Genomic DNA, 72,089 nt, shown 5'->3' on the forward strand with positions numbered 1-72,089 from the left:
ATAGATAGATTTGGGTAAAATTTTGGGCTCATATTTTGAGTCAAGCCGAACTTGATCAAATATAAAGTACACTAATATCATATTTAGGCCCGATCTGATCGGCTTAGTAGCACCTATCTTGCAGTTGAAAATACCAAAAAAACTCAGAAACATCACATCTACAAATCGATGTAAAAGATTCAATTCTATCAATAAAACCAACAAGAAAATGGAATAAAACTTGACTGGGGAAGGTCTTAAAAGGGTTACCGAAATTCAAGCTTTTGTTTAATTATTTTAGCCAATAAGGAGGTGTGTCGTGTGTGGATTGTGGACTGCACACTTAGAATAATATACTGTACATGAGATGTGATCTATTTGCCCTCTTTCGTCTGGGAAATTGCACTTATAAGTTATTTCTATGTCAGCAGTCCATTGTTTTATGCATTCTAGCACTTCAATTAAATTTAAGATAAACAACACCACCAACAACGAATGACTTACAACTCAAAATTATTATTATTGTTGGTAATATTATTACTGTTGTTGATAATAATAATATTGTTATTAGTATTTACATTTTGATATCTAAATTTGATTTTAAGGTTTAAAATTAATGTTTAGGGTTTTTTTTGTCCAATTAAGTACCTGAACTTAGCTTCATAGTTCAATTTGGTTTAAACAAGTTTTTACCGTAAGTATTAGTTTTGACGAAAAAGTTAAATTCACGTACCAATTAGAACCAAGAAACAAAGCTCATGTATCTAATTTAGGTACTAAATTGAACTTTAAAGTCAAGTTCGAGTGAAACTTGAAGCTAAGTTCAAGTATTGAATTGTGTATTTATCCTAATAAGAATATAAAATTTAATTGGTAAATTTTAATTTAAATATAGAAATCATATTTGTTTTTAATTGTGTTCTAACGTATGTATGAGATTTGTCGAGGTAAGAGCATCACTTGATTTGTTGGGAACCATTCTCGAAGAGCCTCACTAGATCGATCTATCGAACACCTCGATGATGATGAGGGTGATAGACCATTTGAGACTTAACTTTACTTGCATCATTGATACGATGGGTCTTGAGGCTTTTAGCAATGGTTTCTTGGTTGATCGGGATTCATTGTCAAGTTGGTTGGTCTAATGATGGCGGGTTAGGATGCAATTATTAGTAATAGATCAAAGTGACACATTCCTGGTTTGTGTTTGGATCTTTCTAGTGTCGTGGTTATTGTTAATTTTTTTTCTCCTTTATTTGGTTTTGTTTTGTAAACAATTACATTTATGCATCAGTTTATAATATTTTATTTATCGTTTGTACTATGTGTCATATATTATTTATTTACAATTACTATTAATGAACAGCAAATTTAAACCATATTTATGAGTGTATATATATATATATAAACCATATTTATAATTTATAATTTATATAAATAAGAGACAAATTTACGATTTAACATCGGACCAGATTTTTGAATAGCAAATTTAAATCAAGAAACTAATTTAACGTGAAAAGCCAAAATGAAAAAGCTCTTTACTCAACAACCTGTTTTTTTGTTGAACTTTAGTACAGCTTAACTTACAACTATAATTTTGTTTGCTATACACTTTCTATATAAACTAAAATTAGTTGGTCGAGTTTTAGCTGGATTGACATGAATATTATCGTCAATGATGGAAGATGTGAATTTGAGTGCACTAAAATGTATTATTCTCCTGTTTACAAATTGAAGAGTAGTTACAGATAATTTTAAATATAAAAATCAAATACAACCGATATAATAGTTTATTGAAAATAAATAAGAGACCTAATAGATAGTGGCTTCACTTAGGCTCTAAACTTTCTAGATTTGGGTGTAATACTGGAATCCAATTGTTTAAGAAATGAACTAAAAACTGGTGGGAATATATACATTAACTATTATAGCGTGTGCCTTCCACACTCTTTTTTTTTATCTATGAGCTAGTGGCCATCGTATTCATTGCCAACACATGGGTAGTGACATCATTGCTGATTTTTCTCTTTAAATGTTCTCCTTCAAAGGCGTGTGTCCTCCACAAGCCTTCCAATCTCATAGATTATTAGAATTATTTGCATATTCTTGTTTTTTGTTCATCATGGCTGCCTCTCAAACTCTTCAACTTTCATCGCTTAACAACGTTGAGATATTACCCATACAAGTCATTGACATCGAAGAAAACAAGATTCAAGAGCCTGCTGTTGATGAATTCGATTACTCTCAAAGAGGACAATGGCTTCGAGCTGCTGTTTTGGGAGCTAACGATGGATTGGTGTCCGTTGCGTCACTAATGATGGGTGTCGCCTCAGTTAAAAATGACATCAAAGCTGTGATGGTTGCCGGTTTTGCAGGATTGGTTGCCGGTGCTTGTAGCATGGCCATTGGAGAGTTCGTATCTGTATGCACCCAAAGGGATGTAGAGATATCTCAAATGAAAAGAGAGAAGCGAGAGAGATCATTAGAGAGTGATGAAAATGATGAGAAACTGCCGAATCCTGGACAGGCTGCTGTGGCATCGGCTTTGGCTTTTGCAGTTGGTGCGGTGCTTCCCCTATTGGCTGCTGCTTTTATAAAGCAACCTAAGGTGAGGATGGCGGTGGTTTTTGTGGTAGCAAGTGTGGCTTTGGTTGCTTTTGGAGTGGTGGGTGCTTTGCTTGGAGGAACTCCGGTGGTGAAATCTAGTGCTAGGGTGCTTGTTGGTGGATGGATGGCGATGGGTACTACCTTTGGGCTCACCAAGTTGATTGGAATCGATCATGGGATGCAAATTTGATTTGAATTTACTTTGCAATAAAGTGTTTCTTCTCTTAGACATGATTCATGGCTAGTTTCATGAATTTAGTAAGCATTAGACTTCTTTCTCTGATCTGTGTATGAATTTCTCAATTGGTGACAATTGTGAAATGTAGTGGAAAGTTTATTAATAACGTTCCAAGTGCCACATGTTGCTAATCTAAAAGATAATTTAGAAAGATTTCAAGGATGTTCAAACTATTTAGATTAACTCCTCAAACCCTAGACTATCCATGCAGCCACCTTAAGATTATCTCTCTTTAAAATAGTGTTGTTGCCCCGGCATAAAATAATAATTTTATAAAATTTACAGGAATTATATAGCTAATTTACTAGTTGAGGGGGGCAAGGCCTATCCTCATCCCTGCCACAACCCAAACCCTCCTTTCACCCAACATTTGGTGCTCTCAAGCTTCACCCTTCTTTCACAAATAGAACCTCTCTGCCATTCTCTCTTTCGTCCTTCATGCATCGCCAAGTCTTTCACATCCTTTATTGCTAACGTGTGACGCCAACGATTTTTTTCCAAAATACAGCTCCCGTCCCTCTTGCTCATCTCCTTTTTGCACTCAACCTAACATATGGCCCACTTAAGCTTCTCTTATTGTTTTCCAACACAGAACTCTTAGCTCCCCCACCTCTCTCCTCACCCCTCAGTTTCCGCTTGTTTCTTTCCATATCCATTCATACGAAGTCCTCACGCTTCCTTCGACCTTACCTTATCCATGTGACGCTTCCTCGAACTTCCCCATTATTTTTTTCAAAATAGAGTTGTCAACCATTTCATTCATCTCTCGTTTTTACACGAGGCCCTAAGCACCTCGTCTTTTTTCCAAAATTAAGATTCCTCATCCCCTTTTACTCAATGCTCGGGGTTAAGGCGTGACTTTTTCAACTTCCTCCTTGTGTTTTAATATCCGGTTTGCTTATATGATATTATCACTTTTAATAAGATTTTATATTTTATATTTATGGTTTTTTTTGCCTATTTATCCCAAGACTAATGAATACTATTTTGTCCCGGTTTTCTCTTGTAACAAAGGTTACAAACCACTAACTAGAGTTGTGGTCCGATTCGAAGATCCTCCCGAAAAGTAGGAGGGTTTAGATAAAAATATAAGTTTGAAAAATGAGTTTGGACAAAAAATCAAACCCGTTTTTTAAATGGTTCGGGCCTTAGGTAAGAGCTTTTCAACCTTGGCTCGACTCGAAAGTATCGATACCCTTAACAAAGTATCAATACCCTACTTGATATCAATACCGTTTTAAGGTTCAATATTTTGAAAATTAAAGAAAAATTACCTGAGTATCAATGCCCTCCCCAAGGTGTCAATAATTCATAGCAACTATCGATACATTCCCTATTGTATCGATACTATAGGCTTTAATATGGATCTGGACTATACGGGTCCGGGTTGAACATATATAATCTAGGTTGGGCTTAGATAAAAATTTAGGCACATTTTTCGAACTGGGCTAAACCTGAGCCTATCAATTGGACCTAAAATTTTGTTAGGATCTGGTCCATAAACAAATCTACTGCTAGTTAAGGTTATTGAGATATAATTTTTGTTTCCCTTGAAATAAAATAAAAAAAAACAAAACAAAAACTTAATTTGATCGAACTTAGAATTATATTTGTAAGAAAATTGTAGCAATGCTAAGAGTAATACCAATTGTTTTAGATACTAATGAATAATAAAGAAAAACATAACGATATATTTATGAAGTTTGGTTTCTCAACATTTGCGGCCCTTGTCTAAAAAGATAATCCATTATCTTAACACATCATACAATAAATTATTATAAGTTTTAACACTCACTAAATTAGTACACTTTTTTTGTACTTAAGATCTAGATCACTATCCTCTAAGTTTTCTTCCTAAAAACTTAGTTTGTAAACCAAAGTGACTTACTTATTTACTTACAAAATGCACTTTGAAAACAAGTTCTAAAGAACATAATAAAAATTCTCCACACCCTTCTACCTACACAAGCCTTTCAATGTATAATTGTTTAAGGTTTGTTAAAATAAAGATTAATTACAATCAATTTTCCCATCAAAAGGGCAAGATTTTAGCACTCCACACCTAACCAGATCATTGGGTCCGGATATGGGATACCACATTCGTTGTCGAAACAACTAGAATTAGCTTTTCATTTAATATCAACACAAACATCATGAATTTTACCATATTATATATACAAAACACTTATATTGTTTATAAACATTTACAAGTCCTTTTAATTACTTATAATCATTTTTAAATGAGTTCCAGGTGTTCGGGATAAAGTTTGGATCTTCGGAGGTCAAAACAAGTCAAAAGAGGGGAGGGACCCTGTTTTGATATACTTGTATCGGTGGAAGTATATCGGTAGAAACTCCTGCTACTGTTCATTTATTGCTATTAACTTATTTGTACCGATACATTTGGCCACTTGTACAAGTAAAAGTTTTTCTGGACCCAAAAATGACCCCAGAACTCACCGAGTTTGATCCAAAACAATACTAATTCATTTCAACACATTATGGAGCACTATAAACAAATTTTAAACATCATTTCAAGCTTATTTAGCACCATGAATCACATGTTCACAAACATGTACACAACCTTACTAATATCGTGCATCAAATTCACTTACTTTGCAAACAAACAATATCTCAAACATAGTATAAACATGGAAAATTAGGCATACATATCATCATATCCCTAGTGTAACACATATACACATCACCATACGTATATGATTGCATTCAAATTACAACTCTTTAACATGATAAGTACCAAAACATCAAACTAAGCTCAAAGATTAATCTATGACACTTGGTACATGCCAACTTGCTATAAAACATATCAAAAGTTATACAAACTTTGTTGAGCTGAGAATTGAGTCCTAGATGTTGTTGTACTTTTCAAGTCCTCGAGATCTAACGATACTTTCGTATGAAAATAAACAAAATCGTGTGCTAAGCAATAGGGCTCAGTGGTACTAACATTATTTGAAAACAAAATAAATCAATGCATAAATTAAGTTAAACATAGTAAAAGTATACTCACCTATCATGAGACAAACATTTAAACATTACTTTAATCAATTAACACCTATCAAGCTATGAATTGAAATCAAATCATGAAAGCACACACCGGGATAGGCTACTCATCTAAGGCCTTCGCCTTTCCATTATCCTGCGATGTCCCGACGTCGCCTTTAACTACATAAATTATATTTTATTCATTTTAGTCCCTATAAGTCTTAATATCCGAAATACTTGTATCTTTTTGATATTTAATATCAAATCAAAATCCAATTTCATATTTATTTACTAGGGACCTCGTACTTTCAATCTATAGCAAAATATTCTAACAACTTTCACACTATTAAATTTAGTTATAAAATTAACTAACGAACTTAGTTGAATTTCTAATTAAATCCAACACTTTTTACCACTTTCTAACATAGTTCTAACATGATCTAACCTCATAATTCATAAATCTATAACTATCAAACTTAACCTCACAAAAATCCTTTAATGGCAATTTTACATAGACTTGATAATTAAGAATTTTAACATATGAGTTAGCTTAATCAAACTCAATTAATCATAATTCTATAAAAAATTCAAAAGGAAGACATGTATGCCTTATGAATTACTGGATCGATTGAGCTAAGGAAACTAAAAAAATTCCCCTCCCCCCCTTTCTTCCAAGCTATGGACGGCACAAAGATGAAGAAAAAGAAAAGATGACTACTTTGTTGTCTCTGCCTCACTTTGTGTGTGTAATTAGCAAATTTAATCATGTTTAATTAACTAATTGAATGGCCATGATTTTAATTTATTAAACATGGTGAAAATGAATGGTTTGGATGATTCTCACATGTTATCTCATGAATGAAAATGGTTAACCTCATACCTTTTCTAAATTAAAGTCCAATAATGATCACATTTTTTTAATTTAATCCCTATATTATAATTAACTATTTTTTTGATTTAATTACTCGACTGTCCAGTGATACATTTTCATACTAAATATGTAATTCCTTCTATTCATAATTCCACATACTAAATTCACAGAATTGAGTTTTGAAATCTTATTTTTTTACCCAATTAAAATTGGGTAGTTACAAATGGCAGTGTACATTTTTTATTCCACAAGTAACTTGAAAATTTGATAAGTGCCTTTTTTTTAAAAAAAATATTTATTTTTTTAATATTTTATTATAGTAGATCTCTTAACATTGCTTGTGAAATCTAAAAACTTCACAACAATGTATCAAATAATTTCTCGGAAAGCATAAGGTTCACGATTCAAATTAAGGCTGAAAAACATTGATATTACTTTTTCTAACACTGACGACAAATTTCTATTTACAGGAAAGAAACAAATCCAAATGTACAAATAAGAATTATAAAATACTTGAAGAAATCAACTCATATAATTCTCTTAAGCAAAACATCAATATGGGCATTATCAGAAGCTACTGCATCAGATAGAAAATTGCTGCTGGATTCTGGGAAAGCAAAGCATAGCATAGCATAGCATTTCCATTACAGGTTCATACAAGTTTAATTGTCTCACTAACACGTATATGCACTCAACTCAGCAGGCAAATGCGTGTGGCTTTGTCTTTATAAACAGCCATAATCAAAGCTTTCAAACATGTGGACCACATCTACCAAGCAATCTGGTTTTCAAACTTGCGTCTGCAAAGGGGTTTAGGGTGTTCAAACTTACGGCTTCAGGTGGAGGCTGGGGGGAGGGGGGATTAGAGATCCATGGTCGAACGTGGAGGGATTAGGTCAGTGGGCGTTTTCCGATCATGTGGCGTTGGACGATTTTTGTCAACATGATATATATGTTTTTATTTGTCGGAAAACGCTCACCTTTTAGTTTTGAGAATTCCCCATGGCTCAAGTTACATTGTTCCAACAAATAAAAACATATATCATGTGTGGAACGGTATGACCATGCTGTTCTCATTGGACCCTAAAAAACGTGAACCAAAGAAACTTATTTGGTTTTTTAGGCTTTTCTTCTTCTTCTTAAGTATAATTTCCCACTTTCGCGTAAAAACTGCACTTTCTTAATATATATATATATAAATAAGAAAAATATTCATTTATCCTCCCTTTACAAGTGATCTCTTAAACTGTGATCAATGCTTTCTAAGTCAGACATCCACTAGACCTACCACAACCTGCCATCTTTACAAATTTTTACCTTTATGAGTTAATTACAGGCGTTGATTCATGCAAATATTTTTAATTATTTAAGAAATGTACCAAAAACAGATGGGAATATATACATTAAATAATAGAACGTGTGCCTTCCACACTCTTTTGTTTATTATGTAATGGCCAACCTATTCATTGTGAATCCACTCACACCATTGCAGATTTTTTCTGTATAAATTCTATCCATCAAAGGCGTGTGCCCTCCACAAGTCTTCCTATCTCACTAATATTTCTAATTCTTACTTGTATATTCTTGTTTTTTTTCATCATGGCTGCCTCGCAATCTCTTAAACTTCCATCGCTTAACAACGTTGAAATACCCGTACACATCATACACACTGAAGAAAACCAGATTCAAGAGCCTGCTGTTGATGAATTGGATTACTCCCAAAGAGGACAATGGCTTCGAGCTGCTGTTTTGGGAGCCAACGATGGGTTGGTTTCCGTTGCATCACTAATGATGGGTGTCTCCTCAGTTAAAGAAGACGTCAAAGCTGTTATCGTTGTTGGCTTTGCAGGTTTGGTCGCCGGGGCCTGTAGCATGGCCATAGGAGAGTTTGTATCTGTATACACCCAAAGGGACGTAGAGATAGCTCAAATGAAAAGAGAGAAGCGAAAGGGGTCATCAAAGAGTGATGAAAATGATGAGAAACTGCCTAATCCTGTACAAGCTGCCTTGGCGTCGGCTTTGGCTTTTGCAATCGGTGCGGTGGTTCCGCTATTGGCTGCTGCTTTTATAAGGCAGCATAAGGTGAGGATGGCAGTGGTTGTTGCGGTGGCTAGTGTGGCTTTGGTGGTGTTTGGAGTGGCGGGTGCTTTGCTTGGGGGAACTCCGATGGTGAAATCTAGCGCAAGGGTGCTTGTTGGTGGATGGATGGCGATGGGTACTACTTTTGGACTCACCAAGTTGATTGGATCGGATCATGGGATGCAATTTTGATTTGCTTCGCTTTGCTTTTGTTGTACCATTTTGTGTCTTTCTCTCAAACTTGCATCATGTTTATTTTCATGTTAACGATTAAACTTGTTTGTCTGAATCATGTATGCCAATGTCAATTGGCGACAATTGTGAAATTCAGTTTAAGTTTTATCAATAATATATAGGATTGATCATCATAAACATTATCAATTAACCTAAGTACATAAACAATCCACCAATTTAAGTAAGTCCCAATATTTCCAAAGCCTATCAGTAGAAGAACAGCACCAAGAAATAGCCGCCTGAGAATCAGATTCAATGGTGAACCTATACGCAGCACTCCACCTAGAATCGATAACCATCTGCAATGCTTTAATAATTGACCTCAACTCTGCCTCATTGGAATCCAAACTTCCCAGCAGGCCAGAGAATAAAGCCAAAATTTCACCAGTGGTCACATAGAACTCCATTACAATCAGCAGGCCCCGGTTTCCAATGTGCCGCTCTATCAACATTAAATTTAAGCACACCCATTGGAGGAGTAAACCATTTAATACCACTCCTGGAGCACTATAGCCAGAGCAAGGCAAACACAGTCTAGGATTCACCCACTACTGAGATTCCAGCACCATACCTCCCTCTTTCGAGGCTTTAACCTAATAAAGCAACCGAATCTTAGCCAGAAAAACAATCTCTTCGACCGAAAGTTTTTCTTATTGAAAACTAGCTCATTACGAGCCAACCACAGAGACTATACGAAGGAAGCACAACACAAAATCCACCACTGTTTCAGCAAGCTTGAAAAGCAAACATTTTAGCACTGCCAAGTGCAATTCACAACATTTTAGTAAAAGATACATTAAATTAATCAATCGCTTTATTTATAAATTATATATAAATAATTATATATAATTATTCTTTTATCTTCCCGTGAATGTAGTAATTTTGAATAATCTCTAGTCTCTGATCAAACCCACTAGACATACCAGTACCAGCTATCTTTAGAAATTCAATCCTTCGTAATATTGACTTAATTACAGTTTCATACGATCTTTTTTTCTTATTTTCAAATTCAAAGTTTAATTAGTTTTCAGTATCCAACAGCATAAATGGGTAATGGTTAGAGTTTTCTTATTAATTTCATAATATCAGGATTTAATCTCTTTTCAGATCGTAACTTAAATAGATATAATTAGAAGTTATAATGAAATTTTAAAATACGTTTAAAATTTGCACCTAATTCAACTAGTTCATACATTATCTAAAAAAATACTTTTAACAAATATAGCATTCAAATTTCAGTATATACTCTTCTTTAATTTAAGGGATCATCAGACAGTGATGAAAATGATGAGAAACTACCTAATCCTGTACAAGCTGTTGCAGCATCGGCTTTGGCTTTTGCAACTGGTGCGGTGCTTCCACTATTGGCTGCTGCTTTATAAGGCAGCCTATGGTGAGGATTGCGGTGGTTGTTGTGGTGGCTGGCTAGCGTGGCCTTGGTGGTGTTTGGAGTGGTGGGTGCTTTGCTTGGGAGAACTCCTGTGGTGAAATCTAGTGCCAGGGTGCTTGTTGGTGGATGGATGGCAATGGGTACTACTTTTGGGCTCACCAAGTTGATTGGTTCCAATCATGAGGTGCAAATTTGATTTGTGTTTGCTTCACTGTAATTCGTTTCTTCTCCCAAAAAAATTGGTTCATGGTCAGTTTCATGAAATTTGCAAGGATTAGACATGTTTGTCCGAATCATGTCTAAATTATGAACACATTTTTGAGTATTTTGTTATGAATATTTTATAATTAAGTAGATGTCCATCAAAATAAAAATAAATTTGATGTGCTTTAGGACTCTAATAGTCATTAGAAGCATAATTTTATTTTATTTATACTTATTATATCTATAAATATAGACTTTGGAGAATCATTATAAGCATCCATGTTAATCAATAAAAAATATGTTCTATTGCTCTCCTATTTCTCTTGCTTTTACTCTCTCTGTTCTTTTATTTCATAATATATTTCAATTTATGGATATTTTAAGGGTTTGTTTATTTGAAAAAGAAAAAGTTTATTGGTTTGTTCACACTCTAATTTTCGTAAATTTTGATTTTAACAAGGTTTATGGAGGAGCAGGTGAAAACAGACATGTTAAGATCACATTTCATATAATTTTCATGCTACACATTCATACTTAATCTATGTCATTTGGTTATGCTAATATACGAAATTGAGGTTTGATTTAGCTATGCTAAATTTAGCAAAAGTTGTCATAGTTCTATGTTAACATAATAAATGGATGAGATTGTTTAGAATACTTTTGGTTCTGATAGTAAAACTTTGAGCTTATAATGTCACGTAATTATAAGGTGATAAGTAAGTAGGTATGTATGTATGTAGGTGGTCCAAGTGAAAAATTGTTAGATAATATGAGCATCACATATATAACAAGCGTAACTACATTTGATTAAAGAGAATTTTCTTTTAGATATATTCTTTTACAATAATTGTTTTTAATTTGTTTTAGCCATAAGTTGTATTTTTCTTTGTAGAAATTTCCTTTTTCATAAAACAATTTTGATGATAAGAAATACGTATATACTTACGTAACATTTGTCATAAATTTATTAATAGTTCTTTTTAATTTTTTCATGAACAAATACTATTTTAATTCAAATAAAATTTATAACAATTGTCGATTGGATCTTAACTCGATTGGTATGGGCATTGTTGCCAATGCAGAAAGACGTAGGTTCGCGTGCGCTGAAATGTGTTATCCTCCTATTTATAGGTTTGGGAGAGACTATGGGTAATTTTAAATATTATCTCCAAAAAAAACAGATATGATCAGAATAATAATAAAATTGTTATATCTAAAACATTCATCTTTACTTATTTATTATAATTATTGGAGAGGAATATTGAAAAATAAGATACTTTCACCGTAATCCGTGGAGATACACAGTTAACATACTATAGGAATATTGAGTAAAATATCATTGTGTTATCATAACGTGTAAGGATTAACTTACTTATTTTTTTGAAAAAAAAACAAAATACAAAAACCTCCATAATATTTTTACCGTAAAACCATAAAAACCGAGGAATTTGAAGCTTTGTAGAGACGATGACAATTGTGGGGGAAACGAATGAAGCATCATAAAAACTGACGTGAATATATACGATTTGAAAAGCATAATCTTTTATCTTTTATTCCTTTCTTTGCAATTTCCAGGAAAGTAGTTCATACAGAAAAGCAAAGGTGATAAAGCAATGAGAATTAAAGATTACGTTTGCTGCTAAATCACTTACAAAAAGCATTGCATCAAACAACTCAGCAGCAAGTAGAAACTGCTTCCAACCATTTCTTCCTTAAAACAATCTACTTTTCAATGCTACACCATACCCTCTTTCTCTCCCCCTTTTTCTTTTTTCATCTGAACAAGGCAAAGTAAAAGGAAATTGAGAAATCCATAATTAATTCCAACCCTCATTTTTTAAACAAACATTAAAAAAATAAAAGTTATCTGAATCGACTTCTTATTTAGGTTAGGGATAAATATCAATATAAATAGCATGCGCTTTTACCTGGCTAAATCTTTGACAAATAAGACGGTTTGGATAAAAATATAGGTCCAAAAAATGAGCTTCGACAAAAAATAACTCGTTTAAAAAATGGGTCGAGTCTCAGGTAATGCTTTTTTATCGAGGCCCAGCCCGATCTGATCCGAATTAGCAAAAAGACAAAAAAATCTTCTATTTTCTTGCTGTTTTGCTACTATTTCACTATTATGTTGCACTATTATATTACTACTATTTTGTTGTTATTGTATAACTCTTATTTTATTGTTAATTTTGTTACTATTTTAGAGACATTTGCTTGTTAAGTTACACATATATTAGTGTTATTTAAATATAAATATTTTTTAAATTTATTTTCAATTTGTTGAGAAACATTTATTTTAATGTTTTTAAGTATTTTTTATGTATTATATTTTTAAATTTTTTATATAAAAATTAATTCAGACTGGCCGGGCCAGACCAGAGTTTTAGCATTTTTTTCGGGTCGGGCCTGAGCCTAACAAATAGACCTAAATTTTTAACAAGGCCTGACCCATGGACTGATCTATGGGCTTAAGCATCACAAGAAAATCGAATACAAAGCGTAAAATGGGTCTTAAGTGGTAACAGTATCAGAAAGCCCTGCATTTAGAGGCGGATTGCATTTTGACTCCTTTATTTAAAATATAGGCACATTAGCCCTTATAAATTTTGAGACATACAAATTAACCATTTCGTTAAATTTTTTCTGTTAACTGATGATGTGAAATGTTAATTTAAATGATTAATTATTAAATTGGCCTTTAAACTATAGCTAAAATATCATTTTGATTATTTTTAAAATTTTCTTAATAATATCCTAAAAATTAAAAAAATCTTTAAAAAATAAATATAAATTATATAAATATATTAAAATTATGTTAAAAATTTTAACGAATTTATCCTTTAATGTTTACAAAATTTATCATTTTAGTTCTCATTCTAAAAAATTCAATAAATTTGACCCTCAATATTTACAAAATTTTTCAATTTATTCTTAACTCTAAAAATTAAAATATATATTTAAAATATATATATTTTTAGTCTTTTATGACCCATCGACTAACCCACATGAGATCTTAAAATAAGAAAAATAGTACATTCTTTCAAGTCACTTGCAAAAGAATTCTAAAAACTTGGGATAAAACACAAAATTTACGGTAAACTACACCAGTTGTCCCTAAGCTTTGTTTAAAATTACATTTCAGTCACCCAACTTTCAAAAGTTACATAATAGTCACTAACGTTATCAAATTGTTATATTTTGATCACTTGTTCGTTAACTACCATTAAGAGGATGATGTGGCACATTAATTTAAATAGTTTATTACTAATTTAGCCCTTCAACTATAGCTAAAATTTTATTTTAATCCTTTTAAAAGAAAAATTAACCATAATTCTAAAAAAATAAAAAAATATTAAAAATTACAGTTAAATATTTTTAAAAATTATTAAAAATATATTTTAAAAAAATAAATTTGCTATTGATTTTATTTTTTTAATCTTTTTCTCCTTAAGAAATCAAAGCTAGTTTTCCATTAAAACAAAACCAAACCAAGTTCATTAAAATCAAAGCTTACATTCAAAGAAACTCTTTTTTCATGGTTGGTTTTTTTTTTTTGGAAAATTGAGCTCTCTTTCAATAATGAAGAAATATTTCTATTTTTAATAAAATTATCGATTTGATAAGAACTACTTAATGCAATGAAATACTAATTTTACGTGTTGAAGATGCTCTCCAATGTAACTCTAAAAGCACTCATTTAAATAAAATTATGATTTTATTACTTTTGAAATACAATCAAGCTAAAAAAAACAATACATTTACAGTAAACAAAATTTTTCTTTTTGCATCTCTCTTTGGCCGCAAAGAAGAAGATGAAGACAAGGAGCTCCTTTCACTATTTCTCCACCTGGAGACGTGTTGATTGCTTTGGGGTTATATTTTAAATTAAAATTCCACTTTTTATCTTTTATTTATTCCCATAAATTTAAAAAATAATTATTTTCTAAAATTTCAAAACTCATGGAGTCCTTGTTTAGGACCCAAAAATATATATTAAAAATTCTAAACCCAAAATTGTTAAATCTATTAACTTAAATATTAAAACTTCTTAGGGTATTAAAAAATAAAATCTTCAAATGGGAAAGTTTGTAATTGTTAAGGGAGTGCAAAAATGAGTAATCGAAATTTTATAACGGTGATTACACACCATCAATAGATACGAAAGCATAGGAGATGCAAAAATAAGTACTCACTAAAGTAGAAGAAAGTAATTAACCATTTAAATTAATGTTTCACATCATTATTTAACTGAAAAAAAAAAATAGAGGAGCTAATTTGTACGTTTCGAAATATATAGGAACTAGTTTAACTATATTTCTAATAGAGGATTGAAATGCAATTCAAGAACTTCATGGTACTTTTACTTGTCATTCAAGGATGAACGAAATCAAGCTTTTGTTTAATTATTTTAGCCTATAAAGAGGTGTAGTACGTGGACTAGACACTTCAAATATACCATGTTGGGGCTGATCTATTTTCCCACTATCGTGTGGAAATTGCACTTTCTTAATATATAAAAATTAATAATTATTCTTTTATCTTCCCTTATGAATGTAGAAATTATAAGTAATCTCTTAGTCTCTGATCAATGCTTTCTAAGTCAGCAATCCACTTGACCTACCACTCTGCAAATTTAATCCATTGTATACATTTGAGCACTAAGATTTAATTAGGGGTCAAAAGTAAATGATTCAACTCATGCAATTATTTTTAATCAAAAGTTTATACTCAGTGAGTTTAAGACCTTTGAAATATGTTCAAAATTTGAAAAAACTTGATTCATATAAAAATATTTGTTGCTCCAGCTCATGGCTGAACAAATAAACTTAGAATTGATATTTAAACATCTAACATGTATGAACAGGCTCTACACTTTGGGTCGAATATGGGAATATAATCATTAATTATTGGAACGTGTGCCTTCCACACTCTTTTGTTTATGATGTAGTCGCAATCGTATTCATTGTGAATACACTCACACCATTACAGATTTTTCTGTATAAATTCTATCCATCAAAGGCGTGTGTCCTCCACAAGCCTTCCTATCTCACCAATATTCTAATTCTTGCCCTTATATTCTTACTTTTGTTCAGTATGGCTGCCCCTCAATCTCTTCAACTTTCATCGGTTAACAACGTTGAAATACCCGTACACATCATACACACTGAAGAAAACCAGATTCAGGAGCCTGCTGTTGATGAATTCGATTACTCCCAAAGAGGACAATGGCTTCGAGCTGCTGTTTTGGGAGCCAACGATGGGTTGGTTTCCGTTGCATCACTAATGATGGGTGTGGCCTCGGTTAAAGAAGACATCAAAGCTGTAATTGTTGCTGGCTTTGCAGGTCTGGTAGCCGGTGCTTGTAGCATGGCCATAGGAGAGTTTGTATCTGTATGCACCCAAAGGGATGTAGAGATAGCTCAAATGAAAAGAGAGAAGCTAAAAGGGTCATCAAAGAGTGACGGAAATGATGAGAAACTGCCTAATCCTGCACAAGCCGCTGCCGCGTCGGCTTTGGCTTTTGCAATTGGTGCGGTGCTTCCACTATTGGCTGCTGCTTTTATAAGACAGCCTATGGTGAGGATGGCGGTGGTTGTTGCGGTAGCTAGCGTGGCCTTGGTGGTGTTTGGAGTGGTGGGTGCTTTGCTTGGGAGAACTCCCGTGGTGAAATCTAGTGCCAGGGTGCTTGTTGGTGGATGGATGGCAATGGGTACTACTTTTGGGCTCACCAAGTTGATTGGTTCCAATCATGGGATGCAAATTTGATTTGTTTTTGCTTTGCTTTTGCTTCATTGTAAATTGTTTCTTCTCTCAAATTTGGTTCATGGTTAGTTTCATGAATTTCGTAAGGATTAAACTTGTTTGTCCGAACCATGTCTAAAAATGTCGATAGGAGACGATTGTAAAATGCAGTTGATGTTTTATCAATAACTTTGCAAGTGTCGTGTGTTGCCAACAATATATAAGATCAATGATCATAAAATCATTTTTTTTCTAAATAATTTCACCATGTTTGTAAATTGCTTTTTTACACAAAAAGAAGAGCACAATTATAAAGGGACTTTCTCTCATTTTTTCAAAACTATAATGATTTTATTTTCATATTTTTACCATGAACTATATTAGATAGATACCATGATTGCATTTTTCAATAGGTACATTAATTTAAAAAATTATATGTTGCAACTAGAAAATTGGGTTGGGAGAAGTAAAGGTAACGGTTTGCAAATTAAAGAAATTTGTTTAAATAAGACTCTTGCCAATGGTATTACAAAATTACAAAGTCAATATCTCATTCTATTTCGAAATGAGTTTAGTTGATAATTGTGTATACCGCAAGTTAAGTAGGAGTAACTATATTTTATAGGTTTTATATATCAGTAACATAACGCAACGGTATGGGCATGTTGTATGAAACTAAGAGGTTCTTAGAAAAAAAAATTGAGATGAAAGATCTTAGTGACACAACTTTTGTATTAGGGATTTAGATAGATCAAGATTATTCTCGAGGTATTCTTAGATTATCACAAAGTGTCTATATTGAAAATGTATGGGTGAGATTTAATATGCAAGATAGTAAATAAAGTGATATCTTTTATGTTAAAAGAGATAAATTCAGTCTAGATTAATGCCCTAAAAGTAATTTTGAGATTAAAGAAATGCAAAAAAAATTTCATGCTTTCTGCAATAAGGAGTTTAATGTATGCTCAAGCTTGTACGTGTCTAAACATTGCAATTTGACTATGGATCACTAGAAAGTAGTCAAATGATTCATATGGCATATTCACAAAAAAATAAAGTTACATGATCACATATCAAATGTCTGATAACTTAGAAATTGTCAGGTATACAGACTTAAGTTTTTTTTGGAAAATAGATGCAAATTTTTATCACTAGATTGTGAATTGTGAAAAATTGTAGTAATTTATTCTAATAACAATAGGAGCACATCAATGTCGACGTTCATAGACTTTAAACTCTTGTTTATTAAAGAAAGAGTTCGGAATGGTCAAATGCCTATAAAAAATATTCGAACAAACTCCATGATTATGGATCTGCTTTCTAAGGGACTACCATTCAAGGTTTTTTCATGAGCACCCTGCTCATATAGGTGTCATGTCATTTTGAGGGCATTCAGATTTAATATGAGTTAATAATTTTAAATGCTTCAATGTTATTGGGATATGATTTAGCTACGAGATATATAGTGAAAGCTATCTTAGTTGTATGCTAAAATAATTAAAGGATGAGATTTTCGAAATACCTTTTTATTATGATAGTAAAGTTTTGAGCTCTTAAAGTTATATTGTGGCATGTAATTATAAGGTAATATATGTGTGTGTGTGTGTGTGTTACCAAATGAGAGATAGTTCGATAATACGGGCATCAAATATATGATAAAAATAATTACATATTATTTACTACAATAAAAATGTTAATCAAAATTAAAAATGATCTAATACGGTTAAGACATATTAAGATTCAGTTATTAAATAAAGTACAAGTCGAATATGTATGTATGCTCAACTTATTTCTAATTAATGTATAAAAGTTATATATTAGGATTATGATGTCTCTAATATCTTAACTTCGTGAAAAAAAATCCACTTTCTCTAAAATAGGTGTACAAATTTGGGAGGTCAAAACCATAAAATTTAAATATTTCAACATACTATTAGATTCAAGTACACTTTCACGTATCATTTTTATTCTTAATGATTTAATATAACAAGTTCTAGGTTATTAAATTTAAAGTTTCAACCATTATAATCTAAGGGTGAGTTTGGATGGGCGGTGCGTTTACCTGTGGTTAGTGTAAAAATAGCGGTGGCGGTGAGATTAGATACTGTAGCGATACTGTAACGTAAAATAAAAGGTAAACTAAGCGCACCGCGCTGCACCCAATCGCCCATCTAAATCTACCCTAATACTAATATTATTTTAATTGTTGCTTTGAATCGGTTAAACTGTGTTTTAATCAAATTAGTTACATCCATCAGATCAATCAGATCGAGAAGATCTGATGCCTCGTTTAAAAAAGTCTAAAAACATCCATAAATGTACTGACAGCAAGAAGAGTCAGTGCAGGTGGAGAGCAAAAAAGTTCCATACTTAACGTGAAAACTGAGGAATTTAATTTTGGAATCAACAATTGTGGGGAAGCTGTAAGAATCAGCCCACAAAAGGAAAATAAAGCTTCCAAACATCATAAAAGCTGATATGAATATATACGATTTGAAAAGCATAATCTTTACCTTTCTTTTGCAGTTTCCATGAAAGTAGTATGTGGACTACACACTTCAAATATAGTACGTTAGGGCTGATCTATTTTCCCACTTTCGTCTACACATTGCACTTTCTTTATATTGTCTATATTCTTCCCTTATGAATATAGTAATTGTAAGTTATCTCTTCGTCTCTGATCAAATGCTTTCTAAGTCAGCAATCCATTAGACCTACCACTGCCTGCCATCTTTACTAATTTAATTAATCCTTTGTATATATTTGAGCATTTCAATTTAATTACGGATAAAAAAATAAATAATTTAAAACTCCGTATATTAGTCTGATGGTCAGTGTGATCATTACTCTAAGTGTAACTTAAATTCGAGTCGTGCTAATTGCGTTGCTGTTAGGTCTTTACCTTCCTATTATAACTTACCAAAATTCAGAAAAAACTATCGATAGATTTAGGATTCCAATCGTAATATATGTGATCTTGTAATTTATTATATATTATATTCATATTCAAATATCTCACATGTATGAACAGGCTCTACACTTTCTTAGATTTGGGTGGAATAGTATAGTGGAATCCAATTATTCAAGAAATGAACTAAAAACCGATGGGGAATATAATAATTACTTATTAGAACGTGTGCCATCGTATTCATTGTGAATCCACTCACATCATTACAGATTTTTCTGTATAAATTCTCTTCATCAAAGGCGTGTGCCCTCCACAAGCCTTCTTATCTCACCACTATTCCAATTCTTACTTATATATTCTTGTTTTTGTTCATCATGGCTGCCTCTCAATCTCTTAAACTTTCATCGCTTAACAACGTTGAAACACCGATACACATCATAGACACTGAAGAAAATCAGATTCAGGAGCCTGCTGTTGATGTATTGGATTACTCCCAAAGAGGACAATGGCTTCGAGCTGCTGTTTTGGGAGCCAACGATGGGTTGGTTTCCGTTGCATCACTAATGATGGGTGTGGCCTCAGTTAAAGAAGACGTCAAAGCTGTAATTGTTTCCGGTTTTGCAGGTTTGGTAGCCGGCGCCTGTAGCATGGCCATAAGAGAGTGCGTATCTGTAGGCACTCAAAGGGATGTAGAAATAGCTCAAATGGAAAGAGAGAAGCGAAAAGGTTCATCAAGGAGGGATGAAAATGATGAGAAACTGCAATCGGTACGGTGCTTCCACTATTGGCTGCTGCTTTTATAAGGCAGCCTAAGGTGAGGATGGCGGTTGCTAGCATGGCCTTGGTGGTGTTTGGAGTGTTGAAATCTAAGGGTGCTTGTTCGTGGATGGGTACTGCTTTTGGGATCCAATCATGGATGCAAATTTGATTGTTTTAAACTTGTTTGGGGTCTCTATGGAAATGTCAATTTCTGACTATTGTGAAATGCAGTTGAAGCTTTATCAATAATCTTGCAAGCCCCATGTGATGTCGATGATATAAAGCATCCATTAGTCCATTCCAATCAACTATAATTCAATTCAATCCAAAATTATCAAAGTACACACCTCAATGCTTACCATATGCAAATAATTAAAAATGCAATAATCTACTATTTAATTAGTATTATAGAAACACAAATCGTAAATTTTGAGTTATTCGACCTCGATTTTATCTATCTCCTTTTTACTCGAGGATTCCAGTACGACGTTAGCTACGGAATAAAACAATTAAAATACATTAATATTACACAATTCAATTTTCACATTAAATTTTTAATTTTTACAATATATTTGTTTAAATTTCAATTTAGTCTCTAAATCAAGACTAATTTTAACATCCAATTTAATTTTATATTTTTGTACTAATTTCACTTTAAGCTAAATTTAACTCTCTATATTTCAATTATATCCCTAAATTTTGATTTTTTTTCTCAATTTAATCCCTATTGCTCAAAATCAATAATTAACTCTACAATTTAGTCTTTTTCCACTTCTGCCTTAAAAATCTATCTATTTAATCCCTAATACTTAAACTATTCAACAATGACAATATCTAAAATCTTGAACAATACTAAAAACTTCAACATGAGCCGAATAGTTCTAAGTATCGAGATTCCAAAAATATGAAAATTAAAAAAAACTAAATTAACTAACCACCGTCCAAGCTTCTTCTCCCCTTTCTTTCTTTTCTTTTTAATTTGTTTGCATGTGAAATAAAAGAATGGTTTTAGTTGTTTAATATCATTATTATTATTAATTAACTAAATATATAACATACATAATTATAATATACATATACATATTTATTAAAGCATGGCAGTTCACCATCCAACCATTTAATTAATGGTGTAATTTCTACTTTAGTCTCCTTTGTAGACTTCTATTTTTTTCCGAGTACAATTGAAGGCTCATATAATTTGTTTTTTGGGACGTTCGAAGCCTATCCGATTTTGATCAATTTAATACATTTTTTTTGGGCTTGTCAAGGGCTCAAATTATTATTATTATCACTACTACTACTATTATTAAATATTATTTTTTTTACAAATAAACAAGATTAAAAAATAATATATATAAATGAAATGAAATGAAAGAAAATAAATGGAGGCTTTTCATATTTTATTCTTAAAAAAAAAAGGTAAAAAAAAACAACAACAACAACCAGCATTCTAGTTTCTTTTTTTCTTCTTGTTTTCTTTTCTTTATCATAGACATGTCATGAGGGATTGGGTTTTCGGCTCCGATGAAAGGGACGTCATCAGACCGTCGGTCCTCCGCCCCTAAAAGCCCCCAAAAATTCTATTTTTCCCCTCCTCTTTCTAAAATAAAGGTTTCTTTTTAAAAAAAAAAAAGCTTGATTTTGGGAAAATTTTTTATTTAAAAAAGAGAGAGTTTAGATTTAAAAAATAAAAATAATTTTTTTAATCATTTTAAAGGAAAGTTTAAATTTTTAAAACAAAATTTTGATTTTTTTTTCAACTATTTCAAAATAAAAGCTTTGATCTTTAAGAAAAATGGTGGTTTTTTTTTAAAAGAGAAAGATTAGATTTTTAAATAAAAATCTATTTTTTAGTCATTTAAAGGAAAAGTTTATTTTTTAAAAAAGTTTTAATTTTTTTCAACTATTTCTAAATAAAGTTTTTATTTTTAAGAAAGTAGTGATTTTTTTAAAGAAAATTTTGATTTTGCAAAAAAAAAAATTCAGCCACCGTATGTAGCTGCTTCACCACTGGAGGCCGAAAAGCCGTTGGGCTCTCTGGCGGTGGAGCCATGGCCAATATAGAAGGAGGAAGAGAAAGAGGAAGAAGTTTTTTTTTCGAAAAAAAATGAGATTAAAATGAAAAATTGAATATTTTTTTTATTTATAGGTGCCAAAAATGGGTAATTTAATTATCACCCTCTTACTTTTTAAATTTACAAAAAATACATCATTTTTTGTAGAAACGCCCTCACTCTATAGCCTATTTACACTCGTAACCCTTTTGTTATTCAAACCTTCGATTTAATCCGAAATTTAAAAATTAAAAGCAAATTATTACTATATCGGTCCTCTGTCTTCCACATTTTTTTATCTTTTAGTCTCAAAACCAAACTATGTCATTTTGTTTCCATCTTTAATCTTCCCTTTCATTTGCATTTATACCTTATATATTTAATATCAATTATGTACTTTATTTTAATATTTTATATTTATTCACACTTGTATAATTTTTATTTATTCTTATTTCGTCTTTATTTATTTTCATATCTAGTTATATTTATATTTTTTTACACATTCCCCTTACATGCATTTTAATATTATTTGTTTATGTTACTTTGATTCTTTTATTGTATAATGAATAAGGTGTATTGTTGTTATTATTATTATCATCATGTCAATGTCTTATTTATTTCATTTATTTAAGTTTTCTTTTCATTATTGCCCTTTTTTAAAGAGATTTAACTTTTCATTAACTTTAGCCAATTTAATTAATTTTCCTATTTTATTACTATTCGTTTTAAAAGAGGAAACTTTCGGTCGCTTTTCCATCCTATAAGTGTTGACATGAAGTTAATTAAGTAGGTGTTACATTTTAATGAAACAATAAGATTTTTACATTCGGATATAGGTTAGTCTTTATGATCTTATCGACCATATATCCTAGAAATATTATAAATAATATGTAAGATTTTTTTAGGGTTTTACACTAATTTCAAATATCGTATAGGATTAGAATTTTAAATTAATATGTAAATATGCTTTAGGAATTTATTCAAGATTAAAACTAAAGATTTTTGTAGTAGGTCTTTCTAAGTATTTTATTTTAGAAACTTTTTAAGAAAGCTAATAAATGTTATTTAAGATATAATATTTTAGGATTTTGACGAATTTAAACCTTAGATCTAAAATTTTAAAGTAAGATAAATCATAAACCCGTCATAGGATACTTTCGTAAGATCTTGATAGGTTCAACGTTATTAATTAAATCTTTAAATAATAATAATAATAATAACAATAACAATAATAAAGAATCGAATAAGTTGTAGACAGATTTTAATATTTCTCTTAATTCATTGGTAATTTTTAGGTTTTTTTTTAGAATTCTAAAATAGAATTAATTTAGGAATTGAAGGTATTTTACTAGAATTATTTAGGTATCTTTTAGGGTTCCCGTTAAAAGTAAAAATCTCTAATTTAAGTTTCAAATTAGATAAGTTTGGTGAACATGTCTTAATCGAGTTACAAGTAAACTGGAGGCATTTTCTTTAGAGTTTTTATTTAAGATTTCCATAAGATTTTAACCTAGATTAATACATTAATATGCTTAAATAAAAAAATTCTAGCTCTTAAGACCTCATAGGACTATCCCCAAATAGGCATTGTGGGGGCTACTATAACCTTCCGCACACGTAACTGTACTCCCAAACCCAAAATTAGGTGATGAGATCGAGTCTAGATTTTTAAAAATTTTCTATAATACTAATTCTAGATTTTTAGACGATAGGTGGCTAACCAACCTAGCCCTAATTGGTTAGTGGCGACTCTACATAAATTTAGGCCCTTCGTGTCTAGCTTTGGTTACTAGGCCCCCATACTCTTATGTAGGCAACATTATGACACCCTTTTATTTATTTTAATCTATAATTCAACTTTTGACCTTTTCATAGTTTAGTCCATATACCTTAATAATTTCTAATTTCATGCAAATTACTTATCCAAAATTTAATTTACTACTAAACTAACCTCGTATGTATATAATAAAAATATCTATGAGTTCATTTTACGAAAATGAAGTCTCGAACCTCACTTTTCGATACCCTTGACTATTGGGTTGTTACATGAACAATCTCAATCTTAAATGGAAACAACCTTTTTTGACTCATTTTCAAAATAACAATAAGTCCTTTAGATGGATCATAAATCTATTAAATTTGGTGTCTAAAGTGTAGTATTTCGTCTAAGTACACTTGTAATTTTTCAAAGAGATTGAATAATAAAACAAATTCATTGATCACATTAATATAGTTTCTATGGTTGTTCTTATATGATTTTTGCTCGCAAAAAAAAATGGAAGTAAATGTTGCTCATTGGTTGTCCAATGTTTAAACTAATACTAAGTGATATTACATGGTCGGATTTGTAACAACCCGGTTTTGACCCTAATCGGAATAGTGGTTTCGGGACCACAAATCCGAATCAAAAAAATATTTTAATATTATTTCATGTGTTTATTATATGTTAATTTACATGTGTGAAAATTTCGTGAATTAATTTTATTGTTTGTGTGCTTAATTTAATAAAAGGACTTAATCGCGTAAAATGTGAAATTGACTAATTAATGTGTAAAGTGCTAACTTGCTAATGTCTTTATAATGTGAAGTCCTTAATAGGAAATTAGGCCATTATTCAAGATAGTGGATGGCATTATGCTTATAAATTATAGTTTTTATATTATGTATAAAGGTTATAATAATATATTATATTATAAAGTTAATATATTAAAAGACAAACAAATTAAAAGCCACATTTTTCATCTTATTTTGACCGAAACTAGAGAAAAGAAAAAGAAAGAAACCTAAGCTAGGTTCGGCCATCTTTTGAAGCTTAATTCAAGGTTAGTTTTTGTTCGGTTTTTGATAATTTTTACGTTTTTGAGATCGTTGCTTTGAATACTACCCGACCCATGCTTGAATTTCTTATTTTAATGAATATTTTGAGTTATGCCATTGATGAATATTTGTATTTTGTGATGTTTGATGATGAATAATGGAAGATATGTCTTAGATTAACATGTTTTGTCTTGGGATTTTTGATGAATTTGAGTATTTAGGGCTAAATTGTGAAAATAAATTTTTGAGGGACTAAAATGTGAAATAAATGCAATGTGTGGACTTGTATGAGAACCATGAATATTCGGCCCTTGTGTGGTATGGGCAAATTTTGTGTATTTTGTGTTTTGTGCAAAAAGGACTAAATTGCAAAAAGTGTAAAATGTTAGGGGCAAAATGGTAATTTTCCCATTTATGTATTTTTGGACTTAATTGAATGTTTTGATGAATAAAAAGGTTAAATTTGATTATGTTTAGATCAAGAAACGAAGAAAACGAATTTGGATCGGGGAAAAATGAAAGTAATCGAATAGTCGATCGTGTCCGCTGATATCCGAGGTAAGTCTATTAGCAATTAAAAGTTATTAAGTTAATATTTATACATGTATACTAATTGTATTTTGTGTTGAGCTATATTTAAAAATATATTGATTGAATAAATTTTGAAGTATGGATGATATTTATATATATATAGCATGTTCGAATATACAAGTATAATCTTGTATAGATTTATGGGTTGAAATAAAGGTAAGAAATGTATAAGAGTATAGTTGATATTTGAATAAGCATGTATATGTATATGTATATATAATGCTAGGATATATATACATATATATATATAAGTTATTGAAATTAGTTAAAGTATGAATGTTGCATAGGTATAAATTCTTGATTTTAAGCAAAGGTATGTATAATACATATATATGGTGCGAATATATATATAAGTGGTTCGAAGGTATGTTTCAATTACTGTGAACTGAATCTAATGTTATGAATTAAAGATATTTATATATTGTTCGAATATATGTGTATATAAATATATAGGGTTTTTGAATTTGATTGAAGTATGGAAGTTATGAAAATATGTATATGAAGTCTCAATATATATATGTATATAATTGTATAAATTTTTGGAATTGAATTTAAGGTATGAACTATATATTATGGAATAAGTGTGGTTTGAATGGGTATAAGCGTATATACAATTATTTGTATTGAGCTAAAAGTATGGATTGTAAGTACAGATATAACTGAGCTATGGTCTGCCAATTTCTTGAAAGTGTGGTTAATGCTACATGAATTATACGTATATGTTTTAAACATGTGTAATGCCAGTAAGGGTTATATGAGAAATTATTCTCCTATTTGTGATATTCAGGTTCTGTACCTAGCAGGCTTAATGCCAGTGAATTTTTCAGACTTTAAGTCTAGCAGGCTACGTGCCGGTGATCTGAATCAGGTTATAAACCTAGCAGGCTACGTGCCGGTGATCTGAATCAGGCTATAAGCCTAGCAGGCCAAGTGCCGTTGAATCTGTTTAAATTAAGTGATTCTATGTATTGGGTATAAATATATATGATTTTGTTTATATGAAATGGATAAGTTTATGAACATTGTATCAAGGTGGTTGATGATTATATAATCGTTCAAATCTTTGTGAATAGTAAGTATGTATATATATATCGGTTGTCATGAAATTGTTGGATATATATATGTGTGTATATATGTATACATTCGGCATAGGTGGGTATAGGTGTATATGTGCATTCGGCACTTATAGTTGATAAGTATAAAAATTATGCTTTTGGTATATGTATTTGAACAATTATATTTAAATGGATCCGATGAAGTGCGAACAATAAGTATTATAGAAATCAGTATATGCAGTTAATGATTATGTTAGTAAATTGATTATATGCATATAATGTATATACATTTGTCCGTTTATGTGTATTAGATAAATACACATCCATTTAGATTTAAACAAAATAACTTAATATAGCAATGTTGATTAGTAATTATAATTGATAATTGTGATTTCAATAAATTTAATTAAAGAATTATATGATTCTTTTATATGTATTTTAGATATGCTATAGACTTACTAAGCTATAAAAGCTTACTTTGATTGTTTTTGTCCATTTGTTTTTTTTATATAGATTTTGGAGACGCGTTACGAGCTCAGGGATCATCAGCATAGTCTATCACACTATCGACTACTTTTGGTATTTTGTTAAATATTTGAACCAAATCTTATGGCATGTATAGGTTTGAGTACGATGTTGATTAGATTTTGATTGTAAATTATAAATAGCTATGCAAAAGTAATTTAATTTTCTTATTTGTGATCAGTTTGATTATAAAAATGGTTGTGTTTGTTCAGTAATGTCTCGTAACCCTAATTCGGCGACGGAGACGGGTTAGGGGTGTTACAGGATTGTAATACGAAAAGACAACTTATATTAGTAGACGAGCTTAGACATATTCTTAGTCTAATAATAAATCAGCAAACCGATTGAAAGACTAATATGACGTCTGCCAAATCCAATTAGGGAAATATTTTGTCTTTGGCATCTAGGCGGATGACTCCCAGAAGATAGAGACATAGATGTGGTTGATTGGATTGATAGTACATCAGACTGGACCCAAGAAGAATAGATCTTGAATCTGTTTATACATTTATTCACTTGTGACGTTCATAGTGTGGCATACCTAAATCTGTAACAGCCCGATTTTTTTACCCTAATCGGAACAGTGGTTTTGGGACCATAAATCCGAATTAGAAAAATATTTGAATATTATTTTCTATGTTTATTATGTGTGAATTTACTAGTGTGAAAATTCCGTACTTTAATTTCGCCGTTTGAGTGTCCAATTAAATAAAAGGATTAAATCGCATAAAATAAAAATTTAATGGTTATTTCTAAAAACGGGCTGAATAGTGGTTATTCTTTTAATATGGAGGTTTTGTTTTGCAATTTAACCATTAAATAGAATAGTGGGCGGCATTATGTGTACAATATATATAGTTTTTATATTAATTATAAATGTTATAATATATATTATATTATAATATTATAATTAAACAAATAAAGACCACCATCATCTTTTATTTCATTATCATCTAATCGAAACTAAGAAAAGAAAATAAAAGAAGAACAACCAAGCTATTCGGCCATCTTTGATGCTTGATTTAAGGTATGTTTGGTTTCGGTTTTTGATGATTTTTGTGTTTTTGTGATCGTTGTTTCGTGTTATATCTAGCCCATGCTTTAATTTTAGAAATTGATAGTGATTTTGAGACATGCCATTTATGAATACTTGAGCTTGGTAATAGTTGATGATGAAATATGAAAGATATGTGATAGATTATAATGTGTGTTCTTGAATTTTTGATGAATTTAATTATTTTGGATTAATTTGTAAGAAAATATTTAATTGAGGGACTAAAAGGTGAAATAAATGACATGCAAGGATCTATATGGGTCTAGGAAATATTTGGCCAAAACATAGTGTGGTCAATTTGAAATATTTTGTGTTTTGTACAATTTGGACTAAATTGTAAAAATGTTAAATAGTAGGGGTAAAATGGTAAATTTCCCATTTATGTGTTGTTGGACAAAATTGAATGAAATTATATTTGAATGAGTTCAATTTGAATGTGTTTAGATCAACAATTAAAGAAATCAGACTTGGATCGGGGGAAGACTAAAGTCGTTGACTAATCGTTCCGTTTCGATTATCGTTGTCAGAGGTAAGTCTATTAGCAATTTAAAAGTTATTAAATCAATATTTATACATGTATATCGATGGTATACTTGATGAGCTGTAATTAAATGTTTATAATTTGAATTATAAGTATGAATTTTATATAAGTATTTGATAGTTTCGAATATACAAGTATAATCTTGTATAAGTTTATGAGTTAAATTATAGGTTTAAATTTTATATAAGTAAAGGTGAGATTCGGATAGGCATGTATATTTATGAAAATCTCTTGTAATGAAATTAGGTATGAAATTATACATGTATATGATAGATTCAAAATATATGTAATAGCATGAATAAACTTTGAATTTAGATAAAGGTACGAATATGTATATATTTATATTTATAATTATATACATAATGATCGAATATATATACATATGTGTATATATATATATAGTTTTTTTTTTAATTTAGTGGAAGTATGAATGTTGTATATGTATAGATTCTTGGGTTTAATCCAAGGTAAGTATGATTTATACATATATATGTATATTAGGTTCGAATATATGTATATATATATGTATAAACTCTTAGATTTGATTAAGATATGTAACTTATATTTATATATGTGAGTTGGTAATTATATATATATGTTATATTCGAATGATCAGGTATACATACATGTATATGAGTTTATAGTGAAATTAGGTATGACAATTATACAAGGTTACATGAGGTTCCATTATGTTAATATACAAGTATATATTCTTGTAATGAATTATGTATGTTTATTCATGTAAAGTTCTTGAATAGCATTGGAAGTATGAAATTATTGAGCTGGAATTGATGTTTGAACTTTATATTATCTATGTTATTTAAAGATATGGTTTATAAATTATTGAGCTGAATTTTAAGTGGATTTTATATACAAATATGATATACAACTTCTGTGAATTGAGATTCTTTTGCTAAAGCTCAGTACTAATCTGATTTATTGCCAGTGAAATAATTCAGACTTTATGTCTAGCAGGCTTTATGCCGGTGAAATTATTCAGACTATACGTCTAGCAGGCTTAATGCCGGTGATACATTTCGGACTATAAGTCTAGCAGGCTAAAAGCCGGTGTACCGAATCAGGTTTTAAAACCTAGCAGGCTAAGTGCCGGTGAAGCTGTTTAAATTATGTGAGAATATGCAATTGATATAGCTATGATTTTGGTTATATTAAATTGATGAGCATATATATATTCGGTCTAAGCAATTATTAAATATCTATATATATGTGCATTCGGTATATGCATATATTAAATATATATGCATTTGATAGGCAATTGATAAATATATATATATTCGGCAAATGCCTTGGATAAGTATATATATGTATTTGAGGTGTATATACATTTGTTTGTAAGTATTTGATGAATATGTTTGCATTCGGTTATAATGTTTATTAGGTATATATATATTTGATTATAAATAAAATGGTTTAAAGACAGAAAATGCTAATAAAATAATTATTTGTGTTAATTACGAATTCAGTGAATTTGATTTGGAAATTATATGACTTATATATATATTAGTTATGTTATAGACTTACTAAGCTATATAAGCTTACTTTGTTCGTTTACGTCTCTCTGTTTTATAGATTTTAGATCAAGCTTCAAGCTCGGGGATCGTCAACAAGTTCATCACCTTATCTATTATCTCGGTATTTTAAATATTTAAATTCTAACTATGGCATGTATAGACTAGATAAATGTTTTGAAGGTCGTATTTTGTTGTATTATATATGATTATAATAGCCATACTAAAATGGTTTATTTTCTTATGGATTTGCTAGTTTGCAATGTCTATATTAGTTAGATTTTAATGTCTTTGTTTATTAAGGATGGTTGTGTTTGTTCGGTAATGCCTCGTAATCCTAATTCGGCGACGAATACGGGTTAAGGGTGTTACAAAATCTTAAGTGGATGACGGACTATATATGTGTGACTCGTACACTTGATGTAAGTAAAAGCTTGAGTTTGAATAGATAAGGAATCTAAAGCTAGCGCGTTGGGTGTACGACTTCTGTAGTATGTAGTGTCATTTACAATAGTGGAATTCATAGCCCAAAACATAGGTAAATGATATCCTCTCATTAGCATTACATGATTGATGAAAAGTAAATGTGGTCACAGGTCATTCGTCTTTGTGATGGATGACTCGATCACTATTTGATGTGATTGACTTTTCATGAAAGAAGATGTAATGATTACTATAAGATAAAATATGTAACAGCTCATTTTCAGTGAAATCAGAATAGTGGTTTAGGGACCAAAAATTCGAATCTGAAAAGAAAATTATTTTAATATTATTTTATGGTTTGAATTATGATAGGAATATCGTATAAAAACTCTGTTAAGAAAATTTTACCGATTACATGTTTAATTATATAAAGGATAGAATTGCATAAAATGCAAAAGCTGAGTTCTAGTAGCTAAAAGGATTAAATAGCTATAGAATTCAAAATTTGAGGTCCTTATATGGCAAGTAAACCATTAAATGGAGTTAGTAGATATTTATTATGATTCACCCATCGAAAATTAGAAAAAGAAAAAGATAAAATTTGAAAGTAAAATAATAAAAGATGATAAAAATCTAATATCATCTTATTTCACCATCTTTCCCAAATAAAATCTATGGAAACCCTAGCTATGGAGATTGGGTTTTGAGCAAACTTATTTGGCTCAATTCGGTAAGTATTCAAGTCCTGTTTTTAGAAATTTTTATATTCTTGAGATCGTAATAACCTAATCTATCTATTTTGGGGATCAATTTGCAAACTTATTAAAGTATAAATTTTTTCCATAGATGAGTATGCTGAAATTTTGAAATTCATGGTAGAAAATGAAAGGTTATTGATAGATAAATAACTTTTGTAAAGGAAATTTTCATGAAATTGTGACTTTAGGACTAAATTGATAAGTTGTAAAATTCATAGAAAAATTCTGATTTTTGAGAAATTCATAGACTATTATTGTTATATGTAAAAATTGGATAGGCTTGGAATAAGGACTAAATTGAATTAATTTCATTTTTCCGAGCCTAAGGACTAAGTCGTCATTAATTAAAAGTATAGGGGAAAAATGGTAATTTTTCCTAAGATGTGAAATGGATTGAATTGATTATGAATTGTATTAAATTAAGTTAAATTTACTTGTATAGATCCAGAAAGACAAAATACGGAATTGGATTGAGGAAAGGAAAAAGTATCTGATTAGTATATTATGATTCACGAACATTTATCAAGGTAAGTTCGTGTAACTTAATTGTGTAATTATATGTTTGAATTGATTTGAATGATTTGTATGTGAATTGTGTATTGGCCATGTATATGAAATCTGATCACATATCTAAAAAATACCCGATAAATGTTAAATCTTGTTTGAATGAATGAAATTCGATTGGATACAGGGTTTTGTTTCCCAAAAAGGTAGTGGTCTTGCATATGTTGCGGACATACTGTAGCTCTAAAGAGCGTCCCGTTATAAGTCCTCTCAAGCTTCTTGTTATATAGTGTTCTTGTGAGCTTCCCGCTAAATGCTTTTCGGAGTATCCCGATCAGTTGTGACCCTACATTGTGGGCACATTGCAGCTCTTCTGAGCGTCCCGTTATATGGCTCTTCATGAGCTTCCTGATTAAAGGCTTTTTGTAAGCTTCCCGTTAGTGCTCGCTTTAACTTCCTGTTATATGGCTATTTGGTGCTTCCCGTTAAGTGCTCTTTGGAGCTACCCGTTAATTGCTCTTCGGAGACCCGTTATAGGCTCTTTGTGAGATTCCCGTTATAGTGCTTGAGAGAGAGCTTTTTGTTTAAGTGCTCGTAAAAGTACTCCCGAATATGAATTGACAGATTTATAGTATTGTACACTTCGTGTGTATTACCCAAGTATCCATCGAGATTTCAAACGATTCAACGGGTAAAATTCTGACATGAGAACATATGAAATCAAAATGAAATCATTATCTGTATATACATGAAATACTTGGAAACCCGATATTTGATGAGTTCATCCTTGTTATTGATATTTACATTAAATACATGATTAACATATTTGCTGAGGTTATGTGTGTTAGGCTAATGGCCAAATTTCTTTGGATGTATTCTTGTATGTTTACTATAAATGTAAATGAGTGGTATGTAAATTTTCTGTTATACAGGCTTACTAAGCACTAAGTGCTTATTCAGTTGTATTTCTTATGTTTTATAGTTCTCGAAACCTCATTGGGTTGGAAGCTTGGCGGAGATCACTCACACTATCCACCGGCCCAATTTCGGTACAAGTATGAAACTAATTTTGGTTATAATGACATGTATAGGTTAACTTGGCCATTGATGGCATATACATATTTTGGTTGTAAATAGCCATTTAAAGGGCTATGTTTGGTATGTTTTGATGTGTAAATAGTCTTAATATACTTGATGTGTGTTTAAAATGATCAAATGATGGTAAGTACATGAATGAATGGATCAAGATAGCATATTTGGTAAAATATGCATATATGTGAATTTGATCAATTAGGTAAGATAGAGTTTATGAATACATTTAATAAAAATATCATGTATATGACTTGGTTTTGGCTTGATTTAAATGTCTTGTATTGGATTGGGAATGTGTTTAAGTGTTGATGTAGGTGGAAGACAAGATTTGAGTCTGAATGTGAAGTAATATGAAATATTTGAGTCTGATCGGTAAACTCTGGCAATGCTCCTAAACCTTGTTCCGACGACGGATACAGGTTAGGGTGTTACAAAATAGGATCATATTAAAAGAACAGATATTATCCAAAGAGATTAAGGATATCTTATGAGGGTAACACACGTATGACAAGGTCATTGCATGAGCACCGAGTAGTTGCTTTCGTAATGGTATGTTGTTAGGGAGAGCTCAATCACGATATTATAGTGGAATGACTTCGTGATTAAATGAGTTTATGATTATAGGTGAAAAACCGAAACCTAATTATAAATCATTTGAGCCCTAATTACATATGTCCAATCAGTCCCTCCGCTAGCTCATTGAAACCAGAAATAAATTGTGTGTTTGAGTCGAAATGAACATAATGAATAGAAATAGAAAACATTAAAAAATGATTATGGTTTTCTTCAAAATGGAGAAATAAAATCATTTGGAAACAAATGTGGTTTTCTCAAAATGAAAATGGAAATGAAAATGAAAATGAAAATGAGAAATGAGAAATGATTCATTTGCAAATGTAGATGATTTAATTAAAAATTATCAGAAGAATGAGTTTATGTTTTTGAGCTATTTTAAAGCCCGAAAATGAAAATAAATAATTCAATCATAATGAATAAGTTAAATTGTGAAATATTAAATATATTTTTTTCAAAAATTTTACCAGTGGTAAAATCATCATAATTTTACTGAGGTAAAATTGAGATGAGAAAATTATTTAATTGAATAAAATGTTGAAGTTTATTTTGGGAAATAGAAAAATAAAATCGGATTAAATCATTTTACAAAGTATTGGCTCAAAAATTTTAGGAAGTACTCATAATTGGACTTGTTGTGAGAGAGGCCCAAAAACCCCTCTTGGTATGTGAAGGGGACAACAACCTTAGTAGGAATACTAGGGGATGTCATCCACCATAATCCTACTTTAATTAGGAAGTTGTTTTTCTAGTTAAAATAAATTTTTACAATTCAGCAAGGGTTCTATTTTTCTCTTCCTATAAATAGATGGCATTGGTAGAGTTATTTATAGAACTTTAAAATATTGTTACTCTGCTGAAAAATAAAGAGAATTTATTCTTGATTATTAAATATATTTTTCCAGAATAACAATTTTGCTAGTTTCTTGAGAAGAGAATTTTTCTTTCCACGTAAAAGAAAATAATTTATAGTTTTTTATTTTAATTTAATTGGTTTGAGCCCACACTCGAAGTAGTTTGTGGTACGAGAATAGTGGAATATATCGTTTGGTTAAAAGTCGGGAATGACAAGGATCCTTCTATCCAAAATACATGTACCATTTCAGTCTAAGGTTTATTACTATAAATATAAAAAATCGGGTCGGTTTCAAAATTTAATTTTCTGATGTATAAGAAAACTGTTTTCAAACCGAATTTTTTCGAACAAAATCTCACAAGCTCCATTCTTGAGGGTGACAACATGCTTTTTTTCTAACAATTGTCCAACAGTCAATAGATTGCTTCTCAAAGCAAGAGCTTATAATACATTAGATATTGTTTCCACAAAACCATTCTTGGTTCTAATATTGATGTTACCCTTTCCCATCACATCCATAGTAGAACAATCACCAAAGCTAACTATAGAATGACAATCATTATTTAAATACGAAAAGGTTACTTACTTCCAAACATATGGTTATTGTAACTTGTATCCACATACCAAACATCCAGTTTAAGTTCCTTTTCAACTTCAATTGCCATCAATAAGGTCTCAACTCGTTCCTTGTTCTCAGCAAAATGTGACTATTCATCCTTGTCATTAGGTAATCTAACATAACATTCAAAACAATAATGATCAAACTTTTGACACTTGAAGAATTTGATCTTGGTTTTATCAAAATCTCGTCCATTGCCTTTGCTTTGGTCATCATTGGTTCTAAAATTCTTGTTGTCATTTCTATTTCCATCATCTCTATTGTGTCGATCTCCTCTTCCTCTACCTATGACTCTACCTTTACCCTTTTCCTCTAGAATTGGAAGAAAAAATAAAAGTAAAAGCCTTCAAAGCTTGCTCCTCAAAAGTTTATTATGACTCATCTTCTACTCATGCACCAATAAGGAGCTTTGCAACTCATCAAGAGATAGTACATCTATGTCTTTTGACTCTTCAATGGAGCAAACAACATAATCAAATTTCATCGTCATGGAGCGCAAAATATTCTCCACTATGGTAACATCCTTCATCTTCTCACCCTGTAACCACATCTTGTTGCATATTTCCATGGTTCTAGCACAATAGCTAGTGACAAACTCCCCTTCCTTTATCTATGAAGTCTCAAAGTCTGTATTCAAGACTTGAAGTTGTGCTCACTTCACTCTGGCAGAGTCTTGATAGTTTTTCTTCATAGAATTTCATATATCCTTGGAAGTTTCTCAGCAAAGAATAGTTTCCAAGATGAGACGATCAATAGCTTAAAAGAGATAATTCTTCGCCTTCAAATCTTTCAACTTTCTCGCTTTGAACTCTGCATTCTGGGCATTCGTCAAAATTTCGCCTTCCATCGGTGCTTCAATACATGCCCCAACAATCAGTCAATACTCCTTTGACCATAAAAAAATTCTTCATTAGCATACTCCAATGGTCATAATGACCATCAAAACGGAGAATGGTTGCTTGAACAAAGCTACTCTGTGGGACCAAAAATGACAAAAAAAGAAATAGACAAACCAAAACTATAATTTTTGGGGGCTAACTAGATCAACTAGACTTTAATACTGTTGTTGCACTCGCTACTCATAATTTGAGCATTCTATAGGCTATACTATTCAAGCGAAGAGAAACTCAATTGTGAAGTTGGTTAAGTATCAATCAAGCATCATGGAAACTGATCTTAACTGGTATTTCTAAGCTATAGTATTCAGGCTATAAATATTGGTAATAAATTATATTCAATTTCATATAATGAAGTAGTTCTCGCTAATGTTCATGAAAAAGAATTCGATATCTACAATGGTTTTCTTAAACCAGAGCCAATGCCCGGTCTTTTAACAAAGCTTCCACCGCTCTTCTACCTGAAACCAGAGCTCCATCAAAGGTAGCCGAAGTCATATAATCACCACACAAATACAAACCCGGTCCGATGTTGGGATTCTTCATCAAATCCGTAGGTGGTGATTGGTTCGGTTGTGCAAAACCGATTCGATATGTTCTTAAGTGCCGCCATGACTCGACTTTTGAAGCTCCGAACCAACCCGAAAGCTCCTTAATAACCTCAGCTCTTAGATCATCATCGGCGGTGTTCTCGTACAACCCAATCAACGATACCGACGCCAATGCTTTGTTCGAAGGGCCATATGATGGAGCTACATTTGTAGCGAAGAACATGTTGTTGATAATTCCTTTACCTGAACCGTTGAGAAACAGGACCGGGTCTTGAACCGGAACTTGACCCTGGTCCATTGAAAAATACAAACAAACCGTACTTCGGGCTGGTTTTTTTCTCTGACCCGGCGGCGGCGGCGGTTGTTTCTTTCCCGCCAAAATCTTGTCCACTGCCGGTTGTTCAACCGCCATTATTACCCCGAGTTCGCTCTTGAGGATTTCGCCGCTCTCTAATGTTACCGACGGTGAATTCGAGTCATCGGAATCAACGGAAACCACTTTGGTGTTCAACAGGAGTGAATCGGACGGCAGTTTTGCTGCCAATTGGTTTGGAATTTCGCCGATTCCTTTCGCCGGAAGAGTGTTGTCGCCGAGAGCGAGACATTTGAAGATGAAATCGAAGAGTCTCGAAGTAGTTTCAAGCTGTGGGTCGAAAAAAATCCCACCAAAAAAGGGTCTAAAAAACCTTCCGATCATCGAATCCGAAAAACCAATATTCTTCAACAATTGAATTGTCGAAACCTCGTCGGCGCTCATAATTTCCTCGTAGGAATTACTCAAAACCCGAACCCTCGTCAAAGCGATAAGCAGCTTATCAAGAACAGACCCAATGGGATTTCCAAGGGACAGAAGGGAATCCGAGAAATGACGCAAAGGATCAGCAACAGTATGGAATTTACCATCATAGTAAATCCTGGCACCGGAGTAAAACTTCCGGAGATTCAATTCATTGTAATTTAACAGCTTTTGAGCTTCCGGGTAAGCAGTGATGAAGATTTGGAAGCCACGGTCCAAGAGAAAACCATCGACGACATCGGTACGGACGCGACCACCAACACCATCGGAAGCTTCTAAGAGGAGGAAAGGGATGTTATCGGAGTTGAGACGGGTAGCAGCGGCGAGGCCAGCGAAGCCGGCTCCGATGACGATGACGGGAGCTGTCTTGATGACCGGCGGAGGCTTGGGGGCGAGTTGGGTGGTGGATGCATGGGGAATAGTGAAAAAACGGTGGCTGTGGGTGGATTTGGCGGTGGGAGAGAGGAAAGAGAAGCTTGAAGATGGCGGAAGAGTGAGAGGCATTGGATTTTTTGTTTTGGATTAGATGAGGAGGATGTTGGTGAATCTTTCAACTTTTCATGGCCATCGCCTTATCCATTTCATATTTTGTATGGGTTAAAATAAGCTCTAAATACCTATGCTCCTAATATAATTAAAATTTAGACCTTCAATTTAATTTTTTTCTTTTTATATTTTAAAATTCAGGTCAAATTGTTAACATCGTAACATTTTTTCTATTAAATTTGTTGATGTAACATTTTGACATGAAAAAAATATTTACTTAGTAGCCATGTAAGAAAAAATGACGTCATAATGAAGTTGAATTTAACATAAATAATTTAACTGTGTCAATGCAAAAGTACGTGGGTTCTAGTGCGCTGAAGCGTATTATCTTCCTATTATGGGTTGGAAAAGGTTACGGGTAATTCTAGGCATTGTGTCAAAAAAAAAATATAACCAGAACCTATAATAAGATTGTTAAAAAAATCATATTTCATATGTTGTAGCTAATCCAATTATTCATATAAAAACATATTTATATTCGATATTCACATTCCAATTTAGATAACATGCTATTATCTACCATACAAAAACATGAAAATCAACATTTTTTTTCAGTTTTGGGTTTCAAATGTTGAACAATTGGCTATACATTAAAGAAAGAAAGAAAGCTGAGAAAATTGCTACTTATTTTAGGCCAAAAGTGAAAGAAAAAAAGAAGTGAGGGATTTTAAAGAAAACAAATTTTCATCTTCAAATCCTCAAGCTCAATGTGTGTTTAAAGTTCCCCACATGCAACACATATTGTCCCAATGCAATCTTTCGCCTTCCAAGTTCATCAACTACACTCAAATCCTTGCAAACATCCACTTTAAATCTCATCAATGTCCCTGATTTCCCTTTCAAAGAAATTTTCTCGAACCCGATCAAATGTTTCCGAGGCGAGTTGTGCACCGATGGGGGAGTGACGAACAACAAAACCGAGTGGCTTCCCCCGTGCCTTGCCTTGTTTTGAACTCGCAAATGTATGTCAAACGTTACGCTTTTTTTACAAAGTTGTTCGACGGCCTCGACTGAGTTGCAGTCCAACAAGTGGCGACAAACGTGATCGTCGTCCAAGGGGATGGATACAGTTTGAGGTGCTTTGACTATTTTATGGCTGAATTTGGAGTAGCTTAGCCCATGTCCAAATGAATAAATCGTTTCTCCAGTGTAGAATCTATAGGTTCTTCCCGGGTACCCCTTGGGGGGATCTGGTCTCATGTTCATGTTTGTCATTGGGACCTTATCAAGATATGATTGGGGATACCATGTCATTGGAAGCCTTCCACCTATACAGGGCAAGTCAAAAAAATTGTAAGGAGCGACATTATAAATTTTATATTTTTATGAGAATTAAAATATAATTTATTATTTAATTTATATTTTTTTTTTTCAAAAAAATTAAATTGAAATTCTAACATGCGGAGACAAACTATAATTTTACTATATACTTTTATGAATTTTAAGATTCAAAGCAGAAATTTTCCAGTTTAGGGCAGGGGCCAGTGCCTACCCCCTTCCTTTCAGCCTAAACTTAGAAAGCTTATGTTACTTAAATTCAAATAAAGTGTTAAATACGAGTACATTTAATTTCTTTTCCCCTGCATTTAGAGGGTCACTAGATAGACATATATTTACATTTGTATCATATGTTGATACAACTACTTCAAGTAAAATGAAAAGTCAGAGCAACAGAAATAGACTCATCCAAGAGTCTAATTACCTACTCAAATCTAAAAATTTGTCCAATATTTGGAAGGGTTTGAAAAAGAAAATATTAGGTTCGAAAAATGAGTTTGAGAAAAAAAATTAAATTTGTTTAAAAAAAATTAAGTTTGAATGTAATATTCAATGTCTAAACCTGGTAACTTAGCCGTTTAGGATTTAAAGTTTAGAGTTAGTCATTTATAAATACAAATAAGTGAGGGGGAAGAGACTCTTCCAAGAGAAGTTTTTGAACTACCATCTGTCGGGCAGCAGGCTAAACCCCCAACAATGGTCACTATTGTCCCCAGGTGCTAGTCCAAGTGGTACTATATTCCCCTAAGTGATGATCTATATGCCATAGGTCAAGGGTTTAAACCCTCTCCCTTCACGTCCCCTTGGTGGGTGGTCGTGTGTCCCATGTACAGTTTAATTCCTTAAAGTGCTTCCTCTTCCTAAACTAAGCCGCTCATGGCAATCTAGTTTTCAACGAAGGCAAGAGATTAAACCCCAAACAAGACTCGGGGACAATACCGAGCATTATTGAGGGTCTGACCAACTACTCAGCAGACAACACTCTGAAGATTTCTCGCGAAAGAGTGGCGCCTTTGACAATGTTAAAATTTGAAAGCCGTATTTTACATCAAGTTAGATTTGGATGAATATAAATGATGTCGATTCTAATACTATTAATGCGTAATGTGTTTGACTTGAACCCAACCCGAAGAAACATAACTCAATGAACACCGAAGTTCTAGTTTTATACTGATGATAAATGACTTACTTGGATTGTAATACCCAAAAATCACATCAGCAATGGCAGCTCCACCAGCTTCACCAGGGTAACCAACCCAAAGGATGCTTGCAACTTGGTCATTGTGTTTGGCAAACGATATATCAAAGCCTCCACCCGACATTATTACAAGAATCACAGGTCCCTTGGCAACCTTTGCAACTTCTTTTATGAGAAGTGGTTGCTGTCCCGGCAAACGAAGGTCAACTCTGTCGAAGCTTTCTCTTTCGAGGGATTGGTCAATGCCCATCACAAGCACGGTGGCGTCGGCTGTGGCGGCTAGTTTCTTCGCTTCCTTTACTTGGGCATTGCCACAAGTCACATTGGAGCAGCCAGGCAGATATTTTGTTGCCACTGAAGCTGTTAGACCCTGCAATGGTGTTGTGTATTTGCATGGAATGCCTGCAAAAGGCTCCCCATGATGCAAGTTAAATCATATTATTTGGAAAAGTTCAATTACTTTTTTTTATATATATAAAATAGACAAGTACATGATCCAAGCAATGATGCCAGGATTTAGAGTAAACGTCATATATGAACCTATACTTGGCATGATACATGCGAGAAGTCAAAAAATTTTGAGATGAAATTAAATTTTATATTTTTACAATAGTTTATATTTTTATTATTTTTAAATAATTAAATTAATTTTTTAATTATTTTTAGAAGGCTAAAGTGTAATTTTATTATTACTAATTTAAAATTTTATAAATTATAAACGGTTTAAATGGAAATTTTTCTATTTTAAGGGGACAAGAACACCTACCAACCCCCTGGCTTCACCAATGGCATGATATTTGAAAGATTATGCAGCTTATTCAACTTAACCTCAATGCCAGCTTGATATTTGAAAGAGTTTAAAATTATTCTCTAACCCGTTTTTTAATTTAATAATATATTTTTTATTTATATATGTAACTATTGAAAATTAAAAAATTTAATATTAAAAAATTACAAAACTAGTTCAACTGTCGCTTTTGTCCCAGTTTTCCTTTTCACCGGTTTCGAGTTGTTCGTTTAGAGGTCAGTTCAACCCCTATGTTTGGACCGATATATCGGTTGGTTCTTAGTCCAACCAGTCCGATTCAAATAACACTACATGAAACTAAAGTTATTTGAACCGGACCGATTGGGAGACATTGAACAAATTGTCTCGAAAATCGAATCAAACCAGTTGAATCGATAAAAACCCGATTGAACAAACAGATGAACTAAATTTAAAAAAGAAAATTATGAATTTCTTAATAATTTCTTTAATCAAACTCGATGGACGGGTTGGACCGGACATAAAATGTTAAAAATAAATAAAGAGTTCAATCAAGATAAATGGCGAATATGACGTTGGAGTACCTTCGTAATTTCCGATCATGGTTTTGGTGACATTGGCATTGGGTCCAATTACTGCCAAGGTTTTGATAGCAGCGGGCGATAGAGGCAACGACCCAGCAGTGTTCTTGAGCAACACAATCCCTTGCCTCGCAGCATCACGAGCCAACTCCTGATTCTCTGCAGTACACATCTTTCGGGCCAAGTTTACCGTAAGGTTGCTTTCGAGGATCACCGTCGAAGAACCCGAGTCTCATTAAAGTAGCAAAATTGTTAGTGATGGCATTATCGATGTCTGATTCTTTCAAAAGCCCTTTCTTCACTGCAGCTGCTGTGTGTTGGCCGAGGAATGATCCACAGTTGAGATCCAACCCTAGTAAACATCAATTCATTTAGCACTTAGCTAATGGACTATTCACCCAAAATTTTCATTCTTTTAAATAATCATTAAATAATTCAAACTGCGATAACCGAATCAGATTCAGGTCTTTTTCGAACTGATTTTGAATAGATGTTTCAGGTTCGAAGGAAAGAGACTGACCTGCCAAAATTGCTTTGGCAGCAGCTTGTTCAGGTGTCTTGGTATAGTGCTGGTCATCGAAGAACACTTCCACCGAGTCACAATCCGAAACTATGTACCCATTTAATTTCCATTGGCCTCGAATGACCCCAGCAAGACGATGAGGGTCTGCACAAGTTGGCTTACCATTAACCTGATTGTAAGAACACATAACACTCGCCACATTCCCATCAATAACGCAGCTCTTGAATGGCGGATCAAATGTATCATCCATATCTTGTTGCGTTACCTAACCCATCCACAAATCAATCATGAGTTATCTGTTATGTCTACCTTAGTCTATGTATAGTATTAATATTATAGATATTTGTTAAAGTTTAGGTTTGAGTTTCAGTCGAGGTATAGTCCCAAAATTTTTTTCATGCTTAAACATTAATTCGGTTCAATTTCGATCTATTTTTAGAGTTGGTGTATTGAAAAATATATTTTATATTTTCATAAGAATAATTTTTTTTCAAGATGTTTAGATGTTGATGTATGTCATTGCAAATTTTTTTTTTTAAATCGACAGATATTAACATCCTAAATCCACTTACGAAATTGTTTTATTCCACTATTTGTGCATAGAATAATTAAATTTTAAAAATAATTTTTATTAATTTACTCCTCCTTAAATGAATATGTATCACTCATTTAACCTTGCATGTGGAATTTTCAAACTCCACTAACACAATATAGAAGAATTTTACATAAAAGGTATTAAAGTATAATTACTCTATCCACTACCACCCGAGTAAAAGAGCTTCACAAAGGAATCTAAGATGCCGTCAAGTGTTTTTATTGTTTTATAATTGTACAACACTTTGAATACATATGACATCATCTTAGATTTGTTTGTAGATTTTTTTACTCTAATGATGAATAGGATAATAATAGTCATAAATTAAATAAATATTTTTTATTATTTAATTTAAATTCGGGCTAAATTAGATTAAGATCAAATTTATATTATTCAAATCCGATCCGGCCTGAATTAATTTACCTATAAATCAAATTAAAACTTTGAACTTATAAACATTACCACAGCATTGAAATGGTAGCGGTCGACCCCTTTCCAGTTATCCAAATCATAGGCAGTGTAGTGTTTACAACATGCGGCCACCTTGAGTCGAGAAGGGTCGGCATTATCATCTGTTTGTTGCAAACCTTTGACATAACTTGAACCATATTTACTGCTCAGCAATGGGTCCTCTCCCGCTGTCTCTTGTCCCCTTCCCCACCTCGGGTCTCGGAATATGTTAACGTTGGGTGACCAAAATGTTAGCCCTGCCAACCCAACATTGTACATTGCTCGAGCCTCCGTCGAGACCACCTACAAAAAAAATGGGTTCAAAAACGTATAAACGATGCACGGCACGTCTTATTAAACATCAAAGTCATACCTTGCCAATGGCTTCGAAGAGAGAAGTGTTGAAGGAAGCCGCTGTCAAGATGACTTGAGGAAAGCTTGTCGCTCCTGGAACCAAGCTGCTAAAATTGGTGCCGGGACCGACATTAGAGACCCCGTGAAGAGCCTCGGACCACCATTCGTATTTCGGTATCCCGAGCCTACTAATGTTCCCAGCACCATTCACTATGTTCAGAATTTTCTCCTGCAATGTGAGCCTTCGTACCAAGTCAGCCACCCTCGCGTCTCTCCCCAACGACGCGTTGCAAAAGCCATAATGCACGACCTTCCGATCTTTCGTAGCATCGCAGGCGGAAACAGCCGGCGATACTTGCCCCACGACTCGAACCGAGATCAATGAAAAACAAATCAAAAAGCCAAGAATGAAAAACACCTTAGGTGCTCTGTTTTCAAAAACAGAGATCATTTTTGGCACAATTTCGCTTTTGATCCTCAAAAATAAAATAAAAAAAGTAAAAAGAACTAAAAGGAAACTTAAGCTTGGGAAAGGGTTTGTTTTACAATCTTTCTTTCACCATGAAAACTTGTTAAAAGCTTGGTGTAATTTTATTTTTGTAGAAGGAGAGTTGTTAAAATGAATACAACGTTGATGTTCTGTATTAGCCAGTGATGGGAAAATAGGTGAAGATGCTGTAATGATTATATAGTCTTTGCAAAGTTTGGGTTTTTTTGCAAAATCCAAAAAAGAAATCTTTTTTGCAAAGTTTATAGATTGTGATTTGTTAGTGTAAAAAATAAGAAAGAATGCAAAGTTGAATTTAAGGAAAAAGAAAGAAAATTAGTAGCTTTAATAGTATATCGTAAATCGAGATTTTGGGCTTGTTTTTCTGTCAATTCTGTAACTCATGTCAGGGATTTGGGGACGATATCTCGGCTTCGTTCTTTAGTTTTAGTTTTTCAGCCAAATGGATAAAAATGTTAATATTTGCAGTCAGTCCCTTCACTGTTGTAAAGTTTGATATTTAGTCCCTACACTTGAATCCCTACTTTTTCGATTTAAAATTTAGGTTAAATTCTTCTATTAATCCATTTACTTTTCAAAAATTATGAATTTAGTCTTTATATTTTAATTTGATCATTTTTAGTCCTTGCATTTTTCTTTTGTTAAATTTTAGTTCTGACCTAAACAGTAGCAATTAAATTTGTTTGATTCAATTCAATTACTAGTCATGTACTATGCACACAATTGTAGATTTAGTCCATACTTTTTGAATTTCGAAATTTCAATCTCAACACAGATGAGGATTGTTAATCCATTAATTGGATTTTTAGTGAGTAACATGTGGAAATAGCAAAGCTCGCATGACATTACACATATGATAATATGTTTGCCGTATTAGATTTTTGGAAATAGTAAAACTTAATAAATTTAACAGTTGTCACTCGGTAAAGACTAAAATTTTAAATTTTGAAAAGTATGAAGACTTAAAATGACTAAATTAAAGTACGTCACAGTCCACCTGTGAGCAAAGCTACTTGAAGCATGGAAACAAGTCTGGAATGGAACGAACACAAGAAAACTAAACCATGAGGTTGTCGGAATGTCGCGAAAGACTCCAAAAGTCCATGTAGAAGATTTCGGAAGCTAAAAAACTATCCACACTTGTATGGCATTTAATAAGGTAGGAGCTTACCTATTATATAAGTGAAGGCTTTCTCTCTCGTTTGTACACAATCTAGCTTTTGAGTGAAATATACTTTCACATTCTCTCATTTCTCTTGTGTTTTCTAAAGCCCTTCTTTGTATGTTTATCTAGTGCAAAGCCTCATCAAGTAAGGATCGAAGGTTGATTTAAGTTTGTTGTCGTAGGATTTGAATTTAAGATCACACATGAGCAAAATTTGCAACTTTCGTAAAATACAGAATTAATAGCAAAATTTAACCTAAAATTTATAGTCTATGTTTGGCACCTTTTGTATTTCTTGTCAAAATGTGCTTACTTTCAAGTATAACTATTTGTTTCTAAAGTTAGTATCATTGTATAGTTATGTTTAGGGGGGAAATTAAAAAATTGATTTATGAGACGGTACTCAATTGTAAATTTCAAAGAGAATCAAAGTATGATTTTATTATGATATTAACTTGTAAATTCACAAAATTTAAAGTACTAAATGGCAGTTTTACCAATTTGGGTTATACGGCTGATTTCTTTGTTTATTTCGTTTGAATATTCTTTTGGAGAACCCGAAGCTAAGAAATTAAGTTATTAGATTTGCATTTAGATTTTTTTTTATTTCTTATGAACAAATTTTGGATTTAGATTTAATAACATTTAACTAATAAACATATAATTTTAAATAAAAAAATTTAAAAAAATTTTAAATTTTTTTACCAACATGAACGAACAAACTTAAAAATAAACAAACGAATATGAACATAAATCTGTTCGTCCAAGCTTGATTTATTTACAACCCTAGCAGCTAAATCCCTTTCTCCACCACCACCATCACCACTGCTCATTGAGTCAATCGATTTTTTAGTTCAGTTCAATCAATTTATGAATTAATTAAACTTTTGTCTTATTTCGGATTAATATATCGATCGATTTCTAATTCAATCCGATTTTAACAACTTTAGATTAAATTTATGTCGAACATTATGTTAATAAATACTTAATTATTTAAATTTTAAATTGGAATTAATTATTATTAACTTATCCAATATAATCAACATTCACAAATATAAGTTTCATAATTCATAGGTAAAACATATAACAATAATAATTAAAAAAAAAATTAGAAAATAATGAAGAGGACAGCGGCCCCTATGGTTTACGGCAAGTGAATGGCGTGTTATCATGGGCGCGTGGTCAAGTTTTAAGATACGGAGCCTTGCAAGTTGCAAGTACCAAGTTGCCACTGTTTTGGACAGTATATGATGTGAAGCCGACCCATCTAAAATGGCACATTTTTCATTTATATCCTTTATAATTGATAAAAATTTTAAATTAATAATGATAAAATTATATTTTAATTTTAAATTTTTTAAAAAATTATAAAAATATTAACTATAAAATAAATTAGATTTATATAATTTAATATTTATTAATTTTTAAATAGTAAAATGAACCATTTGAATTGGTGGAGGTTTTAGGCCTAAAATGATAAAATGAAATGTAAGCAAACATGAGGGATGAGATTGTGGAAGATAGTAAATTTATTCAATAATTAAATATTCATCTAATTGAACCATGTTTTAACTTTAAATTAGTTTGAATTTAAATTATAATATTTTATTATTTTAATGTATTTTGATATTTTAAGAACATATTTATTTTATATATTTTAAATAAATGTTTTTTTATTATTTAAATGATGCATAGATGAATGAAATTAGATTATTGAATATGAACAAAGTTGTGGCCGGCACTTTTATTTCTCATTATAGATTTCATTCCCTAGATTTCCCTCTAAGGTACCTTTATACAAAAATTAATACATAAAATCCTTCTGAATTTAAGGCAATAAAAATAACCCTAGATTTCCCATAAATAAAAATAAAATAAAATCCTAATCAATTCAAGAGAATCTTACATTCGCTGATTGAGTCTTACCTCCATTGGTATTGGCATTGTTGCCAGTGTAGGACGTGAGTTCGAGTGTGTTGAAGTGTATTATCCTCCTATTTAAGGGTAAGGGAGGGGGCTACGAGTAGTTTCTAGACATTGTATCAAAAAAAGTAGATATTATAAGAACATATAATGATATTAATGTTCAAAAAATAACCCCTAGATTTACCTATAAATTATCTTTTATACATTGTTTCAAAAAAAATTTATCTTTTATACAAAATTTTTAAAAATAATAGTTATGGATTTAAGTGAATAAAAAAATAGCTATACTTTATCCATGAATCTATATAATATGGTAATTATTATTATGATAGTATTTTTTTGTCTTTTTTTATATTTTTATATATCACCACGAGTTGTGTGGTTTAACTTTTTATTACTTTAATATAATAATTTTTTTGTTAATCAATTTTATTTTTTAAAACATATAAACAATTTTTTCATTCATTATTATCTTTTACATTTTAGGATTTGATTTATAAATAATCTATTTGATTTTTAAAAATTTAATATCTAAAATTAACTATTTATGAAGAAAATGACATAAAAATTACTCCATGACTCTAAAATAGAGTTGTTTATGGGCCGGACCTTAACAAAATTCTAGACCCAATTGATAGGCCCGACTCTTGTCCAACTCGAAAAATGGGTTTAAATTTTTATCCAAACCCAGTCCAGAAAAAAAAGCTAAAACCCGAGCCCAGCCCGCCCATATTAAAAAATTTTATTTTATTTTTTATAAAAAAATTAAAAAAATAATACATCAAAAATACTAAAAATATTAAAATAAATATTCCCAACAAATTGAAAATAAATTAAAAATGTCTTTATACTTAAATAGCACTAAGATAAGTTTAACTTAACAAGCAAATGCCTCTAAAATAGTGGCAAAATTAACAATAAAACAAGAGTTCTATAATAACAACAAAATAGTAGCAACAAAATAATGAAATAACAACAAAACAACTTTTTCCTTTTTTGCAAATTTGGGCCGGGCAATGCCAAAAAACCTTACCTGAAGCCCGACCCTTTTTTTAAATGGGTTTTCTTTTTTTTTGCCCAATCTCATTTTTTGGACCTATATTTTTTCCAACCCCTCTATTTCCTACCTTGAAAAAAAAATACAAACATCTATAAATTTAAACTACAAAAATTGTAGAAACTCGCAAATTAAATAAGAAGAAAAAAACCTCTACTTGAAGAGTGATATTATGGTTGTCAATTTAGAATACCTTAGCAATAAAATCAACACCAATAATTGCTTTATTGTTGATTAAAGTTCATATGAAAAGAGAAATGTAAACATTTACAAATTTAAAATACAATATAGAAACACATAAACTAAATAATAAAAAGAAGAAAAATAATCTACTCGAAGAGTGACAATATGGTTGGCAATTTAGAGTACTTTAGTGATAAAATCAACATCAATGATTACTTTATTGTCGATTAAACTTCATACAAGCGTGTTTAAATTTAAGTAGTTAACTCTAAAAACAATGTACCTTGTAAAATAGAGCTCTAAATAGAAAAGCAAAAAAAGAATTAGTATTCAAATAAAAATAACAATTTAGAGGAAAAAATACCAAAAAAATCCCTTTTTTTTTAAATTTACCGAAATGGGCCCTATATTTTATTATTTACCGGAATGGGTCGTTTTTCTCTAAATCGCGTTCACATCAGCGCGATGTCAGGAGACGTGTCAGCAACTAGCGTCCACATAAGCGCGCTTTGCTTACGTGGACACAAATCGCGCTGACGTGGACGCGATTTGCAGCCAGGTAACGCGCTCATGGGAACGCGATTTCCCCGTGTTTCCCACGTTAGGTTTTTTTGTTTTTAGGGTTAAGGTTTAGGATTTTTAGGTTTTTTAGAGTTTTTGAGAAAAAGTAAACAAATAAGGGATTAGGGTTTAGGATATATGGATTAAATTAATTATAATTTATTCAAAATTGGATCACGCTTCGTGTTTATGGGTTTTTAAGATAACGCTTCTAGCAGGATGCTTTATGAGAAGAATTTGTGAAATCGCGCCCTCGTGGACGCGCTTTTGCTATAGTTGGTCCTGGAAAAAATAATTTCGAGTTGACGTTTCTGAGCGAATAGTATAAAAACGCTTCTAGCAGGATGCATTATGAGAACAATTTGTGAAATCGCGCCCATGTGGACGCGCTTTTGCTACAGTAGGTCCTGAAAAAAATAATTTCGAGTTGATGTTTCTGAGCGAATAGTATAAAAAACGCTTCTACCAGGATGCGTTATGAGAAGAATTTGTGAAATTGCGCCCACGTGGACTCACTTTTGCTACAGTAGGTCCTGGAAAAAATAATTTCGAGTTGACGTTTCTGAGCAAATAGTATAAAAAACGCTTCCTGCAGGGTGCTTTATGAAAAGAATTTGTGAAATCGCGCCCACGTGGACGCGCTTTTGCTACAGTAGCATGTTCGGGCTGAGGTTATAAATGAGGCAAAAAATGTTCAAGAGAATGCATAAGTTACAACAGAAAGAATTTAGAGAGGCTAAAAAGGTTAGAGTTTCAAATATGAGTAAATGTATTAGTGCTGTTATTTACTATGATGGTGAGGTTTGCCACACTGAGAATGGTGTTGTTTTTTTGTCGGAGAATACGGTGCGACTGGTTTTTAACCAGAACATAGATTTGACAGAACTTCATAAAAGAATTAGGCGAAAATTTTCGGAACGACGCCAATGAAAATTATGTCTATTACGTATCGATTTTGTTCTTTTGTTGATTCGATAACATATGACTCGTTCGACATAAAAGGTGCTCGTAGCTTGGAGGCAATGGTGCAGACTCATCTTGCTAGTGGAGCACATTATATTCAGTTATATGTACAATTTACATCGCCAAATGATATACTTACGACCCGGTGTTCGAGATGTATACACGACCCCTGGTCGACACTCGGTTAGCGGGTTACAAAACACAGAACAGCCCATGTTTGGTAGCGGTGTCGAATGCACATCCCCTACAAGACACTCTATCGGTGGATGGGACATGTACGTCGGTGGCTCGATGTTTGATGCTGGAAATACGTATTGGGGAACGACATCAAGTTCTAGTGATTGGCAATCTACATCTAATTGAGGACGTTATGAAATGCCCAAAGAAGGGATGATGTACTCCCTACAACGTCAACCGGTGAGGGGACTTCGTACGCTGCAGATGATTGTGGGTTAGAAGATGACTCCGATGTGGATCCACCTCGAGAGCTCGAGCCTGATGGTGCAGAAGTTGGCTTATTTTCTGAACCAGAGCCTATTCCAACAGAACCTAAAGATGCTGAAAGGAGTTCAGATGAAGAAAAAAATTCACGATTCAGAGCATATTCACCTCCAGCCCACATGCATAATGTCGATCTGTCTGCAGATGATGCGTTAGAGTTTCCAGATCTACCACACTGATTGCGTGATCGTACAAGTTCGGGGCTAGATTCGGGTGAATTTGAAGTTGGTAATCAATTTACCAACAAGGATAGTTTTATTGGTGCTTTGAAACAACATAGCATCAAAAATGGCGTTAACTATCACGTCGTTAAATCCAAATCTAATAACTTTGAGGCGAAGTGCGCGGTGCAAGACGGCACATGTTCATGGAAAATCTACGCCTCTTTAAGGAAAAGGGCAGGGTTGTGGGAGATTAAAAAGTACAAAGGTCCACATACATGTGCTGCAGGTACAGTATTGACGGTTTCTAAATAATACTATTATTATGTAATGTTGCATTATTTAATGTACTCCGTTTATAGGTGTGTCACAAGATCATCCCAAGATAGATTCAGCTATGTTAGCTAGTGTGATACTGCCCAAGGTGAAAGCAGATCCCAAGACTTCAGTGCCGGTGTTAATTGCCAATATCCGTAGCCAAATGGGGTACACGCCCTCTTACCGCAAAGCTTAGATAGCTAAGCAAAAAGCGTTGGAGAATATGCATAGTGGGTGAAACGCCTCATATAATAAAATATGGTAGTAGTGTCAAGTGCTAGAGAGATACGTCCCAGGTGCCATCACAAACCTTAAAACGGAACATGCGTACTACAACGGTCGATTGCTACGTGGATGCGAAGTGTTCAAACGCCTGTTTTGGACCTTTAAGCAATGTCGATACGCATTTCCATACTTCAAGCTATTGGTACAAATTGACGGTACCTTTATGTTTAGTAGGTATACTCATCGGCTATTGCTTGCAGTGGCATAGGATGGCGGTGAGAGAATTCTTCCAATTGCATTTGCAATAACACCTGGGGAGTCGTCTGATGACTGGGATTTCTTTCTCTCTAGGCTAAGGAGGCATGTGTGCCCCCAACCTGATATCTGTGTTATTTTAGATCAGGGTGCCAGTATACTAGTTGCATTTGATCAACAGGAAAGCTTATGACAGCGTACACACCATCGATATTGCCTAAGACACGTTGCTTCCAACTACTACAAGCAATATTCATTTAAGAGCGAACGACGACAAGTGACCAACATGGGTATTTCTGTGTTCTTTCGGCTGTCAATTTGAATTAGTTGTAAATGAAGAAGTGGTATGTAATATTCGCTATGAACTTATATTGACAGATATGAAATAAATAAAGGTCGTTTCCACGAGATGTTGGCAACTTTACGTTCAATTAACGAAGAAAGCGCGGACTACCTTTGCAACATACGTTTCAAACAGTGGGCACAATCATACGACGACAGCCTACGATATGGTCATATGACCTTAAACCTGACTAAATGCATAAATTCTGTTCTAAAAGGAACGCGTCATCTACCGATAACATCGGTTGTACGAGAGACATATTTTCGTTTGGCAACGCTATTTCTAAAGCGAGCAGCAAGTTATACAGGCCAGATGCAGGAATGCCATGTATTGTGCAGTAAGGTAGTTCAAGAAATTAACAAGGCGAAGGCACGGGCGAACACCATGCACACAGTGTATCACGATCGAGACAACTTATGATTTCGCATGACAGAGCTTGACAGACCGCACCAAGGAGTTGTTGGCGGTCAATATCGCGTACACTTGCGAAATAAGACTTGCGACTGTGGGATGTTTGATGCACTTTGTTATCCATGCGCTCATGTTATTGCAGCTTGTCAGAATCTCCGTCTAGATCCGATGAGCTATGTGGACGAAGTGGACAAATTAAAAAACATGTACAACGTCTGGAGACATGTTTTCCCACCAACCCAAGATGAACGTAAGTGGCCACCCGTATCTCTTGCTCCTTTTAAGTTGTTATCGGATAGAGAATTACGTCACAAACCAAAGGGTCGACCTTGCTCGATTAGAATACGTAACAATATGGATATCCGAGAAACAGTCAGTCAACAGAAGTTGTGCGAATGGTGTAAAAATTCAGGCCATATAAGTCGATCATGCCCTAATTGCAATAGTTGAATGTAATTGTAAACAAATTATATTTTTTTCAATTATTAATTGATAATTGTATTGATGGTTAGTCAAATTATATCTAATTATTAATTGATAATTGTATTAATGGTTAGTAAAATTTATAAATTATATCAAATTATTAATTGATCATTGTAGTAATTGTTAGTAAAATTATCAAATTATATCTAATTATTAATTGATAATTGTATTAATGGTTAGTAAAATTTACAAATTATATCAAATTATTAATTGATAATTGTAGTAATGGTTAGTAAAATTATCAAATTATATCAAATTATTAGTTGATAATTGTATTAATATTTAGTAAAATTGTCAAATTATATCAAATTATTAATTGATAGTACCGGTCAAAACATTTTTTCAAATCTAACATTACGTGAATGTAAAATTATTAATTAATAATTGTATTAATGGTTAGTAAAATTATCAAATTATATTTAAGTTAAGGGTTAGAGTTTTTAGGTTTAGGGTTTAAGGTTTTATAGTTAAAGGTTTAGGGGTTTTAGGTTTAAGGTCAAGGTTTTTTATTTTATGATTTAGGGTTTTTAAGTTAAGAGTTTAGAATTTAGGGTTTAAAATTTAGAATTTGGGTTTTTAGGTTTAGGATTAGTGTTTTTAATTTAAAAGTTCGGGTTTTAAAAGTTTAGGGTTTAGGGTTTTTTAGTTAAAGGTTTATGGTTTTTAAGTTTAAAGTTTAGGATTTAGAGTTTATGATTTTAGGTTGAGGGTTTAAGGTTTTTAGTTTAAGGTTTAGGGTTTTTAATTAAGGGTTAAGGGTTTTAAGTTTAGGGTTAGTTTTTTTAATTTAAGGGTTAGGGTTTTAAGTGTTTCAGATTTAGGGTTTTTAGTTAAAGGTTTATGATTTTTAGGTTTAAAGTTTTAGGATTTAAGGTTTATGTTTTCAGGATAAGAGGTTAGGGTTTTTTAGTTTATGGTTTAGGGTTTTTAGGTTAAGAGTTTAAAGTTTTTAGTTTAAGGGTTTATGGTTTTTAAGTTTAAGATTTAAGATTTATAATTTTAGGTTAAGGGTTTAGGTTTTTTTAGTTTATGATTTAGGATTTTTAAGTTAAGAGTTTCGGTTTTTTTAGTTAAAAGTTAGGGGTTTTAGGTTTAGGGTTAGTATTAGTGTTTTTAATTTAAGGGTTAGGGTTTTAAGAGTTTAGGGTTTATAATTTTTAGGTTTAAGGTTTAAGGTTTTAGGGTTTATATTTTTAAGTTAAGGAATAAAACTAGGACAGAACAAAGGGTATCACAAACTAGATACCTTAACTTCCACCTCTGAATAAAGCTCCCTAAGGTCCTTCATAATTGAGTCCAAGTACAACTCTCCAGTACCTAATATAGTGTGCTCACCAGATTCCTCAACTTTAGTAATTGCTAGAGGATAGCTTTTGCTGATCTTCCGAAGCCCCTCCACCATTTTGGGCAACTCACTAGGATTTAAAGGCTCAGTAGCTGTTTTTACAACAGGAAGAGTATTAAACTGTAACGGCCAGAAAATGTATACATCTTCATCAAGATCCATATTACAGAGGGTGGCAGTTTTCATAATTGAAGCATCAACACCTTCAATAAGAACCCAAGAACCAGGAGGAGCACTGCTTATAGGTATTCTGTATCGAGCTTGGTAGATCCATAATTTGGTTACTTCTTTTAATGTCATGTCCTCCTCGTCATCTGGTGAATACCCTTCTCCCAGTACTCTCAAAGACTGCCCAGTTTGAATTCTACCACTGTAAACCCTACCAAAAGCATCGAAAACACTACAATCGGACTTGGGATATAGTTTGGTCACATTGACCATAAGGGGACCAGATGGATCACATTCTACTATGGCCCTGTAAATCATAGAATGTTTAGGTCCTGTGTAAGTGTGATCAACCTTCTTAGCTGCAGCATCCTTTGGAGATGGTATGTGTTGAACCAGCAAATCAGTGAAGCTTGAGGCTGAACCAAAAACTGTGCTGCAAGCCAGCCTTAGCAAAGGCCTAACATTTAACTTGTAAGCAGCATTGCTAAGAGTGACACCCAACTCTGCGAGAGTCGACTCTACACTCTTCCTATGTTCACCAATCACCTGGCTATATATCTTATAAAGGGGTTCAAGCACAAATTCAACAAATGATCGTTCTCCTCCGCCAGCAGGGGGTTTCCTTTTAAAAGCCCTGGTATCAGGATGATAGTAAATATCACCCCAAAGACAAGATGCAAACTTCTCAGCATCAAATGGAATTCCATGTAGTTTGACATATAATTTTGCAAATGACTGCAAAGTGAAGGACCATCCTGCACTTGCACTAGCAAAACAAACATTTCCAGCAGCAGGATCAATAACTGGAACATTACCAGCAGTTGTAGAGGCTGCAGATATATGGTTATTAATTACTTCCAGGGTATGCCTTAGTTTATGATAAGCATCCTTGGGGGGCAACTAAGTTCTGTTATCAGCCGGTCAACCTACAAAAATGAATAAAATATGAACACAAGCAAGATGCGGAAGTATGGAACATCATTTTCATCAAAGGCTTACAATATACAATATAACTTGATGAAAAGTGTTTACCTTGTTTATAACAACTACAATAGGTATGCGGTCCTGTATTGCATGGCGTATAGCCCTCTCAGTATTTACCTGTTTACAACATGAAAGCATAAGCATCATTCTCAACAACCGTACATAGTTCATAAATTCTACAAAGAGCAGCAATCACCATACTCAAATTCAAAGATCGGTAAAGCAGTGAATTTGGAGAAGATTTGACTAGCACAACTAAATTTAACTGCAACAGATATCAGAATACTCATTTTCTTAGGAGTTTGTATTTTACTATTACACTTACCCGTAAAGTTTGATAAAACGTTTCTACTTCCAACTATAATTCAGGCTGCTCTCAAGCATAGGTATAACCAGAAGGCTAAAATAAAGGGGGCATTAATGTATAAGCTACTGTAATATGCATAAAAAGATATGCTTACCATCACTCCTTCAGCTGCATCAACAATCAACACGGCACCGTCAGCAAGCCTAAGAGCAGCAGTCAATTCATCAGAAAAATTCACATGACCAGGAGTCTCCATGATATTACAGAGATAGGATTTCCCATTACTGTCCTCAAGAACAAGTGACATCGGGATTGCCTTAACAGATATCCTTCTTTCTTGCTCATCAATTCTTGTATCAGTGTATCTCATGTGCTTCTCACTCTTTTGATCAAATGTGTTCATATGGTGGGTTTGCTCAACCAACATGTCCATAAACACCATCTTCCCATGCTGCAAGTGTCCAACGAGGGCAACATTGCGGATCAAACCCGGGTTTGACATCAAACCAATAAGAAACTGGGTCGACACATAAGTCGAAGAATCCTTAACTCCGACCTCAAACTTGATATTCTTAACAGGCTTGATAATAGGTTGCTCAAGAGGCTGCTCATCTTCATCCATAACCAAGGTCTCAACATCCTCACCATAAACCTCTTCCGCAGTTGGGTAATACTTCTTGTCCTCAGCAAGAACAATCTGATTATCCATATCAACATCATTAGCAGCTGTAATCCATCCATTAGACACCCCATCTGGAGCCTCCCCATCAGATTGCTGTCCCTCCTCTTGGACATGCCTGTCAGGAAGGTCTTCATCTTCTTCTTCCTCACCTTCACTCCCTTGGTCTGACTCGATATCAGGTCCAATATAGTTACCAAATTCATCATACAAGTTATCATCCATTGCTTAAAATCCAAAGTCTGCACCCAAACATATCAATTAAATCATTTAACAATTTAAACCCAAAACCAATCTTTAGTCTACTAAGATTTGGATACAAATGGACCCAAAAGGAACTTATAGTCTAAGCTGTTCGCATGCTTCAACATCAAAATCTATTAACATATATGAAATGCACAGATTCTTAAGCTTATTGGCCAAATTCAATAACAGTGAAGTCCAACATTGAAGCCTATATTCAACATATCTACATAAAATGCTCATGTAATCCAAACCCAAAATTTTTATCCAGCTAAAGATCTCGTAAGCTCATAATTATGTTATTCCATTTTCTGAATTTAATTAACAAAGTTTCAGTTTTTTTTTTCTTATAAGGCAAGAAAGAAACGCAAAATCAATCTTTTTTCAGCAGAGACAAATCGCGAATGACAAAAATGAAAGGGAAAAAATTACACTAATTACAAAGAGTTAAGTGACAAAAAAACAAATCAACGCAGGTGAAAAGAAAAATAGAGAGAAAAAGATACATCGAAGCACTGAAGAAACAAGAAGAAAGTAGTAGAAAGAAGTAGAAAACGTATGCAAAAGCAAAGAAAGGGTTTACAGTGATAGATTCTCGATACTTCAACTCAGTGATGGCGAAAGGCGGGCGAGGGAGGGAACCACGATTTTGTGTAGTAATTGTAATGTAATTTAATTGGACATGGGCTTCTTTTTCTTCACAATTTGGGTACTAGTAGTTCATTATGGATTTGGGTTTCAAAATTTGTTATATTTATGGGTTATAACAATACGGGATAATGCAACAATTAGTCCCTAAAATTGATAACTTTTCTTAACTTGATCCCTAAATTTGGTATTTTTTCTCAATTTTGATCCATGTGATGATGCGACACTTTGAGATTGAGCCCCAACACCATCAGAATTTTGTTAGGTAATGAAATAGCACAATACCAGAGTGCCGCATTATCATATGGATCAAAAGTAAAAACTCTTTTGTCAAATTCAATAACTATTATGGACCAAAAATAAGTTGAATGACTAAATTAGAAAATTTTCAATTTTCAAATTTAGGAGTTAACTGTTGCTTTATGTAAAAATATTTATTTTCAATGCTTAGAGCTCTTGACTAGTCACTCATATACTTTAATTTTAAAAAATTGTTTAATTTTTTAAAAAAAATTAAATTATTTAAAGACATAAACACTCTTATAATAAAATAAAATAAGTTGGTGTTAAATTTTTTTTAATTTTTTTCAATTGAATCGATTTCTAATTAAACCAAGTCTCACTATTTAGAGATTCAAATATTAAATTTATTATTCGTAAAAAAAATTAAATATTGACTTTATTGTCCGTATCTTATATCCATTTATCTATTTAAAAATCATTTTATTTTGTATCTTATTTGAATATAAATACACTCAAACCTTAAATCATTTTATTTATTACACGCATGTAATGAAAATGTTAGAAAGTAAGTTAAATTTTGTTATTAATCTTTCCACTTTATGAAAATTTAAGATATAGTTTGATCATTTTCAATTTTTATATTTTTTAAAATTTAAAATTTTAATCCTCATCAAATGATAATTATTAAATTTATTGAACTAAATTCTTTTATTTTCAAAATCTAATGCGACAATTATCATGACAACTTCAGCTTGTCATTTTCACAAATAATTGAATTAACCAGTGATTTAATTGTTTGGGTCGAGAATGAAATTTTAAAATTCAAAAAATAAAAGTACTAAACTGATCAAATAAACGTATAGGGACTAAATCCATGGAAAATGTTATCAATGTGAAGAGCTAGCCAAGGACTAAACAATGCTCCATGATGGCAATTGTGTTATACACAAATTCTTCCATAATGCCAAAACATGAACATAGACTAGTGAATGACATTCTCATGAAAGAACAACTTTTCATTAAGTTCTTTCAGGCACTTATAGGACTCAGATTTAGTCATTGTACAAGCCCAATCTGAACTCACCAGCCCAAACCCAAAACCCAACAAATACAAGCCCAACTACCAACACACTAACCCAATTAGCAAAATCAGAAACAAAACAATAAACCTAACCCTATGTGCGCCGCACCTAGGGTCGGCCACTTGACCTCCCTCTGCCATCGCTTTGTCCCATCGGCCACCTGCCCAGACCTACCGCCACTCCTCTGGTAGCCACCAACTCCGCCGCCCTCGTCACATCATCTGCAAAGAGGATGGCAAACACGCAAGGAAACAAAGAAAAACTTTTTTCTCTTCTTTCTTTCGGCTATAAAAAGCCGGATCTATTATGTAACGGGGGATTTTTTTTTTTTTCGATTCTAAATAGACAGTGGATTTACAAATATTACAATCTTAACAGAGGGAATATTTTAAACACTACTAACATCAGAGAATATCAAGAAATCGAAGAACAAAAACTGAAAAGAAGGTTGACCTATTTTTCTTTTTTTTTCGATTCTGTTTCTTTCATTTTCATATAATAAAAGAGTAAAAGGAATTCGCCGGAGCCTCCGACGGTCGTGGATCCCTCACCGTCGCCGGAATCGGACCTAGAAGGAAGCCGAAAGCCTCCTCCCTTCGGTGTATCTACGTCTTGGTGGCATGGCCTTTAAAAGGCGTCTGAAGCCCGACTGAAAAATCCCCTCTGAGTGGTGGTGGCCACCGGTCCCGGTGGTGGAGTGATGACGGCAAGGATGGGTTTTTTGAAACCCTAGCAGAGCTCAAATAAGTAAAAAGGGAGGGGTGTTCTGAAATTTCGGAGGAAAATGAAGCAAAAAAAATGAATTTTTTATTTAAATAATGAAGTGAAACGGTGCCGTTTGGCACCTGGAGCACCAATGTCTAAACGGCGTCGTTCGATCGACTATACCCGCGTGTTGGCCCGACCCGACCCGGAGGATCCGCGTTTTTTTAGTTTTTGGATTAATTGCGCGCGCAGTCCCCCTGATTTTGCAATGTATTATAATTTGATCCTTTTTCGTTGTTTTCTCTTATTTTTAATTTAGCCCTGCAATTTTATTTTTGTTGTGAGTTGGTCCGCCGCTGCGCTGCATTTTGGGGGCTTTGGGTTATTTACTATTTTGATCCCCCTCTTTCGGCACGTCACAATTTAATCCTCTTTACTCTTTTTTTTTATTTCGATTTTTGCCCAATACTTTTGTTTTTATTGCTATTTAGTCCATCTGTTTTATTTTTGTATCTTATTTTTTTACTCATCTATTCATTATTATATTTCTATATTATATTACTATTTTTGTATTATTACTATTATCGTTATTATAGTTGCTCTTATATATACACGTATATTTTCTTTTATATATAAATATATTTTTCTATATATTTACATGCATACTTTTGTACTATACATACATATACACTTATTTTTATACTTTGTGCATGCATATACGTTCATAATAATCGTACATATTTCTAATTTTCGTAAATAGTACATATTTTTACATACATATATTTGTATTACTTCTATTTTCATAATTTTTATGTATATCTATACACATATATATTTTCATGAATATATACACATACTTATGCGTCCCTTTTTATATATATGTAAATCTCCACATATTTTTACATATGCATATAAATTCATATTTTTATATATTTTATAATACATACACGTATGTATACTTTCATATTTTATAATTCTCGCATACATACATACCCATATCTATAAATATTATAATGTTATTCATTAATCATTGTTTCATTTGATGGTAATTTATTCATTTATTTACATGCTCTTTACTATTTTACATAAGTGCTTTATTTATTTTATTTTATTTTATTTTATATTGTTTCACATGTTATTGAATTGTTTTTATTTATTTTATTTAGTTGTTATGGCCTGTATTATTTTTATATACATTTTCGTATCTATCATGGTATTACCACGCATATCGATAATGCAATTAGTTTCCACCCCTTTTTTTTATAACGACTATATATGTTGTTTTGCTCGGTATGACAAAATTTGTTTTTTTAAAAGGATGGCATTTCGTGTTTAGATTCGTGAGGATCGTACCCTAACTTACTGGGTTTCAATTTTCACAATAAATCTAAATGCACGAATCCTTTTAAACTCAAATTTTAAATGATCTCGGGATAAAAATCGCGTCCTAACTTACTGGTCGTGATCTCGTTTTTTAAAAATCCGAGATGGCTAAAATTGTTTAGACAAGTATTTTCCATTCGTGTATCGGGAATTCGAGACATTGTGTCCTAACTTACTGGATATGATTCTCTTTCTCGAATAACGTGAAATATGTTTCTTTTCCAATTTTTTTTATTTTATTTTAACACGAGGATCGTATTTTTAATTTTTCCAAGGTTTTCAATTTTTGACATTAAGACATTAAATAATCAACTAGGTACCAATTTTGGGCGTATCGAGGGTGCTAATCCTTCCTCGAGCGTAACCGACTCCCGAACCCGTTTTTCTGAATTTCGTAGACCAAAAGCGTTGTTTTAATAAAAATTAAATTGTTTATTAAAAACAACCACTTTTCGAGGTGACCCGATCACACCTCATCAAAAAAAGATTGGTGGCGACTCCCATTTTCGTTTCCTTTTTCAAAATCCAAGTCGACCCCGTTTTTATCCGAAAAATGGTGTCAACAGCTTGGCGACTCCACTGGGGACCCTAAGTGAGTCGAGCCACGAGTTGATTATTTTTTGTCTTTTTGTCGAAAGTTAAAATTTTGGTTTAAATTTACGATCCTCTCATTGCATTTCATTTGTTTTGAGTTATAGTTTTCATCAGGTTTTGTATTTTAAATTTTTATTTTTTTTATTTTTTTTTTGCATTGCATTACATGACCGTTGGTCACACCCTTTTAAGTGGGAGTGAGGAACTACGCCTTCGTGAGGTTTTCACCTCCGCATGGGATAGTGAATCGCTTCCGGGATACATCCGTACCTATGTCTTCGTGAGATTTTCATCTCCGCATGGCCATAGGGAAATGTATCCCCCTGAATCGAACTTGGTCCGTATGAGCCTATAATGGGTGAGGATCGAGGAATCTGCTGGTTCAGGTACCCTACTTTAGAGCCAAACCTCATGTAATGAGCCATAGGAACTGACCTAAGTAGAGCTACTCCAAATTTTTAGTGCTTACCTAAATGAATGTTGTATTTATTGTCGCTTATTTTAAATCTTATTCTGTGTTTAATGCTAATTTACCTTGTTTGTGATTGCATGGCATCTTCATTCTAAAAGAGGTGTCGATTCGCGTTCAGTTTCTTGGTAGAAAGCTTATCATGGAAAAGGGGTTTGTTGATAAAGTAGAGGATAATGCGGCTGTGCGAATATGGGCTGAAACGACACAACGGGAGAAAGGCGACAGTCTTACCAAAGGGTACGTGTCAGAATTGTGGGATTTTACCCGTATCAGTGTAATCCAGAATGACCTTCGAGAAATGAAAGAAGTCTGGGATCAATGGGATGTCGAGGCCAAGCAGCTGTTCTATTGTAACTACGGTGACCTACCTTATCTGCTTAGTGTCAAAGTGGACAAGTATTTATTCCGAGCCCTTGCTCAGTTCTGGAATCCTGCCTACAGTTGTTTCACTTTTGGGAAAGTAGATTTGACGCCTACTGTGGAGGAGTATACGACCTTGCTTCGGTGCCCAAAGATTCAAGTCGACAAGGTTTATTCCAGAGCTGCTAGTGTCCCTCCGTTGTTAAAGAAATTAATGAACATCACTGGGATGAGCGAGCAGTGGGTCGCTGCCCGGATCCAACAGAAGGGCGACAGTAAATGTGTTCCTTGGAAAAGTTTGCGAGATTTGGTGCTTGTACATCCTGACTTAAAGAAAAGGGTCGATGTCTTCGCTTTAGGTATCTATGGACTAGTGGTTTTCCCCAAAGCTTTAGGACACATAGACGAGGCTGTATCTGATTTGTTTGATCGGCTTAGTAAAGGGGTTACACCGGTTCCGGCAATACTCGCTGAAACTTTTAGATCCCTGAATGCGTGTCGAAAAGCAGGGGAGGGAAGGTTTATTGGATGCGCGCAGCTCTTATTGGCATGGTTCCACAGCCACTTCTGGAAAGTCGAAAAGGTCTCTTATCGGGTATTCTCCGATAGCTACTCCCCTCTAGGAGAATCGGTGGCCACGCCAAGACGGGATGATATTTCAGAAGAAAAATGGATAGAGATACTCCAGAATCTCCAGGATGAAGATATTGAATGGAGGGCTCCTTGGTTAATTCCTGATGAGATATTGTACCGATGTGGAGATTTTGACTGGGTTCCGCTGCTCGGGATATGGGGAGCTATCGGATATGCTCCTCTACTCGTATCAAGACAGTATAGATCACGACAATTCATACCGGCAACGCAGGGGTTGGCTTATAGTGATTTTTCCTATAGGGAGGACAATTACAAGAAGAAGGTTCGAGAAATATCTAGTGCCTGGAACCAGACTCGTCGAATGAAGATCTTAGCCGTGGGTCCGACAATTACCCTCGAGTATGGTCAGTGGCGTGATCAAAGGATCAACGACAACATCCCGGCGTCAAATTCAGAAACTGCTCGATCTTTAGAGGAACACTTACAAGTTTTGCCTTCTGAGATAGAAATCATCAAACAAGAATTCGAAAAAAGGAGTTTAGAATTGGGGAAGAAGATAGAACAACTAGAGGAAGAAAAAATGCAGTTAGGACTGGATGTGGACATTCAAAGGTTAGAGGCCGATAAATTGAGAAAAGGAAAGAACAAAGCAGAAGAAGATTTGGACAGCCTGAAGACAGATTACAAGAAGTTGCGTAGGTCGGTAAGAACTGCTGGCTTGGGTAAAACGCCAGAACAATGGCGACAAGAAATTCAGGAGGAAAAGACGAAAGCTAATCAATGGGAAAAGAAATTCCAGGATACTCGGGCTCGAGAAGTCGCCTTGGGAAAGAGTCTACTAGATTGCCAAGACGAGAATACGGAGTTGAAGGTCCAGATAACTGAACTAGAAAGATCGCTTCACCAGTACCGTAATCGTAATGCTACGGTTGAATTAAGGGCGAGCTTAGACAAAATTGAAAAATTAAAAGGACAAATAGAAGGGCTAGAGAAAGCATTGCAAAATAGTGAAATCCGGATAGAGCTTCTGGAAGAAAATAATGAGCAGTGGCAAAAACAATTCCGTCGGTCTCAAGAGCAGATTGGAGAAAGAGATTATATTATGGGAGAGGCGGTGACTCAAGTGCGCGAGGTAGCTGATCATCTGCAAACTCTAGCGGTTCAGGCTGATCTATTAAGTTTGAAGTATGAGTTAGAGTCCGACAGGGGCCGAGAGTTAGCTTGGCTTCTTAGAAAGGTTAAGGCTTTGAGTGTAAGGGCAAAGCCATATATGTAGTCTATTTTATGTAAAGAAACTCTTTATCTAGTAAAGTTTTCTAATGAAGTTGAATGAAAATCAGTGCCTCTTTTTCTTTGCATTCTTTTCATGCATTGCATCACATCATATGCATTAATGACCATTAAAAAAAACCTAATCGAATAAAATTATTTCAGTTAACCTGGAAAACCAACAAAATTACGGTACCCGAGCTAAGACAAAAATTATGGACCAAAGGTTGGAGAAGCTAGAGCGACTTCAAAGAGAAATGCAGGACCAGTTGCAGGCGCAAATGAAAGAGCAAATAGAAAAGATTCAGCGTGACATGGTGCAAAAGATGGAGGAGTCCCAAAATGATCTGGTGGCTAAGATGACGCAATTATTGAAGGGAGTAGATAAGGGTAAAGGTCCTGTGATTGTTAGTGAAGAAGAAAACAATGGTGAACCACTTTATCCTCCAGGTTTCACGCCTCCTCATGCGCAAGTACAGACTGAGCTGCATCCGCGGAGACCCTCTGTGTCGGTTAGGCCCCAGCAGTTCCAAGGCGATGCTTCAATCCCAATGAATTTTCAACCCAGAGCGGGCTTTAATCCCAGTGATAGCCCGAATAATATTGCTGTCCCAGATCTTGACGAGATGGTTGAAAAGGACAAGGCGAAGGAGGAATTTCCAAAACAATTTGAGGAGAAATGGAAATGGATAGAAGAGAAGTTTAGGGCAATAGAAAACATTGAAAACTATGGAATAGATGCAAAGGATCTGAGCTTGGTTCCTGACTTGGTGCTCCCTTACAAATTTAAGATGCCGGAATTTGAAAAATACAATGGGACTAGTTGCCCAGGATCCCATATTACTATGTTTTGTAGAAGAATGACGGGGCATATTAATAATGATCAATTATTAATACATTGCTTTCAAGAAAGTCTTACGGGAGCAGCGTCAAAGTGGTACAATCAGCTGAGCCGAGCCAAAATTGCTACTTGGAGGGATTTAGCACAGGCTTTCCTGAGACAGTACAATCATGTTTCAGAAATGATGCCTGACAGGATAACTCTGCAAAATCTAGAGAAGAAATCGAACGAAAGCTTCAGACAATATGCGCAGAGATGGCGAGAGGTGGCAGTTCAAGTGCAACCACCGCTTTTGGAAAAGGAGATGACGACGCTTTTTATTAACACTTTGAAAGCCCCGTTCATCACTCACATGTTGGGAAGCGCTTCAAAAAATTTCTCGGATATAATCATGAATGGTGAAATGATTGAGCATGCCATTAAAAGTGGAAAAATAGATGGAGGAGAAAATAATAGGAGGGCACCCCCGAGGAAAAGAGAAAATGAAGTGAATAATGTGAATGCTTATGGTAGGTCAATTACTGTGAATCAACCAAAGAAAGTGGTTGCTAATCAACAGGGATCATCAAGACAAGAGTCAGGAGCTAGGCAAACTACTGAAAAGCCCCAATTCACGCCAATCCCGATGTCATACAAGGAGTTGTATCAAACTTTATTCGATGCACATGTTGTTGCTCCTCGTTACTTGAGTCCTCTACAACCCCCGTATCCAAAATGGTATGATACGAACGCGCAATGTGATTATCATGCGGGAATTTCTGGGCACTCGATAGAAAATTGTACTGCCTTCAAGAAGGTAGTAGAAGGACTCATCAATTTAGGTGTTGTCAAACTTGACGACTCACCTAACGCAAAGAATCCGTTACCTAATCACGCAGATAAGGGGGTGAATATGGTTAGCGAAGGTACGGGAGAAGAAGTCAAGACTGACATTGCTGAAGTAAAAACTCCATTGAAACGGGTCTGGAAAGAAATGGCGAAAAGAGGTTTGGTTATTTCAGATTCTGAGGAAGGGCATGAGATGGGAAATTATTGTGAATTTCACCATAAAACAGGGCACGAAATCCAAGAATGTGAAGGATTTAAGGCTTTGGTTCAAAGCATGATGGATAACAAAGAGATGAGGTTTTACGAAGATGCGAAAGAAATGAGGAGCATATGCGCGACAGAGTTGGGAACAAAGGCTCCAAATCATCCTGTGGTCATTATCTCACGCCCTAAGGGTAATGAGGTTAGGGCCCAGGTAACACCGAAAATTGTAATCCAGAAACCATCAAATTTCTCTTATAGGGATAACAAAATGGTGCCGTGGAATTACGGGTGTAATGTGACCGTTTTGGGAAAAGAAGCAGAAAGAAATCAGGAAACAGTTTTTTACACGCGCAAGGGAAAAAGATATGACGCTCAAGCAGAGTCGTCCAGGGAAGAGAATTGGAAGAAAGAACAGAGGAAAGGGAAAGCAGTAGAAGTTGAACCATTGGTAAATGAACCAATAAAAGAAGAGGAGGCAAAGGAGTTTCTGAAGTTTTTGAAACACAGTGAATACAGTGTTGTGGAGCAACTACACAAACAGCCAGCCCGCATTTCTGTATTAGCTTTACTCTTAAACTCGGAAGTACATCGGAATGCACTATTAAAGGTGCTAAACGAAACATATGTGGCTGACGATATTTCGGTAAACAAGCTGGATCAGCTGATCAACAATATTGGGGCTGACAATTTTATCTTCTTCAGTGATGATGAAATACCATCCGGAGGAAGAGGTTCTACTAAAGCCCTACATATTACTGTCCGATGCAAAGGGTACACACTCCCGGGGGCCTTGGTTGATAATGGATCTGCACTAAATGTATTGCCTTTGTCCACTCTTAGTCGATTACCAATAGACAGTTCGCACATGAAAGCATGCCAGAGCATAGTAAGGGCATTTGATGGAACAAAAAAGAGGTTATGGGGAGAATTGAGGTACCATTAAGGATTGGCCCAGTCACTTATGAGGTGGATTTCTTGGTAATGGATATTAAACCCTCCTACAACTGTCTATTGGGGAGACCGTGGATACACTCAGCAGGGGCAGTACCTTCATCATTACATCAGAAGGTGAAGTTGGTATCGGAGGATCGGTTGGTAACAATAGATGCAGAGGAGGATATTATCGCAATGATGACTAGCGATGCACCTTATGTGGACATCAACGATGAGGCACTAGAATGTTCTTTTCGATCGTTAGAATTTGTGAACGCGATGTTTATTGCGGAGGGAAATAGAATCCCAGTACCGAAAATATCCAGGACCACTGAGATGGGATTGCGATTGATGGTAGGAAGAGGAGCCTTACCCGGGAAAGGATTGGGAAAATATCTTCAGGGAAGGATGAGGCACCAATGCCGAAGGAAAAGTTTGATAGATTTGGTTTAGGGTACAAGCCAGACATGAAGCAGAAGAAGAAAGAAATAGAGAAGAGACAAGAGAGAAGGAGGGCGCGTTTGAATGGACATGAAGCAAGTGTGAGCCTTTAACCTTTCCCCACATATCTTCATCTTTTGTGTCGGAGGATTTATTCATTCTGAATGTGGGGTGTCCGGTAGCGGCATGGGAGGAATGTTGGAAAACGTTTATATTAACGCCATAGAAGCAACGGAAAGGAGGGTTTGTTGGAGATCTGCCCTTATGAGCCTGGAAGCGAGCTAAACAATTGGACTGCTGAAGAAATCCCTGTAGTCTTTAGGGCTTATTCAGAGTAATGCTCAAAACATTCCTGTTGTTTGTTGGCCTAGAAACGATACGAAATTTTTTGTGAAATAGGCATTGGGCCTAAATATCATTATTTTAATGAAATACATGTCAACGTTCATCTTGATCAGTCTTTTTTTCCTTTTATATTTTTCATTTGGTTGATTGTCTTACAAATAATTCTTTCATTTGTAATTCTTTTGCACAAACATATTCATAAATTTATATTCTTGGTATATTCCTTGATATGCCTTCATAGGTCTTCAGATATCAATGACATGAGTGACGCTGCCTCAAACACGGAGCCTATTTTTGAGCAAGAGGTGTGTTCAGAAGAATCCCACGACTTTGAAAATGACGAAGATTATGATGCATCTCCGGACTTGTTAAGAATGATTGAACAAGAGGATAAGCATATCCTACCTCATAGGGAATCGTTAGAAATAGTGAGCCTAGAGGATGGAAAGGAGGTGAAAATTGGAACTGAAATCACCGCAAAGACAAGACAAGACCTCATTAATTTGCTTCGAGAGTTCAAGGATGTTTTCGCGTGGTCGTACCAAGATATGCCTGGGCTAAGTACTAACATTGTGGTGCATCGTCTGCCCATAAAAGAGGATTGTAAACCCGTTCAACAGAAGCTCAGGAGAATGAGACCTGACATTGTGTTGAAAATAAGAGAAGAAGTCAAAAGACAATTCGACGCTGGATTCTTACAAGAGGTCAAGTATTCGGATTGGGTAGCCAACATCGTCCCTGTTCCCAAAAAGGATGGAAAGGTACGAATGTGTGTGGATTATAGGGATTTGAACAAGGCTAGTCCAAAGGACAACTTTCCACTGCCTCACATTGATACTTTGGTAGATAACACGGCGGGCTATTCATTGTTTTCTTTCATGGACGGTTTCTCTGGATACAATCAAATAAAGATGCACCCTGGAGACATGAGAAAAACCACATTCATTACCTTATGGGGAACATTCTGTTACAAGGTAATGCCCTTCGGATTGAAGAATGCGGGAGCAACGTATCAAAGAGCTATGGTGACTTTGTTTCACGACATGATGCACAAGGAGATCGAAGTCTATGTTGACGATATGATCGCGAAGTCTAGAACGGAAGAAGAGCATGTTCAGGTCTTGAAAAGGTTATTTTTGAGATTAAAGAAATTTCAGCTTAAGCTAACCCGGCCAAATGCACATTTGGAGCCAGATCAGGGAAGTTATTAGGCTTCATGGTTAGCAAAAAGGGGATCGAGGTTGACCCAGACAAGTAAAGGCAATACGAGATTACCTCCCCCGCGCACTCAGAAGGAGGTTCGAGGTTTCCTAGGGAGGCTGAATTACATTGCTGGTTCATCTCACAACTGACAGAGAAATGTGATCCAGTATTCCGGCTCTTAAAGAAACATAATCCGGGCGAATGGGATGAAGAGTGTCAAGGCTTCGATAGATAAAGCAGTACTTGCTAATACCCGTTTTCATCAGTCAGATAGCTGATATGTATCTACAGGTGTTGGAGAATTCCATGGGATGCGTATTAGGCCAACATGATGAGACGGGAAAGAAAGAAAAGGCAATATACTATCTCAGTAAGAAATTTACCGATTGCGAAATGAGGTACTCATCAATTGAGAAGTTGTGTTGTGCTCTGATCTGGGCAACCCGAAGACTGAGGCAGTATATGTTGTATCACACGACTTGGTTGATTTCAAAGTTAGATCCTTTAAAGTATATGATGGAATCGACTGCTTTGAACGGAGAATGGCTAGATGGCAGATCTTGCTCTCAGAATTTGATATAGTGTATGTCAGTCAGAAGGCCATAAAGGGAAGTGCAATAGCCGATTTCCTAGCTAGTAGAGCCTTGGAGGACTATGAATCTTTGAACTTCGATTTCCAAACGAGGACTTGATGTATGTGGCAAATACTGAAGAAAATCCTCAAATGGATCAGTATGGAAGCTAAATTTGATGGAGCTTCAATGCTACGGGTAATGGAGTCGGGGCAGTTTTGGTATCCCCAAGTGGAGATCATTATCCTGTTGCTAGCAAGTTGGACTTCGATTGTACAAATAACATGGCAGAATATGAAGCATGCATTATGGGCATTCGTGCAGCCATTGAACGGAACATCAAAGTATGAGAGTATACGGGGATTCAGCGTTGGTGATATACCAACTCAAAGGGGAGTGGGAGACTAGAGATCCTAAGCTAATCGGCTATAGAAAACTAGTTCTTGAATTGGCTGAGGAGTTGACGATATCACCTTCTATTACCTCCCACGGGAGGAAAACCAAATGGCTGATGCATTAGCTACTCTAGCTTCGATGATTCAGGTGAATAGACTGAGGCAATGAGGCCTGTTCAGATGAGTATCTCTGAGACCCCGGCTAATTGTTGCAATATTGAGGAGGAGGAAAAAGATGATTGTCCTTGGTATCGGAGTATCTTACAATATGTGAAGAATCGGGAATACCCCTGATCAAGCGACAGAGAATGACAAAAGAACTCTGAGAAAGATAGCCATTGAATATGTCTTAGATGGAGAAGTGTTATATAAAAGAAGGAAGGATCAAGTACTGTTAAGATGTGTAGATGCGATAGAAGCCAAGAAAATTTTGGAAGAAGTCCATGAGGGTATTGTGGGACGCACGCCAGTGGTTTCACGATGGCCAGACAGATCATGAGATTTGGGTACTATTGGCCCACCATGGAAGGAGATTGCATTGATCATGCCAGGAAGTGCACAAATGCCAAATTTACGGAGATAAAATACACGCGCCTCCTTCACCTCTTCACGTCATGACCTCTCCTTGGCCGTTTTCCATGTGGGGTATGGATGTTATTGGGCCAATATCACCAAAGGCTTCTAATGGGCATCGCTTCATCTTCGTAGTAATTGATTACTTTACCAAGTGGGTGGAGGCTGCTTCATATGCAAATGTCACAAAAGCAGTAGTCAGCAAATTCTTGAAGAAGGAGATCATTTGTCGATATGGGATGCCTGAGAGGATCATATCCGACAATGCGATGAACTTGAATAATAGCACAATAGCTGAAGTTTGTAGCAATTTAAAATTAAGCATCATAACTCATCGCCGGTATCGTCCCAAAATGAATGGTGCAGTGGAGGCGGCCAATAAAAACATTAAAAGGATTGTAGGGAAAATGACTGAAACCTACAAGGATTGGCATGAGAAGTTATCATTTGCTCTCCTTGCCTATCGAACATCTTAGAACTCTACTGGGGCAACGCCTTTTTCTCTGGTTTATGGAATGGAGGCAGTATACCCATTGAAGTTGAAATCCCTTCTCTACGGTGTATCTGAGCTACAGTTGGATGAAGCCGATTGGATCCAATCTCGGTACGATCAGTTGAACCTAATAGAAGAAAAGAGGCTAAGAGCTATTCGCATGGCAATGTACCAAAACGAATGATGCGAGCCTATATAAAAAGTTCGCCCCCGAGAATTCGTGAAGGGGACTGGTACTAAAAAAGATTCTTCCTATACAAAAAGATTTAGAGGAAAATGGATGCCGAATTGGGAAGGCCCTTAGTTGTAAAGAAGCCTTTTCTGGTGGAGCTTGATCCTATGTGAGATGGATGGCAAAAGTTACCAAATCCGGTAAACGCAGACTCCGTCAAGAAATACTTCACATGAAAGAAGGGGAACCAAGTGAAACCCGTAAAGGGCGCTTTGCTTCCTAAAAAAAAAAAAAAAAAAAAACTTTGGAGAGGCTAAGGTGAAAACCCGTAAAGGGCACTTTGAGACCAAAGAGGGCTTGAGTCGAAAACCCGAAAAGGGCGACTCAAGTATTGAGCAGGATGGAACATCAGGACTTGAGCGGATCAAATTTGATCAGGGGCAATATGATGACTGCTTTACCAATAAGAAAGGATATGCAACATCTGGAACATTGACAGAGTATTGCAGATCTCCTGAACACATGTCAAACTTAGAAGGGTCTTCGGAAAGTTTGTACAGAGAAACTCCAAGCGGCGATAACTGGGGCACCTAGTTCTTAGGTGTATTCTGAAATACATTTTTATTCTTTCTTTCTTCCTTTCCTTTGTGAAAACGTACATTCTCAATCCATTTCTTGTTACCTTTCTTCGCCCTTTGATGTTATTGAGCTTATTCTATCCATTGTAATCTGCAACATAAGATAACGAACTAATAAAACTTCAGGAAAGAAGTTTGCACATTACCTGGAAATTTCAAAAAATAGGACCTGAAAATGACTAATAGACACCCAATAAAAGTGAAACAGGAAGAGTCAATAAAGACACCTCAATGTCGCTAAAGTAGAACAAATACAAGCTGTGTTATACAAAGCTAAATGAACAAGAAAGCAATACACAGCATAGGAGAGTCTGGAGAAAAGAGCCTTCACTCTCTAAACTGACGACACTAAATGTGTAGGAACCAGAACGGCTCAGATCCTCATCCCCGAATGTGATAAAAAAGGACAAAGGAAAAGCCACATATTTCTACCCTTAGATTACTGTGAGAGAATGATGGCACAATCTGGCGTCCCAGGGAATAACTTGAGGTTACATGGGCAGTATGGCTAAAGTTTCTTCAGAAAAATCATCAGCGAGAAGGGCATGGTAGCACATCAGTCACAAACCTTGATAAACTCGAGTAGTGATAACCTAAGCGAGATCATTCTCCGGAAAAATAAATTCTGCATCATGCAAACACCATTCACATATGTTAGTTAGAGCATTTGTTTCATTTGATCAGTCATCCTAATCATTAGCATAATAGGTTCATAATACAGGCTTATCCCGAGATTACAGGGGAACAGACCAAAGAATTCAGACTAT

General features: G+C 33.9%; 4 protein-coding genes and 3 pseudogenes across 4 annotated transcripts; 4 read left to right on the plus strand and 3 right to left on the minus strand.

Moving 5' to 3' along the window:
- Positions 1-2,031: 2,031 nt before the first annotated feature.
- Positions 2,032-2,977, plus strand: LOC107898911 (vacuolar iron transporter homolog 2). The gene has a single exon (XM_016824482.2). It carries the CDS (start codon positions 2,102-2,104, stop codon positions 2,774-2,776), a length of 675 nt encoding a protein of 224 aa, XP_016679971.1. The 5' UTR covers positions 2,032-2,101; the 3' UTR covers positions 2,777-2,977.
- A 4,976-nt stretch (positions 2,978-7,953) lies between these two features.
- Positions 7,954-9,129, plus strand: LOC107898912 (vacuolar iron transporter homolog 4). The gene has a single exon (XM_016824483.2). It carries the CDS (start codon positions 8,301-8,303, stop codon positions 8,970-8,972), a length of 672 nt encoding a protein of 223 aa, XP_016679972.1. The 5' UTR covers positions 7,954-8,300; the 3' UTR covers positions 8,973-9,129.
- A 6,468-nt stretch (positions 9,130-15,597) lies between these two features.
- LOC107898913 (vacuolar iron transporter homolog 4) lies at positions 15,598-16,613 on the plus strand. Its single transcript, XM_016824484.2, has one exon. The coding sequence runs from the start codon at positions 15,709-15,711 to the stop codon at positions 16,378-16,380; it is 672 nt and encodes a 223-aa protein (XP_016679973.1). The 5' UTR covers positions 15,598-15,708; the 3' UTR covers positions 16,381-16,613.
- A 2,899-nt stretch (positions 16,614-19,512) lies between these two features.
- Positions 19,513-20,269, plus strand: LOC107898355 (vacuolar iron transporter homolog 2.1-like; annotated as a pseudogene).
- A 15,962-nt stretch (positions 20,270-36,231) lies between these two features.
- Positions 36,232-37,847, minus strand: LOC107898085 (15-cis-phytoene desaturase, chloroplastic/chromoplastic). Its single transcript, XM_016823636.2, has one exon. The coding sequence runs from the start codon at positions 37,759-37,761 to the stop codon at positions 36,319-36,321; it is 1,443 nt and encodes a 480-aa protein (XP_016679125.2). The 5' UTR covers positions 37,762-37,847; the 3' UTR covers positions 36,232-36,318.
- A 446-nt stretch (positions 37,848-38,293) lies between these two features.
- Positions 38,294-44,334, minus strand: LOC107898086 (beta-xylosidase/alpha-L-arabinofuranosidase 2-like; annotated as a pseudogene).
- A 9,503-nt stretch (positions 44,335-53,837) lies between these two features.
- On the minus strand, positions 53,838-56,897 carry LOC107898914 (110 kDa U5 small nuclear ribonucleoprotein component CLO-like; annotated as a pseudogene).
- Positions 56,898-72,089: the final 15,192 nt, after the last annotated feature.

This window comes from Gossypium hirsutum, chromosome D04 (genome assembly GCF_007990345.1).
Source record: "Gossypium hirsutum isolate 1008001.06 chromosome D04, Gossypium_hirsutum_v2.1, whole genome shotgun sequence".
In the NCBI taxonomy this organism is placed as follows: domain Eukaryota; kingdom Viridiplantae; phylum Streptophyta; class Magnoliopsida; order Malvales; family Malvaceae; genus Gossypium; species Gossypium hirsutum.

Bases quoted from the DNA above. Each gene is read 5' to 3' on its own strand.
- LOC107898911 (XM_016824482.2), top strand. From the start codon at position 2,102: ATGGCTGCCTCTCAAACTCTTCAACTTTCATCGCTTAACAACGTTGAG.
- LOC107898912 (XM_016824483.2), top strand. From the start codon at position 8,301: ATGGCTGCCTCGCAATCTCTTAAACTTCCATCGCTTAACAACGTTGAA.
- LOC107898913 (XM_016824484.2), top strand. From the start codon at position 15,709: ATGGCTGCCCCTCAATCTCTTCAACTTTCATCGGTTAACAACGTTGAA.
- LOC107898085 (XM_016823636.2), bottom strand. From the start codon at position 37,761: ATGCCTCTCACTCTTCCGCCATCTTCAAGCTTCTCTTTCCTCTCTCCC.